Here is a 72,089-nt window from a genome sequence, read left to right on the forward strand (position 1 = left end):
TGATGATAAGGAGGTTTGGTATGAGGAGTATATGAGTTTGATGGTGATTGTTGGTATTTAATGATGATGAGGTTTGATGATAAATGTGTGATTTAATTGTAATTGATGAGGGATTGATGATTATTGAAATTGATGAGGAAATGTAGTGATTGTTGATATTATTGATGATTGATATTGATTATGAATGTTATGATGTGGTTTTGGGTGTTGGTGATGATTTTGATTATTGGTTATTGTGGTTCATGATGGAATTAAGTGAGTGAAGTGGTTGAAAATTGAATGGATTGGATGATAATAATGGAATAAAGGAATTGGTGCTTGTATTGATTAATGTTGAGAATTTGAATGGTGGTATTAAGAAAAAGGGATGTGATGTTAGGTTGAATTTTAAAGTTGGATTAGGTGAGTATTAAATGGTTTAAATGATTGAGTGGTTGAAGTAGTGTTTGGTATGAACTTTGGGTTGTTTTTGGTATGGTTGAAATGTGATTGATTGATATTGGATTGAGGTTTGGTTAAGATTGAGGTTATATGGTTTTTGGGTAAAAATGAATTTTTGGTAAACTGAGGTTATATGGTTTTTGGGTAAAAATGAATTTTTGGTAAACTTTGTCTGATCATAACTTTTGCCTCGGTTTTCAAAATTAATTGAAATTTGTTTTAAATTAAAGAATATTTTAAGAGCTTTAAAATGATATAAAGTTTGAGGAAAATGGATTTTTGTAGAGGGAGTTGTGATTATTCAAAGATGGTGTTGAAAATCTGAAATTTTACAAAGTTGCAGAGTCTCAGGATTTTCTGAAATGTGCGCACGCACAGACTTGTGCGCACGCACAACCCTGCAAAACTGTTATTCTGTGCAGACGCACAGACCTGTGCGTACACACAGGCAGGGGAAAGGGCTCTGCTAGCAGCACTAACACAGCTTGTGCGTGCGCACATCAATGAAGGATTACGACCTGTGCGGACGCACAGCCCTGTGCGCACGCACAAGTTGGGAAGGGACGTCTGTTAGGGGCGCTCGCACAGCTTGTGCGAGTGAACAGACTTTATAAATTTTAGTACCTGTGCGTACGCACACTTTCAAAATCTTCCTGGGCGTGCGCACGCACACGTCTGTTTCTCAAATTTTGCTTTGTTTTCAACTATTTTTCCTTCCCAACAAGGTTGTAAGCTTCTTTAACACCATTCTAAGGTTTTTGGGCTTTATATTGAGTATGAGAATATGGGAAAGGTCTTAGGGATTTGATTTGGGTTTTTCTTTGAAAAGTAGCAAATGGAGGTTTAGGTTTCTGGTGTATTGAGGATGAGTTTGGTTGAGAGAGAAGGAAGAATAGTGAACCTGCTAGTTACGAACAACGAGTTGAGAAACTGATGGACTAATGAGCTTGGAATAGAAATCATGAATTGATGATGGTTATGATGAGTTGAGAACTCAAGATGGGATGAGGATCTTGATGAATGTTGAGAGTGTGCCAAGCACTATCATTGGAATGATAATGATTGAAAGAGAGTGTGTCAGGCACTATATCCCTGGAATGTTGAGAGTTGATAATTGGAAGTGATTTGAGATGAGAAATGATGATGATTTGAGGTTGATGCAATTGTGGATGTGGATAGTGAGCTAGGCACTATATCCTTGGAATGATAGTGTGCCAGGCACTATATCCTTGGAATGATTTATGATGTATATGTGTTATTGTTTTTCTTCTCTGCTATAAGAGTGTGCCAGGTACTATATCCTCGGAACGATAGTGAGCCAGGCACTATATCCTCGGAATAAGAGCAGGCCAGGCGTTATATCCTCGGAAGTGGCAGAAAGGTGACATTCGAAAGGATGTGTCGGGTTGGCATCCATAGATCGACAAGTGATATCACGAGCCAATAAGATAGACATTCATCATATGCATCTTTTATGTGCTTGTTTGCTTTGATTATGTGAGTTTGCCTAATCGTATAACATGCTTATTTGCTTACTTGAACTACTTGCCTTATATGCTTCTACTTGTGTTTTATTTGTTTGCATTAATTGTGATTGTCTGGTGCTAAGGAGGTTAGGTAGGCGGTGGCGATGGGATCGCACGGAGGTAAGGTTAGCGAAGGCTGTGGGATACAGCGGTGTGATTAGTATTAGTTAGAATCCCCCTAAGTTTAGATAACCCTGGTTTATGGTTTAAGTTCTTTTATTTATTTTGTTCTAAGCTTGAATATCCATATGTAATGTGAAGTTCTAGGATTGCCTTCGGCGTCCCGGGGCCTTACATCTTACATCATTGGGCACTATTACTATACTGAGAACCTCTAGTTCTCATTCCATACTTTGTTGTTGTTTTTCAGATGTAGGTCGTAATCTACTTCGGTGAGATTGCGGATATGGTGACAGAGCGGAGTATGGATCTTTCTTTGTATGCTTCTGTTTCACTTTTGTTGTAGCATACTCTCATCTTTTGTATATTTATCTTTATGGCCTTAGAGGCTTATATGAGAGATAGGTTGTGTAACCTGTCTTAATTCTAAAACTCTGTAACTTTATATTTGTAACTAGTCGGCTTAAACTCCGCAAGCTGCGGCTAGTTCTCTATGATTATTATATTCTTATATTTATATATGTTTTATTCTTTTATACCTATACCTTGTACCTTATGCGTTTAGTTACCGTGTGCAAACGCTTCATGTATGTAATTCCGCATTATGCGACTTTGAGCTTTAATCCTTTAAAATATATTATTTCCTTATATATATATATATATATATATATATATATATATATATATATATATGTATGTATGTATAAGCCTTAGAATTGTCGTAACCTCTGATTAACCTTTGCTTTACGGCTAGAGGTAAAACTTAAGGTAGTTGGGGTGTTACAGTATTACTCTTAAAATGTTGGAACATGCTAGAATGTTGCAACCAGTGCTTCAAGGAATTGCAGATGATACAAATATGTATGTATGTATAAGCCTTAGAACTGTCGTAACCTCTGATTAACCTTTGCTTTACGGCTAGAGGTAAAACTTAGGGTAGTTAGGGTGTTACAGTATTACTCTTAAAATGTTGAGAACATGCTAGAATGTTGCAACCAGTGCTTCAAGGAATTGCAGATGATACAAATGATTATTCCAATATTGATACGGTAATGAAGTCTTTATGTCACATACATATATGTACTTTGTATAGAAATAGTGCCTTGGCAGAGTTTGTCAGAATTTTTCATGATTTCCTTTTCCTGCAAGATAGTAAAACCATAAAGAGGTTCCTTTGGCCTTGTATTTTGCTGCAGGAGGGGTGACGCATTGGCCAAGTTTGCCCTGGAACTGAACTTAGTTCTTTAGCAATCTTGACTAAAGATGTTGAAAGAGGTTCAACCAATTGAAGAAGGAGTAACTTTGGCTCAATAAAACTCTTAGCGTCGAGATAATGAGATGGTATCCTACAATTTTGTGTCGGTGACTCACCCATTCGCTGTCATCACCGGCTTTTTGTTAATTTCGAGCTTCAGTTTAAAGAATTGAGAGTTTTGAGAAAGAAGACACTCGTGGATATTGGTCTGCAACAGTTCAATCCACTGGTCTTGGCTATTGCTTCTATGTACATTTTGTTTTCTCCATTTGTTCATTTGTGGTAGTGATGCTACTAACCCTTGTATAATGTATCAACAAACTTATAGCAATGTGCATATTCCTATGTCTATGTGTATCTCATATTTAAACAAAGATAAGTCTGAGTTTAGTTATTTATTTGTCTTGAATCTATAAGTTAGAAGATTATTTATTGTTATTTTGATAAGTTTGTAAACTCATTATCTAATATTTAGTATAAATTTTATTTTTGTATTTAAAAGTTTATTTGCCTCGTTATATAATATTTAGTATAAATTTTATTTTTACATTTAAAAGTTTATTTGCATTAATTGTCTATTATTTTTCAAATGAAAAAAATTATAAAAAATATGGCTATTAAAATCGACGACAAGTATGTCGCTTTTACTAAATAGGTAAAAATCTTAAACTCATTTTCTCGACGAAAAGGTTGTCGATTTTATTTAAAATTTGTCGACGGTTTGACAAGCCGTCGATTTTTATATTTTTGAAAAATCGACACGTTTAAAAGCGACACGTCACACCGTCTATTTTATTGTTGATTTTTTTGTCGATTTTAACAGTGTTTCGTGTAGTAATTGTCTATTTTAAATTGCATGTTGTAGCTACCCTGTGATTTAGGATGTTTGATTTTTGCTTGGCATAGTTAATTAAGTTTCTTTGTGATAAAGGATTGTAATGTGTTGGATATTATTTGCTAATTGAGTTTTATGTATGTATGTTGAGTGTAAATACCAAGTTGCTTGATTGAAGTGTTTTTCACACTTAGTATCTGATTTAGATCCAATAATGCACATTATGTCTGATATGATTGTATTCTAAGACGCTTGCTATTTAGATCATCAAATGTTGAACTTAATGTTGTGGTATTAGTTATAAGAATTACATCGGTATTATCATAATTTATTATTGATTTGTTGTTCTAAATTTTTGTTAATTGGTATGCTATTTGCAGACATGACGACAGGTACAAGTGCTGCGGATCAGGCTACTGATAATGGACGTGGTCGTGATAGAGGGAGAATTTCTTCCGGTAACCCTTGGAAATTTTGGATCCTCTTGCTCAACTCCGACTACCCCAGTGACGTCACAGGTTGCGGGTTTAGAGGACCAGCCGTTCATCATGGTCCCTAACCCCAACTACGTGCCTCCATCTACGGCGACGTTGCCGCCTCTTACCACTCAGCAACTCACTGCCACAGTGATGCTGCCTCCAGAAACAGATGCCGCGGCCCTAGAGTCCTCTCATGGAAGTGAGGCAGCTGATGCCCTTCCACCATCTCCCATCGTACGGTTGACCATTTGGCCTGATTGCGGTACGGACTAAGTATCACTTTGAGTCTTATATATTTCCTGTTTATTGTTAATGCTGAAAGTGCCTAAAACTTGATTCTAGTTTAGTGAATTTAGGTTTGAATGGCTGAATGTGTTACCTGTTTACTGATTATGGTTATTGCTGAAAGTGTCTGATTATTGTTTCTTATTTAGTGGATTTAGATTTGGTTGCCTGGTTAGTATTTTCTATTTACTGATTATGGTTATTGCTAAAAGTGTCTGATTATTGTTTCTTGTTTAGTAGATTTAGGTTTGAATGGCTGAATGTGTTTCCTGTTTACGGATTATGGTTATTGCTGAAAGTACCTGTTATTATTTCTTGTTTCCTGGATTTAGGTTTGAATGGATAAATGTGTTTCCTATTTACTAGTTATGGTTATTGTTTCTTATTTAGCGAATTTAGGTTTGGTTGCCTGGTTAGTGTTTCCTATTTACTGATTATGGAATTGTCATATTGTGATGTTTGTGGATTGTTGTTAGGTTTGTGCCAAACAGCAATGCATGTACTCAGGAGATGACCAATGTCATCAAGCTGATGTACGATCATCCCTAGCTCAGCTACAAGAAGATCCCTGTTGAGACAGAGAGCAATGGTTTCAGAAATAAGCGGTAATTAATTTTTTTAGTTTCAAACCTTTTTAACTAATCTATATCTTCTATTTTAATTAACCAATCTTAAAGTTTCTTTGTTGCAGCTCCACTTTATATGGGACACTAAGCACAATCTTACTATCAAGAAGATATTCGACCACAGAATAGGTCAGTGGCTCCAGCAGATGCTGGAGGATGTTCGTAAGGGACGAGACCACCTGATGACTTGGATCCAACCAAAAATAAAGAAGGCTTTGTTAGTTCATCGGGAGACCGATGAGGGGTTCAGGCATCAGTGTCTCACCAACTGAGCTAACAGGGCATCGGCCAGGTTGTAGAAGTATACTGGTGGTTTAGCGACCTTCATGAAGACTAAGGTTAGACTAGTATGTAGAGACTTTAATTTTGTTAATAACTTAGTTATATTGTTTTACATATCATTACTAGGCATCCTAATCATATTGTTTTAATGCAACATATGTAGTCGAAGTCGTTGGATCGCGAGGCGACATTGGCGGAGACGTTCAAGTACACCCACACGCTGAAGGAGAACAAAGCAAGATTTACTGATCAACGGTCTCAGGACCATTATGTGAGTAAACATACATCTGATCTTCTGGTATAAAATTATTAGAGATTAAGTGTATATTTGTCGTACTAATCACAATAACTTGTGTTACACAGGAGTCTTATACATAGAGACTAGAGGTCGCGACTCAGCAGTCTCAACAAAGTGAGGAGGACGCTTTCAATAGCTCTGCAGCTTTAGTCGTCAATCCCGTTGCGGTTTGGCGCGAGACCGCCTGAGCGCCGTACAAGAACCGCGTATACGGACTAGGGTCGTTCTTTGCCAGCGGCCTCCACACATCCACATTGAGGCCGTCGTCAGGCTCTGCTATCAGTCGAGCCGTCGAACCCGAAGAAGGCATGGATTTGAGGCTGCAAGTGCAGGAGCTCCAACGCAGCCTTCACTAATTGGTAACCAATTTGTTTTTTGAGCTGGTGGTAATCCGTCACAAAATCCGAAGGTAATTACCGTCGGACGAAAAAAATCCGATGGTAAATATTTACCGACGAGGTTTATACTGTCTAATTCCTTCCGATGGTAATTCTAGTACCATCGGATTTTCATCGTTTTTCGAAAAAAATTCGCCGGTACTCAGGATTTTTCTTGTGGTGTTTTGAGTTTTTTGATATTTTATTTGAATCTAAATAGAGGATATTTTTTTATTGACATTTATATTTTAAAATTAATAAAAAATAAATAAACAAATAATAAATCAAATCAGACTGATATCATATTAGACCGAATTTTCAGACACCAAAAAATATTAGACTGATTTAATTTATTAAGTTTATCTTGTACAAGTAGTAAATCAAATCAGGCTAATTCGATTTACATATAATAGCTAACATTGAATTACTTTAATTTAATTTATATAGATATGTTTAAGATAGGACATGTAATCAATTCTAATTTTAAAAAAAAATATATATATATATATATATAATTTTATTTATTTTAACGTAAATTATTTTAATTATAAATTAATTAATTTTTCAATAGCTTATTTAAATGATCACATGATACCTCATTACCTCATGTCTCGCTTAACCGACTTGCTTCAAGCTGATATCACTAGATTCCCAAATATGAAATAGGATTGCGACATTTCTTGTCTTCTTGTAAGACAAAGTATTGGAAGAGTTTCAAGTACCGGAACATTGATGTTCTATTTATTTTAACCGTTGATCTAAATTATAAAAAATATATATTAATTAAAATCAACCGTTAAAACAAATGAAATATCGATGTGTTTGGTACACTTGAAATTTTTTCCAAAGTATTGGATGGAGCTTTTTTTAAAGAGAGTTCTATCTTATGGAGCTTTCTAAATTATTTACAACATGGCCCCAGTCTATTATAATGTATTTGTGTACAAGTAACAAGGTGATTTATATTTGTAAAACAATCCCAAACTCACATAATTTAAATACATATTCGTTAATGATCTGATTTTTTACTAGTAGCATTATTAAGTATAATTGCTTCCACAAAATATTCAGTATTCATTATCAATATGAAATACCATGGACAAATGCTAAAACTTTCACAAACTATAAAATATTAAGTATTAATTTTCACCAAAAACATAAGCAAATGTCAAAAGTTATGCAAAATATATGGACTATTAATAACCAGTAGCATAAACAAATTACATGAATTTTAAGTATTGAAGCTTATTAATGATCGTGTTTGGTAGCAATAGCACAAGCAAATATCAATACTTCCACAAATTATAAGCTGTTAATATCCAATTTTGTACAAATGTTCTTTCTATTTTAGATGTTGAGTACTGAATCATTTTCTCTTGTGAATAATGGAGGATACCGGGGAAGCATTCGGAAAGACATTTGATTCAGAATGTATTGCATTTGAAGGTTTCGCGAGGATGTACTGCACCACTGTCCGCTTCGCTTTGATTTGCTGCTGATTTTTTTATTTGGTCGTGGGCTAGGTAAAATAAAGACCCGACTCGGAAGAGTACATAGCCCGGATTGATAGCGTTGCGACCCGGTTCATCCTCCTTCAGAGCGCCGCTCCATGCCTCCATTGGCGAAGAGAATCTGATCGCAGCCGCCGCTCCGATGCCACCGCTGCGTATCCTCCGCCAGCCTAGCCTCACGATACTGCTGAGCTATAGATTGTTTTCTTAATCCAGATCGATGCGCCACGGCTGCTACCATCAATCTGGTGGTGCGCTCACGGCTGCTTGGCTGTTTTTGGCGCCGCCTCCACTACTGGTCCATGCTGCCACTGTTGCTCGCTGGGTTGATGAACGCTCGTTCTCTCTGGCATAAGTCTCGTCCACCTCGTGGATTAGAATAGATTCTCCAATAAGACTGCGAAAAGGGAGATCTCTCTCAAGTTCTGTTTCCATGTCTTGTTTCTATCTTTTGTTCTTTTCTTTTTTTTTTCTTTTTGTAGCTAGTCACAAAAAAAAAATATTTGAGGTTGTGTTACAAATATAAAAAATCTTATTAGTCATGAGTAAATATATCATAATAAATTGGACCACATTATAAATACTTTTAAGCAGTTCCATTTATGAAACTTTTTTTGAGAGCTCCATCCAATACTTTGTCTTCTTGTAATCATTCATTTGTTGTATTCTATATATATATATATATATATATATATATATATATATATATATATATATATATATATATATATATATATATATATATATATATATATATATATATATATATATATATCAGAAAAGTTCTGCATACAAGCGCTAACGACTTGTATGCTTTACAAGTTACTTAACACCCTAAAACCTAAAACGCGTTTCAATGGCTACGTCGTATACACGCGCTATATATAACTACCAAATTTAAAAGATTTGTTTTCTTCTTCGTTTTTCTTATTTGCAGATTTGCTCGTTCTTCTTCTCGCGAAGCTTCCCCTGGTTTCTTCGATCGTTCTTTTCCCCTCCTTTCTCACTCGTTTCTTCTTCATTATTTACGTTAGTTCCTCTCTCTGTAACTCCAGCTTCGTTTTCTATTTGATTTTTTGTTTTTTGAAATCAAAGTTTGAACTCGTTTTGAAGATAATAGATGATTCAACCTCAGATTGTCAGCTGAATCCAAGCGAAGTGGATTATGAATTTGAATCTAACAAAGTTCCTGAGGTTTGATTTACATAGGATTACTATGAATTTTGTTGCAGTAATTTGTATAGCATTGTGTAGGTGAATAATTCGTGAATATTGACTGTCAAACTAACGCATGAAGATAAATCTGTGGATTGAATGTAATGTATTAGTTTTGATTAATTTTCTGGAATTTATAGCAGATGATCAGGTGTAGATCAGAACTTTTTTGGGTGTATTTTTGAGGGAAGTGTGGGTGTATTTACAGTTTACTGGTTTTTCTGTTATTTTAACTGAGTTGTTGTGGTTTGGGTGTATTATATCAGACACGATTGTGTGTGTTTCTAGTTTTTGATATGGTGTATTCTGCAGCCTGTGTATTTACAGTTTATGGCTTTTATTGTCATTTTAGTTGAGTTGTTGCGGTTCGGGTGTATTATATCAGACATGATTGTGTGTATTTTTAGTTTTTGACATGGTGTATTCTGCAGCTTCTCTCTGTTGTTGATGACCAGTTTGTTCCCAAGGTTGGAATGACCTTTACCACCCTTGAAGATGCTGGAAAAGTTTACAGGAACTACGCCAAGGCTGCAGGGTTTTCTACAAGAGTTCGGAGCACAAATAGGAAGGGAAACGAGATTAAGAACCAATTGATTACATGTAGCAGAGAGGGAAAATGGAAATCTAAAATATCTCAAACAGCATAGGGAACTAAGCATGTCCATTCGTCGTACAATAGAGAATAACGAGGAGGCTGGTATTAGACTAAGCGAAACTTACCAATCATTTGTTGCGGCTGCCGGGGGTTGATGATTGGATTCTTGACGGTTTAGAATTTCACTAATGAAATCTCGTTGCAAGTATAGTTTCTAAACCAATCACTAATCCTTTCATACAAAAAGTTGTTTGTCACTAAAACAAACCCCTAAAATTTATAAACCGAAGTATTCAAACCTTGGGTCGTTCTCCCTAGGAATTACAATAAAGTGTCTTGTTATTGGTTATGAATTATTTTTTTGGGGTTTTGATAAGAGGCATGAAAGATAAATGGCAAGAAAGTAAACTAATGGCTAAAAAGGTCTTGGCAAGGGTTGGTGGTCAAGGATCTCCATCCTAATCACTAACCACAATTTGAGAATTGGCAAGGATTAATCTCATTAAATCATCCTCTAACTAGTAGTAAAGGAAAGTCAAATGAGCTATATCAATCCTAGTCCATAAGTCCTAACTCTCCACTAATTCAATTAGTGAGAACTAGAGTAAATGGCTCCCAATCATCAATTACTTGGACATTAGTAACTCAAGAGTTCCTAAGTTACCTTTCCAAGCCAAGAGTATAAAATTCTACTCTAAAATCCAACCAAGCATTTCATCAAACACTTGGAAGGCACAAAAGAGAAGCATAGTAAAATTGCAAGGAAAGTAAATCTACACTACTCAATTGCAAGGAATTAAACAACAACAAATCAAATGAACACAATTATTATGAATTACCTTTTATTGAATTGAAAGAAAATGGAAGGAACAATAGTAGATCTACACCAAAACATAAGAACAACATAAAGGAAATTACAACAAAAGAATACAGGAAGATGAATGTAACAACAAAGAATGGAAAGGTAGAAGTAGAAGAAAACAAAGATTAAAACCTAGATCTAAGAACTAATCCTAATCCTAATCCTAGAGAGAAGTGAGAGCTTCTCTCTCTAGAAACTACTTCTAAAACTAAACTATGACTAATGGTAACTAACATCTAAAGTATGAAAGTATGTTCATTCCCCCTTAATCCTTGGCTTAAATAACATTAGAAATGAGTTGGATTGGGCCCACAAGGCTTGTAAATTCGCTAGCCACGTTTTGCTTTAAATGAACTAGGTGGCAACAACGGCACGTGCGCGTACTATGCGCGTGCGCGCCACCATACGTGTAGCAACTATGACAAATCTTATATCGTTTCGAAGCCCCGGATGTTAGCTTTCTAACCCAACTAGAACCGCATCATTTGGACCTCTGTAGCTCAAGTTATAGTCATTTAAGTGCGAAGAGGTCGGCTTGACAGCTTTCCGGTTCTTTCATTTCTTCATGAGTTCTCCAACTTTTCATGCTTCTTTCTTCATTCCCTTGATCCAATCTTTGCCTCCTAAACCTTAAATCACTTGACAAACATATCAAGGCATCTAATGGAACCAAGGTGAATTAAATTTATTTATTTTAAGACCTAAAAAGCATGTTTTCACTCTTAAGCACAATTAAAGGAGAATATACAAAACCATACTATTTCAATGGATAAATGTGGGTAAAAGGTCATAAAATCTCTTAAAATCAATACAAGATAAACCGTCAAAACGGGGTTTATCAACCTCCCCACATTTAAACCAAGCATGTCCTCATGCTTAAACCAAGAATGAAGTAAGGGTATGGCATTTATTTAATGGAAACTAACTAAACGCAATCTACCTATATGCAACTATCTAAATGAATGCAATTGCTTGGTCAAAATAAATCAATTCCCAAGAAGCATATATGCACAAGGGCTAAGGACTAACAAGTCTAATCCACAATTGAATTGAGTTATTAAATATTTTTACAAACTTGCATGAAAATTATGATCATAGATGAAAACATGTAATTGAGCATCAAACCCTCACCGGTAGTGTTTGCACTCTATTCACTCAAGTGTTTAGGGTTGATTCTCTCAATTCTCCCCTAATCATGCTTTCCAAGATTTGTTCTTCTTCTAACAATCAACATATATTTCATGCATGCATACAAGTATCATGAGGTCTTTTCTTTGGTTGTAATGGGGCTAGGGTCAAGGTAGGATGCATATATGGTTAAGTGAGCTTGAAATTTGAATCTTTGATAAGCTTAAACTTCCCACCTAACCTATGACATCCTATACAATTAAGTTCTAACATAACTACCCATTTCTCACTTTTTCACATGCTCATGTATCCCTTTTCGTTTCACAACACATATGCATTGATTTTATTAAGCTACACTTTGCTTTGGGCATTTTGTCCCCTTTTTCATTTCTTTCTCTTTTTTTTTCTTTTTCTTTCTTTTTCTATTTTTTTATTCTTTTTCATATTATTTTTTTTCTTTTCTTTTTCTTTTGTTTTTCTCATTTTTTTTCTTTCTATATACAAGAGCATCAATGCATAAGGTTTTACATTTGATCAATACATGAGCATATACCCGATTCCCAATATTTCCAATAATAATACAAAACTACCCTTTTATTCCCCCAATGTCCCAAGGTTCCCACACTTGAATGGTGCTCACACACACTAGCCTAAGCTAATCAAAGATCCACATAAGGACATTTATTGTTTTTCGCTTTAAGGCTTGTAATGTGCTAAAATAAGAACAAGTGGGTCAATCATAGGCTCAATATTGGCTAACAATGGAAGATAAAAGGTAAAGCTATTTGGGTAAGTGAGCTAATGAAATGATGGCCTCAATCATATAAATGCATGAATACACAAAATAATGGACATAAAGAATCAAACAAATCAAAGATTACAATCATAGAAAGAGAATAATGCACACAAGAAGGAAAAATAAGTGGTTATAAGATGTAACCACACCATTAGGCTCAAATCTCACTCGCTTGTGTTCTTAGCTCAAAAACATGATCCACAATATATATACTTCAAGCAAGCTTAATGAAAGGTTTTCACTCAAATCAATTGGTGCCCTATAGATAGAATTCTTGAAAAATTTCATTATTTTGACTAAGCTTATTGTGTATATATATGCAAAAATTAAGAGAATGCAAGTAAAAATCCTAAAATCCTAGAATGAAATACAAAAGTGTTGGGATTAGAAATTTGTCACCCAAAATCGTCGATTGGTCGGACGACCTCCCCACACTTAAAAGTTTGCACCGTCCTCGGTGCATACAAAGAAGAGCAGGGTGGACGGGTTGTTGCAATTAATGAGCTTCTGCACAAGGTTGTGCGGAGGACTTGTTTGTTGCCCCATTTAAAAGCTTTTCCTTTCTCCCTCCTTGGTGGCCAACCAAAAAGGAAAGAAAAAGAAAGAAAGTTAAGCCTGTAACAAAGATATCGAAGCGAATAGAACATAGGCGGGGCTAATGCCAAAGAAGAGTAAGGTTCTCACTACATGTTAGCTACGCATGTAAGTGAGAAAATAATATAAGCTAATGGCATATTAACTAATACTTGATGTAAGAGTAAAATCGAAGCATGAAGAGCATATGGCACATCAAGTTCACATAAGAAGAAGTGGGTCATGAAAGACAATATGAGGTCATATCAATGCACAAAGACATAAGAGTCATACAAGATGAAGCATTGATTTAAAAGTTTCATCACCCAACAATATCAAACAAGTCAAGAAGCACCAAAATAATGCAAGAATTTCTCAACAATTGAGCGTAAGAATCCAACACCATTATTGAAATGGCACTTAGAAAAAAATTGAAAACATGCTATAAAAACAAAATAAAAATGGAAAGAGTAGAAGTATGCGAATGCAGTGAACAAAAAAAAATGGAAGATGAGAAAAAAAAACTCTTTTTTTTTATTTTTTTTTTACCGACGCGTGCGCGTCATGCACGTTTATGCGTCGATGGGTATATTGGTCGAAGGACGCGTACGCGCCAGGTGCGCGCACGCGTGCGTCGAGTTAGGCTGGAGGCATAGTGTCGGCCCAGGTCTGGCACAACTCTCGGGTAAAAGTACCGGGGGTGCAGATTATGCAATCGACGCGCGCGCGCGAAGTGTGCGTGCGCGTGCATTGCGAATTTAAGATCATGTGCGCGTACGCGCCAGGTGCGCGCACGCGTGCATAGACTTGTGCCTTAGGCCCAATGTTCGCACAGCGCAGGCCTAACTCTCGGGTTTTTGGCTGGGGTAGAATTTTTGCATCCACGCGTACGCGTACAGTGCGCGTCCGCGTGGGTGGTCGAAAAATGCTCAGGTGCGCGTACGCGTCATGTGCGCGCACGCGTGGTTGGTGTTCTGTTTTTCAAAAATTTTTTTGCTATGTTTTTTTTTGCACCAATCCAAGCATTCCAAACCTCCAAGCTACTACCAAAATGCCCCAAAACCTTATTTATCATATTATACTACCAATCAAACTCAACTATTTAAACAAAACATGAAATTAAACTAATTCTATCAATATATACAAAAAAGGGAAAATGAAAAGAATTTACCATGGTGGGGTGTCTCCCACCTAGCACTTTTGTTTATTGTCCTTAAGTTGGACTTATGGGGAGCTCCTCATCAAGGTGGCTTGTGCTTGTATTCATCTTGGAACTTCCACCAATGCTTGGTTCTCCATTGTGCCCCAAGATTCTTCATGGATTGAGCCAAGTCTTGATGGAGTTCTTCACAAGCTTGGGGCTCCCAAAGTTGATCCTCTTCTTGTAATCTGGGATCCCACACTTTGTTTTCACACCCGTCTTGAGGTTGATCATCATTATTAGTCCAACCGGGTGGTGAGTAGGGTGAATTCTCTATATAGTGGCCAACAATCCTCCTAGACCCATCCATTTGAGTACTACTCCAACCTTTATATCTCATGTTTGATGCATCAACCATAATGAGCCTTGATTTGCAACGCCCACCACAAAACCTTTTCTGCTTACGCTTCATCCCACAAACTTCTCTAAGTTGGCCATCCGTTTCAAGCAAACCATATTCAAGTGGGATAATAAAGCTAATAGAAATGAATTTCACCCACTCAAATGAAGTATAGATGGCAACCTAGGCAAAGATGCTTCCAAAGATCTGGACAAAGCATAGCCAACCCTCGTTCTTCTATTTCTAGGGACTTCCACCTCTTCACAAGATCTCTCAATCTCAATCCTTTGTTCAACAATTTTATCTAAACCTTTTCCTTTACTCAAATCATAATAGGGAGGGTGAGAAAAATTTACCTCCTCAACGCTTTCAAATCCAACCGGAGAAGGTTCTTCATGCTCAAAGGATTCTTCACCACTAAGACTTGATGCTTGATCTTCATCACCAAGGGAACTCAATTCTTTCTCTATCCCATCCAAGTCTTCATATGGAATATGCCTTGGAAGGTGTGCACTTTCCTCCCTAGCATCAATTTCAATCATCTTGGAGGGGTTTTCTTCAACTCTATGTTCCCATGGAGGCTCCGCATCTCCTAAGTCTTCTACCACTTCTTCCTTGTCTTTAACAATTAAAGCTTCCTCCAATTGTTCCAATACAAAGCAACTTCCTTCATTTTCCACCGGAGTTTCCAATCTCTCCTTCATGCTATGTTCTTCATTTGATTCTCCACATGTAACCATGGGAGTTCCTTGAGTGTTCAAGCATTGGGAGGCTAATTGATTTGTTACCGCATCCAAGGCGGCCATAAAATTTTGCACATCCCTTTTCATCTCTTCTTGGCCTTGAACAAGAACACCAAGAGTTTCATCCATTAGAGATTGGGGTGGGTGGAAGGGTTCATCATTTTGGGAGAAGGGTTCATAATAGGAAGGTGGTTCTTCTTGGTAGAGTTGTGGTGGTTCAATATTTTCCACTCTTTCCACTTGTTGCACAACACACTCCATGGTTGCTTGAAATTGATCCAATGCTTCCTTGAGACGATCCCTTGACTCTTGTTCCACTTGGATATCATGATTAGGATCATGTGGCTCTTGGATCAATGGATATGAGTATTCTTCCATGGGAGGTTGTGGTGGAAAGTAGTATTCATCTTGTGGTTGAAAATTTTCGTATATTGGAGGTGGTTCATCTTGGTAATAATATGGAGGGGGTGGCTCTTGAAAATATTTATGTTGGAGTGGTGGTAGCTCTATGTGTGGTTCATATGGCTCATATGGTTGTTGGTAGGATGGATATGGATTAGGGTCATATAAAGGTGGTTGGTGAAAAGAGGCTTGTGAGTATGGTTGAGAGTTATGTTGAGGATATGGTTCATAAGCATATGGTGGTGGCTCTTGAAAGTCACAAGGAGATACACCATAGCCATTGGATTGATATGCATCAAAAAATGGCTCTTCTTCATAGTGCATTGGTGGGGGTTGTTGCCATGAGGATGGATCATAAGCATATGGTTCCTCCCACCTTTGGTTATCCCATTCTTGATACACATTCTCATTATAGTTCTCATCACCTACAACATAGTTGTAATTACACTCATAGCCAAAGTGAGAATTCATGGTAGCAAGAGAAAATAAGAAACAAAAATTAATAAGAAATAATGAAACAAAATACTAAGACTAGCAAAAGCTAACAAGTAATCCAAAAATCAAGCTATTCACAATATTCACATATATACAATAACCAATAACACAACACCATTGTACATCCCCGGCAACGGCGCCATTTTGATGATTGCATTTTTTGACGGTTTAGAATTTCACAAATGAAATCTCGTTGAAGTATAGTCTCTAAACCAACAATAATCCTTTCATGCAAAAATTTGTTTATCACAAGTAACAAACCCCTAATTTTATAAACCAAAGTATTCAAACCTCGGGTCATTCTCCCTAGGAATTACAATAAAGTGTCTTGTTATTGGTTATGAGTTATTTTGGGGTTTTGGATAAGAAGCATGAAAAGTAAATGGCAATGAAAATAAACTAACAACTATAAAAGGCTCTTGGCAAGGTATGAAAACTAGAAGTCCTATCCTAGTTATCCTTCTCAATTGTGATGAGAATTGTTCATTGCTACCACTTAGTTAACCCTTACTAAATAAAGGAAAGTCAAGTGGATGAATTGACTTGAGCCACAAGTCCTAGCCAACTCCCAAGGAAAGACTAGCTTTAGTGCACTCCAAACCAATTAGCAATCTCTCCAATTATCAATCAACAAAGGAATTAGATAACTCAAGTGTCACTAATTACTCTAGCTAGGCCAAGAGGAACAAAATCTACACTAAAACTAAAAGAGACATTTCAACAAACACATAAAGTGCAATAGAAGTAAACATTATTAAATGCAAGAATTAAAGGAATCTACAACTACAAAAACAAGAGATCAACAATAGAAAAGCAAAGAAGACACATTTAGTATGAATTACCTCTTATTGAATTGGAAGAATGTAGAAGGAACAATACTAGATCTACAACAAAATATAAGAACAACATAAAGGAAATTACAACAAAAGAGTAGAAGAAGATGAATGTAGCAACAAAGAATTGAGAGGTAGAAGTAGAAGAAAGCAAAGATTAAAACCTAGATCTAAGAACTAATCCTAATCCTAATCCTAGAGAGAAGTGAGAGCTTCTCTCTCTAGAAACTACTTCTAAAACTAAACTATGACTAATGGTAACTAACATCTAAAGTATGAAAGTATGTTCATTCCCCCTTCAATCCTTGGCTTAAATAGCATTAGAAATGAGTTGGATTGGGCCCACAAGGCTTGTAAATTCGCTAGCCACGTTTTGCTTTAAGTGAACTAGGTGGCAGCAACGGCGCGTGCGCGTACTATGCGCGTGCGCACCACCATACGTGTAGCAACTATGGAAATCTTATATCGTTTCGAAGCCCCGGATGTAACCCAACTGGAACCGCATCATTTGGACCTCTGTAGCTCAAGTTATAGTCGTTTAAGTGCGAAGAGGTCGGCTTGACAGCTTTCCGGTTCTTTCATTTCTTCATGAGTTCTCCAACTTTTCATGCTTCTTTCTTCATTCCCTTGATCCAATCTTTGCCTCCTAAACCTTAAAATAACAAACATATCAAGGCATCTAATGGAACCAATGTGAATTAAATTTATTTATTTTAAGACCTAAAAAGCATGTTTTCACTCTTAAGCACAATTAAAGGAGAATATACAAAACCATGCTATTTCAATGGATAAATGTGGGTAAAAGGTCATAAAATCTCTTAAAATCAATACAAGATAAACCGTCAAAACGGAATTTATCAGGGGTCATCGCGAGTTAAATTTTATTGAAAAGGATGTGAGGAATTACATTACGAGAGAAGTGCGAGAAGCATGGGTGTGCTTAAAGACTCATTTGATAGGAATTGAAATGATTTTCTGCTGAATTTTGGTCTTGTGGACAACAAGTGGCTTTCAGGTAATGTTTGTTTAAAATCTGCAGCAGAGGTGTAAATTTAATTTTTTTCGGGTGTATTTATAGTCTGTGTTTGGGTGTATTCTGCAGATCTCTATGAAGACCGTCATATATGAGTTCCAATCTATCTGGATCACCACTTCTGGACAGGGATGAGAAGCACACAAAAGAGCGAGAGCATGCATTCTTTTGGGTGTAAAAGCAGTGTTCTTTTGGGTGTATTTCTGAATTTTCTTGTATTTCACATTTACATATATATACATATATATACTTCAGAATCTTGTTTTTATGTTATAAAATACTATTTTTTTTACAACGGTTTAAAGGTTTTAGGTATTAGGGTTTACGGGTTAGGGGTTAGGGTTTAGGTTTTAAGTGTTTAGGGTTCAGGATTTTAGGGATAAAGCATCAGGGGGATATATTTTTGGGTGTATATTCAATTTTCTTTGGGTGTAAAAAATGGCAGGTTATGGGTGTATATTTGGTTTGATATTTTTCTTCATATTATAGTACCTGTAATTCATACATTTTGAATACAGCAGAGAGAGTTTAATTATTGAAAATTTTGATTTATCTGTGACAATTTCTTAAAATCAATTGCAACATAAATAAAAAAAAAAGTGTTTTCTTTTGAGAAATATAATACACAAATTCAAATGCAACACCTATAGACTATAGTGGATTGGGTTCTAACACCGACTCACTTTAGTATATCTGCATAGTAGTTTTGTTCATTCACATTAACAAACTAATTAATAGGTTTAGAATTTAAAATTTAATATTTAGACATAAAATTTAAAAAATCAATTAATATATATTTGCTGAAAAATTAACTCTCAGAGTAAAATTTTAAAAATATACATAGTTAATTTGTATCAAATTCTAGCTTTGTTCCTATTAGAAATTTCACGTCAATTGAAAATATAAATGTTCTAGTATAAAACAATTCTTATTTTGAAAATATTTTGGTTTAATTACTCTGCAGGTCCCTATAATTTTACTGAATTTTTAATTAGGTTCTTATATTTTTTTTCTTTTCAATTGGGTCTCTATATGTTAATTTTTTTTCAATTAAGTCCTTGCCGTGAAAATACCGTCTAAGATAACAAAATATTCTGTTTTAAACACGAATATTCTTCTGTTTAGATTAGGTAACTAATTAGAGATATCTCTATTTTTTCAAAATACCCAAAAACCCATTTGCATTTTGTCCCAAAGGAAAAAAAAGGGCAATTTACATAAATAAATAAAGTGGGAGAATTATTTACGTAAATGTGCAAATCTGTTTGTTGTTACGATTTTGTGCAAAAATGAATATTATGTAAACCGTGGCAACCCACCACGGTTTCAAAACAAACATAAACCGTGGGAGGTCACCACGGATTATGAAGAAATTGGTTTGCATGTAAACCGTGGGAGGTCACCACGGTTTACGTAGGAAAATGGTTGTTCATAAACCGTGGGGAGTCACCACGATTTATGTAGGGTAAAAAAACGTGGTGGCTTGCCACGGTTTATTCTGACGGAAAATCTATATATATGTGGGTGATTCAAGCAGCAGAAGAGATCATTCTCACAATGGCTAGGGAGGAAGAGAGCTTTCTTGCTCTGGTGCATTGCTCTGGAAAAATTAAAAAAAGCAAAAGCCATGGTGTGAAGTTCACCGACAGAGAACCACTAAGTATGTTTATCAGTTCGTCTATGAGTTTGTCGGAGTTGAAGAACAGCATCTTGGAGAAGCTTGGCGTGTTGGGTTCCAAATGGGTGAAGAAACTATTCTACAAGATTCCAATGGCGGTTGTCTCGACCGGTGTTCAGTACGAAACCTTTGCGGTTAAGTCTGATGAAGATATTAGGGTTCTCTTCTACTGTGTAAGGAGTTTTCCGGAGATCAGAATCCATGAGTTGTTTGCGAAGTTGGAGGTTGGTGTCGATAGTTCTGGGGCATCCGCTCCAGTTCCTTGCGTAGCATCCGCTGGTGGTGCATCTAGTTCGATGCCTCCGGTCAGACCGCATCTTCCGCCGGTTCAATCTCCTTCTTTTGCGGCTGACTTACAACAAACGGAGGTTGTTGGTTCTGTCCCCTTGGAGCATGCAGCAGTCATTGAGCCTCCCAACGTCGTGGGCACCGGTGGTGGCCTCGTGCCTTATCTCGAAGACTTTGGTGGACCTGATCATATAGAGAATGCAATGCGTGACGATGAATCTGAAGAGGAGCCTGTTGATATCGATGGTGACAGCGACGAAAACACAGGCGGCGATCCAGATGCGCAACATCGGCCTTCAAGTTCTGGTTCTCATCAATACCCTCCACACTTCTCGACACTAAACTTGGAAGCTCTTGGTCAACAGGAAGACAGTGGTGACAGAGTGGGTAGATCTTCTACAGAATTTGAGATTGGGCAATCTTTCCAGAGTAAAGATGAAGCTGTGCTCAGTGTGAAGGACTATAGCATCCGGCGAGGTGTTGAGTACAGAGTCATCGAATCGGATCATTTGAAGTATCATGGAAAATGCAAGGAATTCGGCAAGGGTTGCACTTGGTTGATTCGTGTAGCGCTTCGTGCACGAAAGGGAACTTGGGAGGTTAGGAGGTACAACGGGCCACACACGTGCCTCGCAACTTCTATTTCAAGTGATCACCGTCAGCTGGATTATAACGTTATATGTGCGAGGATTCTTCCTATGGTTAGGGCGGATGCTGCGGTTACGGTAAAGGTACTTCAACAAGCGACAGAAGCTGATTACGGTTTCAGGCCTAGTTACAGGAAGGTCTGGTTGGCTAAGCAGAAGGCTGTGGCAGAAATATATGGAGATTGGGAAGAGTCTTACGCGGAACTGCCCCGTTGGATGCTAGGGATCCAGGCAACAATGCCGGGAACAATCACGGTGCTGAAGACGTCTCCGGTTCAGATTGGTGGTGCTGTGGATGAGTCGAGGGTGTACTTTCACCGACTTTTCTGGACATTTCCACCCTGTATCGAGGGTTTCCGGCATTGCAAGCCACTCGTCAGTATTGATGGTACCCACTTGTATGGGAAGTATGGAGGGACGCTCCTGTTGGCTATAGCTCAGGATGGAAACTCGAACATCCTCCCGATAGCATTCGCCCTTGTAGAGGGGGAAAATGCAGAGTCGTGGTCATTCTTCTTGTCAAACCTACGAGAGCATGTGACTCCTCAGGAGGGTATCCTAGTTATCTCAGACAGGCATAATGGGATCAAGGCGGCCCTTGAGACACCTGAGAATGGATGGCTGCCTCCTCGTGCATTCCGGGCCTACTGTATAAGGCATGTGGCCGCCAATTTCGCCCTAACGTTCAAAGGTAAGGACTCAAGGAGGTTACTGGTCAATGCTGCCTACGCCAAGACTGAGGGTGAGTTTTACTACTGGTTCGACATCATGCGGACTGAGAATCCAGCAATGTGTGACTGGGCCAACCGTATGGAGTATGACAAATGGACCCAACATGAGGATGCTGGTCGACGGTTCGGGCACATGACCACAAACATCAGTGAATGTGTGAACTCCGTGCTAAAGGGAACTCGCAACCTCCCTATCACATCATTGGTTAAGTCAACCTATGGGAGGCTTGCTCAGCTATTTGTAGTCCGGGGACAGACAGCAGAGGCACAACTCGGAGCCGGCCATGAATTCTGTCAGGCATTGGTCAAGGCTATAGATCGGAACCTTAGAGACTCCAGGTGCTTTACTGTGACCTTATACGACAGGCATCAACTAGAGTACACCGTGGCAGAGACAACACCAACGGGGACGTTCTCTCTTGGTAGCTATAGAGTTTCCCTTAAAGATCACCGATGCGACTGTGGGCACTTCCAGGCGCTGCATTATCCATGTTTCCACGCCATTGCCTGTTGCGCCTACTCCCGGCTAAACTGGGCGTCATATGTTCATGAGGTGTATCGTATGACTGAGGTGTTCAACGTTTACAATCATGGGTTTCTCCCACCTATTCCTGAAGGCCTGTGGCCTCCATATGGTGGCCCAACCATTATTCCTGACCCTAATCTGCGGCGTGCAAAGGAAGGTCGTCCAAAGTCAACCAGGATCCGAGGAAGCATGGATCAGTCTCAACATAATCAGCCGAAGCGTTGTGGGTTATGCCGTCAGCCTGGGCATACGCGAAGGAACTGTCAGCAGCGATCACAAACTGGTGGAGGGGATGCTTAGATCTCATGTTGTGTAACCCTCGTCTATGCTGTTTTATTTGTTTCTTGCTCTAAGTAATGTTAGTAACGCGTCGTTGGTTAAATATGTCACTTTCAACGTGTTTCATCAACAACGAAATCTTAGTGTAATAACCTCGTTTTAAATTATCAGTTTCATTAAACCTCTTTCGATATCTTTAATAATGTGCATTATAATGTAAACCATACATGAACACATGAAATACTCTTAATCAGGCACTCACTACGTAGTCAAAAGATAAATAATATTTAACAGTACGTCTGAAATACATAAACACTAACAATCATGCACATTACATAAACACTAACAGTAAATGTGCACAATTGTTAGTGTTTATGTATTTCAGACTTACTGTTAAATAATATTTATCTTTTCACTATGTAGTGAGTGCCTGATTCAGAGTATTTCATGTGTTCATGTATGGTTTATATTATAATGCACATTGTGAGAATAATCTCTTCTGGTGCTTGAATCACCCACATATATATAGATTTTCACCACGTTTTTTTACCCTACATAAACCGTGGTGACTCCCCACGGTTTATGAACAACCATTTTCCTACGTAAACCGTGGTGACCTCCCACGGTTTACATGCAAACCAATTTCTTCATAATCCGTGGTGACCTCCCACGGTTTATGTTTGTTTTGAAACCGTGGTGGGTTGCCACGGTTTACATAATATTCATTTTTGCACAAAATCGTAACAACAAACAGATTTGCACATTTACGTAAATAATTCTCCCACTTTATTTATTTATGTAAATTGCCCGAAAAAAAACCCTAGCCAACCCCCAATTTGCTCCCTGAAAATCGTGTGCGGTGCGTTCTCCTCCGTCGGTCCATCATTTTCATCCATAGCTATCGATCCGTCGTCTTCATCCATAGCTTCCGTCGGTCCGTCGGTCTTTGAGGATCTGCACTGATTGATCCGTCGAAGCCCTGTCCGCCACTCGGCGCGCCTTGCCTTATCTCACCGCACCTTGCCTCGCCTTGTTGCCTGCACACTCGATCTGCCTAAACATGTGAGTTAGTTTCTTCATTTTTATTTCGTTTTGGTTGTTAAATGTATAAGATTTTGAATTTTGTGCTGCTATTTGTTTGGTATCAAGTCATTCATGTCTTCATAGTTGTGTTTTATTTTTTGGCATTGATAATCTATTCACTGTAATTGCGTAATTCATGGGAAAGGTTTTAGACTAGTTACAAATGAGTATGGGAGCACTAAAGTATGGCTTCCTCAAATTTTTTTATGCCGTGTAACTGTATTAATTGTAGGCATTGTAGTTCTGTTATATTCACATTGAGTACCTAGTGTTCGAAGCAAAAATGTTTCTCACCCTGGTGATTCTCTCAATTCAATTACTATATTGTTTTTATTTCTTGAGACAGATTGCGATTCTTGGAGTCGGAAGCCCGGCTTCGGGAGTGGTGTCTGAGGGTGCAAATACCATGGACGTAGGTAGGGCTGTGTTGGTTTAGATAGAGTCCAGAACTAGATTGGATGCAAGGACTTGGGGGACTATAAGTAGGGCTATGTTGGTTTACTCTCTCACTGCTTGCAATTTCACCATTCCAAGGGGAGATGTAGTAGTAGTTTTAATACCTTGAACATCTTCAATTGAATTATCACTGCTGAGGTATAATCTCTGGTTTGCTTTTATATCTAGGCCTTCAATTATGGCAAACTCCTTCAATAAATGACCTACAAGCTAACATTATATGCAAACATACTTGTCTTATCACAAGCATCTTGGATGGCTAGGTATTGGATGCTTTACTTAGTGGAGGTGGGTTCTGCAGTAGTGACCATTTGGATGTAAATTCTAATTGAATATAAGGTGCAAAAAATAAAAGGGTAATGCTTCAATATTGTTCATGCGAGATGAAGTTTAATATGTTTAGCAATAAATTCTAGTCATCTGCTCACATATTGAGTTTTATGCTGAGTAGGATTCATTCTTAAGGTGCTTTAAGTCAATTCGATCAGAATCTAGGAACTGGAATATTTATTTATTTCCTTTGTGGTGCTTTGGAGTTGTAATTCGATATTTGGTTCTGTTCCTGCAAGGTCAGCATATTACTTTTACCATATTTGCTTACATGTGATGCATCATATGGTATTACTAATGAAATATTACTATTTGCCTAGCTAATTTTAGATGATACTTATCCTTATTATAGAGATATGCTTTGATGCTGGCATTATCGAAAAGAAAAAAAAGATTTAAAAGGACATGATTTAAATTAAAATTTGATGTAACATGTTTATGCCTATGTCAATTTTTTAGAAATATGACATTAGTTGAATACCTATTTCTTGAATTGATTTTTGAAATTTTTTTTTATATAATGGTTTAGGATTTACAATATAAATATTTATGTACAAGGATTTTGTTAATTGGGGAATTGACATATGATTTAATTTTGCTGTGAACATCGTTAGCTGTGTGCATCCAAATCATTTTGTATATACAAGCTGAAACTAAGTTGTTGCAGATTGAATGGACCAAGAGTTTTTGTACAGAAATTTTGTGCAAGGCTTTATGTTCATGTGCAGCCGGCACTTGGTGGAACTTTCACAGACATTGCAATGTGGATTTTCTGTCCATTCAATGGACCAACTACTCTTAAAATTGGAATAAAAAAACATACCTTTTGAGAATTGGTTTTTAGTTAAGATTTGGTGCTATTCATTTGATATTATTTGTTGTTGTTGATTTAGGTTTTCATTAAAAATCTTGGTGTGTTTTCTGATATTACAATTTATCATATCTTCTAGGAAAATATTTTGTTGTGACAAAGACGGTGTGAGGATGCATTGTATTCTCTGTTCACTTTTGGTGTTCGACGGTCTGTGGGTCACTTGGCATCAGTTGCAATGGCAAAGATCATATCTAAGGGAGATGGAATATCTGTTTATGCTAGAGCAAGCAGCCTTTAGGGATTTCTTTTTGATAGTTCTTGTTACCATAAGGAAAATTCATTTCTTCAATATACTTGTTTTTGAGTTTTTGTGAGCTAAATTGGTTCTCTTGTTTGAGGAACTATATAGAACTCAATTTTTGTAAACAATTTTAGTTATTATTCTATCAATGATTCTTGTTACCATATACCATATGTAAGTTCTTTCATTATGTGGCCATAATAAATACTTGAGTGATGAACATTGAATTTTATATTATACTTATTACTACTATTTTTCTGTTTCATTTTATCCATTTTTTTTTGTATATTCTTAAGATAAGTTATTTTGAAAGTCAAAAAAATAAAGAGATGGTATTTTTAGTACAATTTGTATATAAATAAAAAAAATGATAGTGATAAAATAAAAGGGATTATAGAAATATTTTTTATGTCGTAGAATTATTAAATAGGGATTATAGGAATATTTTTCATTGAATATTTATAATTTCTCTAAATTTTCAATTAGGTCCCTATACTTTTTTTTCTTTTCAATTAAGTCCCTAGGGGTATACAAGTAATTTCACAATTCACTAACATTTTTTTAACGTTTAACGTTAACAATGACTAAATTGAAAAAAAAAAAATTAACGTATACGGACCCAATTGAAAAGAAAAAAAGTGTATGGACCTAATTGAAAATTCGGTGAAACTATAAAGACCTGCAGAGTAATTAAACCAAATATTTTCTAATCTCAGAAATTTCACGTTTCAAATGTCTAGTTCTAAACATGAGACAAGTGACCCTAAAAAGGAAAAATTAATGTCAAAGCAATAAAATTGACCACTACTATTGTGACGAGTTTATTCTTAGAAGCACATACAAATCTCTCTCCTCAATTAAACATGCTTGCAGCATAGAAAATTTTCAAGAAACGAACCAAGGGTAGAATAATGAACGAGTGTGCTTGTGTGCATGTGTCTGAAAAATGACTAATAATCAGAAAATTACAAATGTCTTATTAAGCCATACATAGCACCCGTTGATTAATTGATCACATGATGGAGCAATTATCAGGGTTTGATTCATAAACAACCCTGTAGTTGCAAGCTGGGGGATTACATGGCACAACATAGCACCTTGGACAATTGCACCATGGAGGGCAATTAATGTAAACCGGTTGCGGTTGTGGCTGTGGCTGTGGTTTTGGTTGCTCTGCCGGTTTGGATTCAAGCTTAGTAGGAGGCTTGGGAGGGGAAGAACAGTGACCACTACACTTGGGACTCTCACATTTGATGCAAATGTTGCATTTTCCATCACACTTTGGATTGTTGCACTTGAAGCATATTAGGACACACTTGCATTCACACTTTGGCCCTTGACACTTCGTGCAATGATCGCCTATCTTGTGAAGATACAAATACCAGCATTGAATACCAAAGAATGGGACAAGTTTATGACAAAAAAGATAACTAAATTTAGTCATAAAAAAACTTTCCCATATCAGTTTAATCTCTCAAAAGTATGTTTGTCATAATAATTTAGTCTTGAAAAAATATATTTGATCTCTCACATTTCTTCTCATAGACTATTTGATGTCATATTTATCTCTCCAAAATAAAAAAATGTAGAATTTATCTATTAGAATAAACTAATCTGACAATTTTTTTAAAGGTTCAATTAATATCACAAAATTTTTGAAAATTAAATTAAAGTTACATGATAATTTAGTAAAAAATAAAAAATAAAAAATTATACTAAAATATGAGAGATATTCTTAATACATACACAACTTTCTTTTTATAATATATTTTATTATATATAATTTATAAAAATTCTTAGATAAAATATAAAGTATTTATTATCTTATCAATCTTAAACTTATTAAGTTTGACACATATAATAAAGTGTGTTCTATAATGTCAAATGTTTTTAATTATGTGATATAACAATAAAAGGTGAAATCCACTTTTTTTATCTCTTTCAATTTTTAGACAAATTAAACACTGGTGTATTAGACATCATAGAATTTTCTATATAATAAATAAAAGATTGAACTAATAGATATGTTAACGAAAAGGCACCTGTTCAAATGAAGATGTTAAAAATATCTTTTTATGAAGAGTCTTGTGTTAAAAGTGTGTTTTGTTTGTTTGGCCACATCTTAAAAAAAATAATACTTTTATAGCATATCAAATCAAACTCTACAATTCATCATCTAATAATAAAAAAGATTCATCTTTACATAAAAATAATTGTAAAATCTTCGTGATAGTATTCACACAAAAAATACTCTTAAAATAAGACATACTATGGGAAAAAAAAATGAGATATTTGTGGATGATAGGTGCTCACACTTGGGTTGGCAGTTGGAGCATTGAGCATGTGGTGGAGCTGGGAGACACAGAACAGCACAGAATGGCTTCTCTTCCTTCTTCTTTTCATCCTTCTTATCATCCTTCTTTTTATCATCCTTCTTTTCATCCTTCTTTCCCTCTTGCTTCTTCTTCACCTCTTCGATGCTCACAACCGTTACGCACTTGAACTTTTTGTTCAGTTGGTTGATCAGGTAAATTGTGTTGATGTTGTCTCCGATCACCACCACGCGATCTTTCTCATCCCCTTCAAGTGACACCATAGTCACCCCTGACAATTCGTTCCAAAAACAAGTTAAATATCTAAAATCAATCCTTCAATACCACATGATATCTCTATAAATGCTATTTTATATCTAAATTTTGGTTTATCAAGAGTCTTATAGGTCAATGAGTAATTTATCAAAATTTGAATTCTATTTAAATATCTATCGCTAGTTAATAATAAATTATTGTATACATAAATTGAGATTTGAACTTCTAATATTTGCTTAAACGGATGAGTGAACTGACTACTCTACCAATACAAATGAGTTATTTTATATCTAAATTTGATATCCACTTTTAATGGCCAAAATTATACTAATTGCTTTGATAAAATGTAAACTAAACTAAAGTGGATTGGTAAAAGATATTGACCTTGTACCTCTGCAGCAGTTTTCAGGGCCTTATTTCTGCATTTATCACAATGCATTTGGATCTTTATAACTACCTTTTGCTGCATATAAATTTAATTACCATTAATATATATAGTAATTGAAACACATAATTATTGAGAAGAAAAGAACGAAACATTGTTGATTAATTAGATTCTTACCTTCATAATGTTGGCTTAATTGAGATAAGTAAGTAGCCTTGAATTCGTGCTGAGAGAGCTTGCACCACTAAATATAAATAGCAAGAGAGAGAGACTTGAGTATAGATAGATGCCTTGTTTTGTTGTTACTTGAATGCAAAGAAGAGAAGGAACACGAGAAAGACGTAATCCTTGTTTGGGCGCCATTATTTTGATAAAAAAATATCTTTTTTTTATTGAAAAAAGATCTTTTTTTTATTTTTTAGTGTGTTTGGCAAATTTCTAATAGTAAAAGTAAAAGTACTAGGAAAATCAGAAAAATATCTTTTTTGAGAAGCTGTAATTTACATCTTTTTTTAAAAGATCTTTTTTCTTTAAAAAAAGATGTTTTTCATATAATAAATAAACAAAAAATTACTTTTATATTGTTATACCCAAACATAATTGATAAATAAAAAGATCTTTTTACATGAGATACCCAAACATAAATTTATTTTTACTTTTTCATAAGATTTTTTAAAAAAAGATAACTCGAAAAAAGATCTTTTCTTAGAACCTCACCCAAACAAGCCCGTAGTGATGACAAGTTTTTATGAAGATTGCTTGGAATATTGCTGTTACACTGGTTAGACAGTGAGTCACTTTCAAAGATTGGAATGAAATATTGATGGAGCATGAAATTAAATATTAAACAAATGAAACTAGTATGAGCTACTACTTATAATAAGATATATATTATTCGTCACGCTAATGTGTCCATTTGGTTAAAATTTCGGGAAAAAGTTGCTTTTATTCATTTAAAAAAAAAAAAAGCAGAATCTGACAAAAGACGGAGAAACAAGAGCATTGCGCATCTTAAGCATTATTATTAGTAGAATTAAGTAATTACAATTTGATGTTGATACAAGTTGTAAGAAAAGCTGTTGGTCAAGCACGGAATTAGTTATATTAAAGGAGAGTTTGAGAAGATAAAAAAAGCATATATTGAATTGATTTATAATTTCCATAATAAGAAACAGAGAATTAGTTGACGGAGAAACCAATGAAGGGACAAAGAAATTCAATTATGGTATGGGGATGCTCCCATAAAGATGCATCAAACGTCTTTTTTTAAAGATATTTTTTAATAATTAAAATTTAACACATATAATTATTTAAATTGTGTTATTTTTGTCAAAATTAGGTCAGATAAATTAATTTGACCAAAAAATAGTTAATCAAATTTTGAATTGGTCTAAATTAATATTTTTTTATAAAAAATAACTACAATACTCCTATTATATAAAATGACTAAAATACTTTATTATATATATTAATTTTAAAAATTCTAAATTCTAGCCTTTTTCTTCTTTGTCCTTAAAGGGTTAGAATTTAAAGTTTTCAAAATTAATATATATATATATATATATATATATATATATATATATATATATAAAATAGGAATATTTTAGTTGTGTTTTATAATAAGAATATTGTAGTAATTTTTTATAAAAAATATTAATTTATACTAATTCAAAATTTAATTTATTAATTTTTTTTGTTAAACCGATTTGTTCGGTCTAATTTTTAATAAAAAATAATACAATTTAATTAATTATATGTGTTAAATTTTAATTTTTAAAAAACATCTTTAAAAAAAGATATTTTTGACATCTTTATCTAAGTGGCTCCTTTATAGTATTGGGTTCTCTTCTGTTCACATTTTCTCTCTTTAAATTTGCAATCTTCAAAAATTTAAAATTTTCGTGTTGCCTAAAAAATTAATTGATGATCATAACCTAGTATATAACTTAACCTATTTATATGTAGTTTTGTAATTGATAATTTTTTTAAGATTTAATTATTTTGTTAGTCCCTATAATTTTATCAAATTTATAATTAAAATTTTTTATTTTTTTTAATAAATTTTTACACCATTTTTTATTTTATAATTAAATCATTTTTATGTTAAAAAATATTAAAATTAGTAAAATATTTTTTCAAAAAAAATATGTGATCAAAGATTTAATTTATGTGTACTTTTAATTTGTTAAAAAATATTTCATTAACTCAAATATTTTTTACACTAACAAAAATCTAGTTATAAAATTAAAAACAGTGTAAGAATTCAATAAAAAATATAAAATTTTAATTATAAATTTTGTAAAATTATAGAAATTAATAAAATATTTAAATCTTCTTTTAAATTTATTTCTCATATCAACTACAGCAAAACAAGAGTTTAACGACATTTGTTTTCAGACTTTTCACTGCTTAGCAATAATTTTAACTGGCGCTAAAATTTTTCGCGATGATTAGATAACCATTGCTAATTGGGGTGTCACCAAAGCATTTAATGACAGTTTTTAGCAACCACTAGTAAAATATTAAAATCACTCCGTTAAGTCACTTTTCTAAGACACTTGCTATTTGACGTATTTAATTTTCAACTAACAATTATACTCATTTTTTAATAAAATAAAATTTTCTTACATAATGAAAAATTGAATTCATTCATGAGTCAAATGACATACATTAAAAATCAATCCCAAATGATAGAACGTAAAGTTAGATAATGCAAATATCAAAATTTTATACTAGTGGATTCAAATGGAACATAAAAAAAATAGCTCTAACATAAAAAGATTATGTGAAAGTATACATTCTATTTTAATTTTTTTTTCATAATTATTTCGGTTAAAGATGAGAATAAGAATATAAGTTGGAAATTAGTTAGAATTGATTTGAGTACTAATAAGCCGACTCAAAACAATCTATTTGAAAAATTCTTTTCTCGACTTTAACTATTTGAAAGTAGCTTTATCATTTTAGGTGACTTTAATGTAATTACAAATTATGAAGAAAAAGAGAAAGGAAATATGAGATCTGATGGCTCTATTAAAAATTTTAATAGTTTTATTGACGATAATCAGGGACGGACCCAATAGTAACAATGAGGGGACACTTGCCCCACGGTGTTTTTAATTTGTTTTTATAAAATATAGTTATATATAATATGTTCCCGTTTTAAATTTTAAATGACCTCACTACAAATAAATTAAATTCAATTAGTTAGAATTTTAAATTCATTTTTTTATTTTTCTATCATTTTTATTATTATTTAACCTAATCAAATTTAATTCTTGTATTATCACTCTTTTATTCTCTTAAACCCTCTTCTTATTTTTACATTTTCAATTTTTTTTCTATTTCTTGTCTAGTGGTCATCTTCTCTTCATCAAAAAATAAATTTTAAATTTTTTATTTTTTATTTATATAGCTCTCCATGATTCTATGTATCTTCTAATTTCATTGTTTTTCTTTTTGATATTTTCAATTGTAAATTTTAATTCAAACAATTATAGTTTAAGTATTAATCTAATATTTTATTTTTTTCGTGACTTTATATATTTTATTTTATTCTTGATTTATTTATTTTTATTACTTATTTTTTATCTTTTGTTCTATTACATGTACCTATGTTACATATAAAATTTTAAAAATGAATTGATTAATTTATTAATTTAGAAGATATTTTTTATTTTTAGAAATAATAATAGAAAAATATTTTAATTACAATATATAATTAAACAAATGCATAAAATCTTTCATCTAATATTATATCAAAATTAAATTAAAAAATATATAACAAATTTAATTATTTTAAAAAGAAAGAAAGAAAAAATTGTGAATTATGTTTCTGTTATTTTATATACAGATTTAATTTTTTTAGTATTTATATATAATTCTAGTTTCAAATTATAAATACTAGTGTATATAATTTGATTAAAATATTTTAAGTTCAAGTTTTAGAAATAAAAAAATATTATTTTATAAATTATATATAATAAATAGTATTTTAAGAATGAAAGTCTTTACTAACTCTTTTTAATTTTTATATCTCCATATAATTAATAATATTTAACAAAATTTATTTTAGTATATATAATTTTGTCCCCACTCTTAAAATTTTCTGGGTCTATCACTGACGATAATCAATTGGTTGATTTTGAGATGATAGGACAACGATTTACATGGTCAAATAGGAGGGCTAGAGAGATGTTAATTAGAGAGAGGCATGATCGTTTTATGGCTAGAATGACTTGGAGGGAGACTTATTAGATGTGGTGATAAGAAGATTATCGAAGAATGGTTCGGATTATGCTCCTCTCTTACTTGATTCGGTTCCTTCAATAAGGTCTATTAAATGAAGATTTAAATTTTAGGAACGGTGGTGTGAGATGAGGATATAAGGACATTGATAGCAGAAGTTTAGAGTATAAAAGTTAATGACTCACCTATGTATATTTTGGCACAGAAATTGAGGTATTGTAGACACCGTCTAGTGGAGTGGTAGCAACATAACAAATCCAACTCTAAGAAAATAATTGAAGAACTAAATTTTATGTTGGAATAGTTGAGGACATCGGGGTTATTTTGGTAGGCCAGAGGTGTTAGAGGTAGAGAAAAAAAATTAGAAAATAAGCTATCGAAAGAAGAAAGTTTTTGGAAGAAAAATCAAGATGTAAGTGGCTGAAAGAAGGGGATAGCAATACAAAGTTCTTTCATCAGAAGTTCCAAGCTAGAAACCGAAAAAATAAAATAAATGAAAAAAATTAACCAACTAATTCAAGTAATTACTAAAAAATTAAATAATGACAAAATTTTTACCAGTCTGTTCTTCGTCTTCATGAAGGTCACCAACCTACCTATATACTTCGACAACCTAGGCAAAACTCTATTAGCAATGTTTATCAGACCATGACGCTTGAACCCCTCATCATTCTTAAAATAGGCCTTCAGTTCCTTCTGGATGGCTGGACAAATCTACGACGTTCGGTGGTCGCATCCCTTACGAACATCGCTCATTATCTGCTGAAGTCGTTTAGCTGTCTCTTGTCATAGATCTTCATGATAATGATATTATACTCTGCATCCCATATGAATTTCAACTGCACAAAGTGATTCAATAATATTAGTTAGTCAGAATAAAATACAGTTCAAATATAATTGATTAATTCAACATTATTGGGTTCTTACCGTACACTTATGAAACCATCGATATTTGGTCTCAGCCGGGATCTGCGTGTAGGTCAGCCACAGGTGGTCGTACATCGACTTAATGACTTCGGAGATCTTATGTGTGCAAGCATTGGGGTTTGGAGCAAACCTATCAGAGAAAAAATATAACATTAATAAACACATAGAACACATAAACTTACGATTAACAAACTTAAGATTAAAAAAAGTGTATGTACTCACGCCTGTATGGCATCAAGCCAAATTCTCATCCGGATGACAGGCGGTGGTGGAGGTACATCCTGCTGGGGGAACTAGAGGAATCACCTACTGTGAGCTTTGTCACTAGATATGCAGGGGGCGTAGCAGAAGGAGGCACGTATTTCAGGTTTGGGACTATGAACTGTTGGTATGCTAGACCCACCTATGGCGTCACAATGATCAACGGGGTAGTCGGAGTAGAGGACAAGGACTGAATAGTCGCAGGAGATTCGGTGGAAACTCTCCTTTTACCACGATCTCGAGACCTACTCGGTCTACCTCTGCTACTTGTCATCATGTCTGCAAAAAGAATGTATTATTAACACTATTCAGAGCATATTAACTACATAAATCATTCAACAAAATTTTCTGAAAAAATTGGACATAAGCTCCTCTAAAATTAGACATATAACTACCTTTACGGTTCTCACAAATCCAACTAATCTCAACCCACAACATCAGTCAACACACAATAAATTATTTGGTTCAATAAAAAATACTAATTACCAGTTGATCAAAAATAACAAGTAACAAGACCTCTTTCACATTTCATCACAATCAATCAGTGGAACAACAACCATGCTAAAATAGAAAGATTAGATAGGCAAAAGTTAAAAGGCCTTGCAATAATGAGAACATGGGTGAGCAGGCCAAAAAGGTAAAAGATTCAAGATCTGATCCACAGAGAAAGTGCTAAATTCTAAAATACTTTTCAAATACGAGAGAGGTATGAAGTCTAATTAACAATAAGAATTAGACAAAGATTAATTATAAGCTTATTAATACTATTTTCTAATAGTAAGTATAAGCTGATCAAAAGAATTTCACAAACAGCAGCAACAAATCAACTTATGGAATAAAGTATTGAGCTCTTTTAACATTGATACTGAAGCTTGCACATGTGATTTCATATTATTATATTTGTCACTTGAAGTGGAAATGAAATTTCAATTAAAGAAGAACATTGTAAAATCTTTGATGACCAAATAAAAGAGAGGAGCATGAAAATGGTTATTTTGAATTGATGAAGTTATTGATAATATTGCGCAGAATAAAAAGACAGAACTTGTCTACTAAATATAAAAATTGTTGGACTGAATGATAAGAACGTGGCTTTGAAACTACACATGATTAAAGCAATGGATGAATGCAGCAAGAAAGAAAGTATAACATGGTAAAACTATTGCAAATTGAAAGGAACTAGATAAGTTAGGTTCGGTTTGATAGTAAAAATCTCCATGGATGAGCTTTGTAGGTAAAATCTACACACTGAAACTCATCCATGAAAAATTTTTAGCCCATTTTCTTTATAGGAATTTCACTGCATTTTTACCCGCAACCAAAAACACCCATAGACTTAGATAATTAAATACCATTGCCACACACAACAGGCACTTTCAGATAACACATTTTTCTTGCAAACATTAGCAATTTAGACTTAGTTGTAATGTTATACATAATGCTAGTATTATGTTAATACATCTTGGAAAATGGGTAGCTCAAAATGGATGGATGGATGGTCCATTTCAAATTTCAACGATTTTTTTTCAAGAAATATGAAATTAAAACTGCACTCTGCATGTCATGATGTAAGGTTGCAATCATCAACAAATTTAAGATGAAGAAAGAACAAAAAATGAAAATATCACTAATTACTAACAGTTCAAATAATGCAGCATATTTTTTCTAATCTCTATAATCATTCATCAACACAAAATCTTAACCTAAAATCAACCCATATTCTTCTTTTAAACAAAAATATTTTTAGAAAAAAAAAATAGTAGAACAATAGTAGAACAATATACAAATTAGATTTAAGATAATAAAAATTGGTGCGAACCTCACTAACTTGGACCTAGTGGACGACGACGAAGCTAGACCTGGCGGCTGATGACAAAGTTGGAAACACAAAAAATAACACTTGTCAGCCGTGAGAAGAGCGGTGGCTGCAACGGAGGCTAGGGTTCGCAACGGTGACTGCAATGGAGATGTGGCAGCGGGGTTGACGGCATTGGTAGGGTTGAGATGCGGATAGAGAGAGAAAGGGAAAAGAGGGGTTAGAGAGAGAGAGAGAGAGAGAGAGAGAGAGAGAGAGAGAGAGAGAGTAGTTTTGAATCGAAGGGGAGAGGCATTCGCGCTTTGAATTTTAGGACTTATTACCGTCAGATTTACCGGCGGATAAATCCAACAGTAACTCATTGCGAATGACCAAAACACAGCATTTTACTAAGATGGGTTTACCGACGACTTTCTCCCACAGTAAATCCCAAGGAACATTTCACGCCTATTTCCCCAATTTTCCCTCCAAGTATTACTAACAAATTTACCGTCGAAAACTGGAATCCATCGATAACTGTTTGGCTCAACAAATTTCATGTCAAAACCATCGTTAAATCTGTTGGTAAAGCCGACGATAATGTATGACATTAAATCCGACGATACTCAACGTTTTTCTTGTAGTGTAAGCATATACTGTAAGCTTCTCTAGGTCTATGTAACAAGCAAGTATGTTATATAAGTATCCCTTTTTTGTTTTTTCAAATCTCTAGTCAATTGTAATTTCATGTTTGATATAAATTTGAAAATTTCAATTTCAGTTCCATCCTATGTCTTTATGTTCATATAATTGATTACCACAAAAGGAATAAAGAATAATTATTTTTTGTAATCGAATTTGGTTGATCGAGTTCTCATCAAATTAGGAGAAAGATTAACTGAATTTTGGACACTCTGATATTGAAGAGAAGCAATATGATAACATGTCTAAGGGTGTTGCTCATAATTTTATCATTCTGGTTCTGATCTTGTCTCCAAAAAATGTTTCAAATTTTTTTACCCATCCCATAAAGTCTATGTACAATGGACTCGAGATTAGGAGACATTGTGCTGTAGTTTCAATCTCATATGGATTTCATGTTTTTGTCTCGAGCCTATATAGTGTATACAATTTACAAATATAGTAGTAAGGAACTCTGTGTTTGATTAGTTTTGGGAGTTGTTAGTTTTGGGAGTTGTTTAACTCTTTTCTGCAATCTTAGAACCAATAATAGCCTTAATATCATAATTAGTTTGGTATGGTTGATTCTTTATGTAATATAGTAGTATTAGTATAGCCTAATCTATAATGCTCATCAGTATTGCTCTTTCGATTTCTGGTTTAATTTTGGTTCAATTTTTGTAATTGAGGGTTTGGTGCATTTCAAATCTGATTTTTCTGCTTAATTGAATTTTGTGAATTTAAAAATTATTAAATTTAAATATTTAAAATTATATATTGAATTTTCAAATAACTTTTTCAAAAACGATAAAATTTAAGTTTATCGTCGGTTAAATCTGCCGGTAACTATTAATTTAATTATTAATAATAAATAATATATTACCGTTGGATTTACTAGGGGGAATTCAATTGTAACAAGCTCCAAAATTTTGCTAATTAAAAGTTTATATCTTAGCGGTGGATGAGAAAATCTGCCGGTAAATAGTTACCGGCGAGGTTTATATCGTTGAATTTATTCTGCCGCTAAATTCAAAAGTATCTGACGACTTTCTTGTAGTGAGAGAGAGAAATAGGTGAGAGAGTGTGTGTAATTTGAAAACAAGGGGGAGAGGGTTTGCGATTCGAATTTAGGACAAGATTACCGACGGATAAATCTAACGGTAACACTTTGCAAGTGACCAAAATGTAGCGTTGGACTAATTAAGGTTACTGGCAAATCTATCCGCCGGTAATGTTCGTGCCAATTTTTTCTCTTATTATTCTGTCGAAAACTCGAATCCGACGGTAACTTTTTCATCCAATGAATTTATTACTAAATCCGTTGATAATCCACTGATAAACTCGCCGCTAACATCCATCGCTAAATCCAACAGTATTTAGCGTTTTTTTATAATGTTAATCCATGAAGATACTCGGTCCATTGGTATAAGTGTCTCTTAGAAATCATCTATAAAGCATGATATGTTCTTTTTTATTGAATCTATTGGATGAGTTTAAAAGTGCTAAAATTGACCTCATGTATAAAATAATAAATATATCTAAAAAAAGTAATAGCATGATATATCAACAAAATTTTAAAAAATAATAAAAAATAACGATAGTTAAAAGCGGCCATAAATATATGTGAAAAATGGAAAAGTCTAGGGGCCAGCAGTTTTATTGAATTTTGGCCAGCATGTAACCAGCAGAGGAAGGTGAGCCATTGGATGAAATTTCACATCAATCTCACACCATCAAATTATCATTGATGGCTAGTTGATGGCTAACAATCACAAAAATTGCTGGCCCCCTAGCATTGCTCGTGAAAAATTATTGAGTTTTTTAAAGGCTATTTTAGCAACAGCTATGAACTGCTGCAAATAATAAAATTTTCTTTGGTTGAAATAACAGTAGATATAAACCACCGCAATTAATTGCCAAATTCTAGCTTAAGACATGGCAGCAATGATAAACTGACCAGAAACAAATCACCACAATATTTGATATAGCGGCAGATATATTGACAATTACCGAAAATTATCGCTAATCTATTTACCGATACCTTAAAAATTAGCAATCCATCAAAAGTTGTAAAATCATTTTGTGACGGTTTCGCAAAAACTGCCACCAAATCGCACGTTCCTTGTAGTGATGGCCTGAGATATGCAGGACAAGTTATAAACCTCATCAAATGTTATAAAATAATCTTCAAATTAATGATAAAAGGTGAATACTTAATTTACAAGCAAGACCTCGTTTGAATTCGGTCACCTACAGATAGGAATATAGAGGAAGCGATAAGTTTGGCATACACACTAAGAGGCAGTGTAAAATTACATGGACCATACTTGTAATGCTTACTTCTAAGAGTTTGAAAATTTTAGTTTATAAATTATTCCACACAACCTCCTTACGTTGTAAAAACATGAAAATAGAAAAAGTTTTGCACATCCACATAGCCCATGAAAAATTTGCACAAAATAGATTGTATATGAGTCGTGTTATGAGAGTTACGTTGTATATAAATGTGTTTCAAAGTAGCATTTCCTCTAAATTAGAAGTCAATAAAGGGCCGAAGAATGAAAAAGCAAAAGTTAAAGGATAACAAAAATTACCCAAAATAAAGCACCTATTAAAAAATAAACAGAACTAAAATAAATTTACCAACTTTAACCTTAATTTTTATTTATTCCTAAAAGATATGAAAAATCAACAAATAAAAAATTATTTCTTAAAATTTATAGTTAAAAATAAAAAAAGGAGATTGTTTATTATATATTATTCACTGTGCTTGTGGATATTTATAAATATTTTTGGCTGCCTAGCTGCTTTGGCAATTAATGGATGGTGAATTTCTATATTAGAAAAAAAGAACTTATTATCCAGAAGCAAAATAATTCAGACGTGCAAAAGCAAATTAAACCACATCAGGTTGTGTGTTTAAATTTTATCTTTACCTTAATGTTAGCTTGATTTAGAGAGAAGCCACACAGCCAAATTATGCTCTTGCAATGAGAAAAGAACAAGTAGTTCCTCATGTTTGTCCTATGCTTTGGAGTTGAGTGGGTATGTACCTTAATAGGTTTATATACGCATCAAGCTATATCTATAGAAGGCCTAGCAAGTTTAATTTAATTTAATTTGTGTTAACTTGGGAAAAATTAAATTTATGAGAAGACTTCGAAGATTTCTCTATCTTAGGGTACGGTGTTTGGCCACTAGGTCACTTTCAACTATTAGCATAAAAACCGATGGGAGACCAAATTAGTTATGCATATGAAATTGGTAGCTAAATTAGGCTGTTAGTTAGATAATATTAATTACTTGACGGAAATGTTTTATTCATTTCTTTTTATTATCATTATATACCGTGATTTAATTAACGATCTAATTAAGTGTCAGTAATCTTTGTATGGACTACTATGGATCAATCCATCATCAGCTCTATATGTAACAGAATTTGTTAAAGTAATACGCACATATTCGAGTAATTTAATTGGAGATTTTTCACAAAATTAAATCAATAACCCACCTTAAAATATTATAATGGACGAAATTTTCAACTAGACATAGCATTGTGTATATATATTGTCTATGGTCCCACCAAAAAAAAAAAAAAACAAGAAAGAAAAAATAAAAAAGAGGTTATCGGTTGTTTATATGAATAAGTAATGCTGCATTATTGAGATGATTGAAGGCAAGTCAATATAAATATAAAATATAGGTAAATGTGGTTGACTTAACATATTGTTGGCAATAAAGAGCTGGTCCTCATCCGAAAATTAAAATATGAGGCGATTCCTTCATTTTAATAACTTGTTATATATATATATATATACACATTTTTGTCTGTTACTACTTGTACGGCCGTGTATACAAGGAATCCAGATCTTATTAACATAGTTGTTTAACGTTAATGTGTTAACAATAATAACGAATGGCAAGCAAGCGTATATGAATTCCCTTTCTTAGTAATAGCAAGATTAATTGCCTTCAGACCTATTTAGTTCGATTTCTAATTGGTATTCTCTTTCTAATTTTACATTAATCATTCATTTAATTTTAAAGTAACTTTTTAACAAAATTATTTCCATAGACTGTGTTTTATTCTGAAAATAGAACAAGATACTGAAAATAAAATACAAAGAATAGAGACAAAAAAATTAATGTTCTTATATTTTATTTAGTGATAAATTAGAATAAATTATGAAAGTCCAATTTATTTTTATTTTTTGATTCAAAAATTTTAGAAGAAAAATATAATTATGAAAAATTAAACAAAAATAATAAAAGTAAAAATAAGAAATAAGCTGTGTCTCTTGTTAGTATCATTGTATCCTTTCTATTAGAATTGCACTACAAGAAAATAAACTGTTTGCCACGCTTTTAAATCGTGCTAAAAATTGCGAAGAAGCGTGCTGATAGCTTTTTGCCACGCTTTTTGAACTACGGCACGTTTTTGAAAGAGTTACATCTGCAAGCGTATCGGTTATTCTATCGCCACGCTTTTCTCGATCTATTGGCACGCTTTATCCGTTGCTATGTTTAAAAGCATGGCCGTATGTATACCCTTTAGCTACGCTTTTAAAGCGTGCCAATAGTAAAAGATATGGCTACGTTTTTGAAGCGTGTCAATAGTCGAAGATACATGGACCTATTGTCACGCTTTTAAAATGTGGTTATATCCTTATCAAATTATATAAAAAAAAATCAGGTATGTACTTTTACATGTACTCTAATGCATTCCAAAAATAATAAAAAAACATTAACAAAAATATGTGAATACCATTTAAAAAAATTATTCAATAAAAAATAGTATTACATTAGTAGAATTCAAAATGAATTAGTCATATAAATCTCTCATAACCAAAGTAGTTATAAAATGCATTGGGATAAAAAATATCAATATCTCCCTTTTCATTGTAGCTTCATGTTGCTTCTTCTCATTACTTGATTTCTGGGAGCCCTTACTCTTGCCTGAACTCGAACCATAGCCAAGGCATGTAACACGCTTCCATAATAATGAAAAGGAAATAATGGAAACTGAAAGAATGACAATGGCAAAAGGAAAATAGATAATACTCACGTAATTGGTATCCATGAAGTGTAGGGGGTGCATCTTGTTATAATATTAATTGACCTTGTCCAACTTGTAAATGTAATCATACCACAAGTACCCAGCCTAGAAAGGAATGGTGAGAGTGAGATATTCTTTCTTATTATTTCTGATCTAGAACTGAGATAATTGAAGTGAAATATGAAAAGAGATGTAGACATGTATAACTCAAAAATAATGAAATTGAAACAATGATTCAATGAAAAGAGATGAAGACATGTATAACTCACAAATATGAAATAATTAAAAATAAATGTAAAATATTCTTTCATGCATATAAATATAAATATTAGTTTTAGTATTAGTCTTATAATAGTATCCAAAAAAAAAAAGCTGCTTAATATCCAATATGGAAGTTCAATGAAACTATAGAGAATTTTAAAGTAATTAAACCTTGAATGAACTACTTGCTTTCCACAAAAAGGCAACAACTAACCTATCTGAATGAACCTTTAATTGAAGCTGTTTGAGAAACAGCAACAACATTTGGATCAGCATTTTGAATATCCTGAGCTATTTTTGATAAAGTTATAACCTACATGTTAAATTGGAAGATGATAGAGATTGTATTCACCAACATATACATAAATAACTTAAACGATGTTTGTGCTATACAAAATCATTGTCAGATTTACCATTCTTTCAAACAAGTTTGGTGCGTCAAGATCACAATCATAATTCCCAAAATGTCTCACGTGTGGATCCATACGCCACAAGGAAAAAGGCCTATCGACACACTTTTTTTTGCCACGATTTTAAAGTGTGCCCAAGAGTGGTCAGTGGCCACGTTTTTGCAAAGGTGACCACTGATTTATGATTTAGCCACGTTTTTTTGCCACACTTAAAAAGCATGGCCATAGAGAAAAACCGGCACGCTTTTACGTGGGTGACTACTAATTTGTGTTTTGCCCACGTTTTTTTGCCACGCTTTAAAAATATGGCCATAGAGAGAAATCGGCACGCTTTAAAAGCGTGGCTAATTTGTCTTCTAACAGTGACATTTTTAAAGCGTGCCAATATGCTGTGTGTAATTAGGCACCCTGCAAAAGCGTATCGATATGTGTACCAAAATTTAATTTCCCACCCCTACTTTTCACACTTAACTTTTTTCTAAGTTAACTTTCTAAGTGATAACAGCGCATACTACATACACACTTCACTTTTAATTTATCCCCAAATTCACTTTAAACCTAAGATAACTATTGCGATGAAGCAAGCCGCCGTCATACCCATCAGCAAGCCGTCGCACCAAGTTCATCACTGCAGATCGCGATGATCGTCGAACCAAGTTCATCACTACAGATCGCGATGACTATCGCACCACCCAGCTCGCCGTCGCACCAATGTTCATCTAACCGTTGTAAGACCCAGAATCTTTGAAAAGTATTTTTATGAGTAAGTCTCAAATCATATAGTTATTTATAACCTTAATTTCAGAAATTATTTTATTAAAGATAATTAAGGCAAGTTTTGATTTGTTGAAATTGAGACGAGTTATGATCTTTATCCAATTTTATAATTATTGGGTTATTTTCTATATTTAGATTATAAATTTTGGCTATTATGAAATAATAGGGGTTTTACATGATTTGGATTAGATAAGTAATATTTTAAATATTAATACTGCTATTTTTGAAAAATGAGAAAATTAATTATATTATTTTTAATTATTTGATTTGGGCTTTTTATTGAAAGTAATTTATAAAACGGAGGAGCAAATAGTATTTCTATACATCAATTTTGTTGGATTAGAATTTATTTCTAATTACTATATTATTTCCAATTTTATGTGAAATTACCATAATGCCCTTAACCCTAATTTTTGAAAATAAAACCCTAACCCTAAAACCCTACCCGGTTACCCGTTGCTCCCCATTCCCCAGCTGCAGCTGAAACCTTTCCTTGTTCCTAATTCAGCAGCAGCTGTAGCCCCTATGCTAACCCACACATACCACGTTCCTCACAAAAGAAAGAAAGAAACGAAGAAAGGGAGGAGGGAAACGGGAGATCAGAGAAGTGGAGATGGGAAGAGGAAGGACGGCGCCGGCGGGCATCACTGCCGCCGCGCCGTCGTGTTGCCGTCGAAGGAGACGAAGCCGTGGACCATAGTCACGAGCAGAAGAGAAAGCGCGAGACAGGGCGCGCGAGACGGAGCTGCCACTGCTGGGTTGCCGTCCAGCCTCGCCCCACCTTCCAGCCTTCATCACCACCGGGTCCACGCCGTGCCGCCGCCTCTGTTCGTCACACCGTCACTCCTAGCCGCGCCGTCGCCATTCGCGCGAGAGAGAGACGCGCCGTGAGGAGGGTAGCCACCGTGCTCAGTCGCCATCACTTCCTCCCACCATCGAGGCTCGCGTCACTGTCACTCATGGCCGTCGCTCCTACTGTGCTCCATTCGGGTTCTGGGTTGAGCGCGCCGCTGTTGCCGTTGGAAGCCGCTGCTGAGGCTGGGTTGCTACGGTGGTTGCTGTCCTTATTAGTAGCGGGAGAAGATGAGACGCGGTGATGGTGGGTGGTCCCCCACCCTTGCTGCCGTGCTGTCAGAATCTGCCGCCATGGCCGCCGGAGCTCCGGGCTGAGCTTCTGCCACTTGAGACCCTGCTGCCACCGTGTTCCACCGCCGGTAAGATTTTTGAGTTTGGTTTCTGTTCTGTTGGAATTCCGGAAAGGTTGTTGACGCCGCGTGGTTGTTACAGTAACCGTCACCGGTGTTTTTGCTCGCGTTTGTCACTTGGGGTTACTGACGAAGCCACTGCCGGGTTGATAAGGAGCTGCGGCTGCTTCATTTTGTTATTTCAGTGAGTATTTTGATTTTCGAAAGCCCTGCGTTAGTTCTCTGTTCCGTGTAATAAAGTATGTGCGATGTTAATGGTTTTAGGAGTTAGAATCTGGTTTGCTTATGCCGCTTGTAGCTGTCTCTGCTTTCGAGAGAGAGCAAGCCGAGTCGGGTTCTGATTGCCGGTGATTTCAGGCAGAGCGAAATGAGTTCAGTTGACACGTTTGGATTATGATTTTGGCGTTTTGAGGTAGGGGCGCTTTCCAAAAACTATGTTTTATGTATTGGAATTATTACATATGGATACTGATGTGAGATATTGTGTATTTAGTGATTGTATCTGCCTTATGTATTATTTGATTGACTCGAATGATTATGGATGTTGGTTTGGCTGAATTGTTGTGCGGCTTGTGAAATGTAATGTTTGAAGTTGATTCTTTAAAGATTTGAATCCGAGTTTAATTCGTTGAGGATTGATTTGATTTGAGATAATTATTTTGATGATTTGAAAGGTCGAATGCACTTTTGAATTCAGCCTGGTTTATTTTAATTGATTTGGTTTTGGACAAATGATTTATTATTGAACCGTTTCTTTAAAGCTTTGGAAATGAGTTATATTGATTGATATTGAGTTGATTTTGAAATGATTTCCTTGAGATACGCCACTGAGGCGATTGTGGATTTAGCTTGCTTTAAATTGATCACTGGTTTTGAGCTGTTGAAAAGGAATGAGAAATGGTTTAGTTGGGACCCGAACCGGGTGGCAAAAGTCCAAGTTTTAGGGGAGGTGCTGCCGAAATTTCTACAAAATCCTACACTTGTTTGTAAGGTTATTTAAAAAGGGTTGGATTTGAGAAATTGTGTTATTTGATTTATTAAAAGGCTATTTATGTTTTCAAGCTTAATTTATTTGATGAACCTTATACATTGAGTTCGGCTTATTTAGAACTGAACTATTTTTACCGTTTGAATCACTGAAGGAAAGAATGATACTTTAATATTGATTTCAATATAAAAAGGAGTTTTTAGTGATTTTTAAAGGAACCTAGACTTTTGATTGAGAAATTAATTTTGAGGCATTTTGGAAGAGTTGGAAAAATGGATTCCAAAAAGAAACCTGAAAGTGGTTTGATTTGAATGAACCGGTTCCGTTTCAAATGAGTTGATTTTTGGACCGGGTTGGAACTTGTGATTTTGTATGATCGGTTTTATAATAAATTCAGTTTTATTTACTTGAACCGAGGATTTATGATTTTAAGAGTTTCAATGAATTTCAAGGAATTTATATAAGTTGACCTTCCCTAAAGACTTGGGACTCTGCCGAGAAACTTTTGTTATAAAAATTCCATTGTTGGATGGGTGATTTTGAATGCTTTGAAATAAATCCTTAACTTGCCATGGTTTTGGAAGTTTTGGAAAGAGAATGCCGAGAGTGGCTTTGTTTTAAAAAGGGAATTCACTTTGAGTAAAATTTGGATTATGAGCCTGAGATGATTTGAGAAATGAGATCCTTTAAAGCCAAGGCTGAAAAGAGTTGAAATTTGATTTCAAAGTGAAATGGCTTGAGAAAAGTGATTTATGGCTTAAATGCCGGTTTTATGAATTTGATGATGTGAAATATGGAAGTGCTGTTTTGTTATGGGCCGAAAAGGCTGTGTATGATTGTGAATATTGGCTGGTTCTGGATTGAACCGTGAGCCGGAATAGTTGTGTATGGTATTGTTTTATGGCTGATTGCCGAATGAGTTGTGGGCCGTAAGGCTGACTATGAATTATGAATTTAAGCCGGATGGCTGAGATGGATGTTGATCCATGGTTAGAACTGAATGAATATATGCTTGAGATACCTGGGCAGTAGCAAGGGTTGTGGTTTGTCCCGCTTGCTCCGGGTTAATGCTTGAGATACCTGGGTAGTAGCAAGGGTTGTGGTTCGTCCCACTTGCTCCAGGTCAGAGATTGTGACGCCTGGGTAGTAGCCGCAGTAGTGGTTGTTCCACTGGCTCCAGGTTGAGCTGTTAAACACCCGCCTGGGTAGTAGCCGCAGTAGTGGTTGTTCCACTGGCTCTGGGCTGAGCGGGTAGTAGCAAGGAGGTTGTAGCTCAAACCTACTTGCTCCGCAAGGGGTGTTTCTGTCCATGGTTAGCTACCAGGACGTGTCGGGTTGGCTATATAACCGACAGATGATATCATCAGCCACTAGGGACAGGCATGCATCATATGCATCTATGTGACATTGTTTGGGTATGCATATTGTACTTGGTTTGCCTATGAGATTAACTGCTAATTGTTCTACTTGCAATAACTGTTTGTTTGTGTTTGCATCTTCCTACTTGTGTTTGCATCTGGAACTTTGTTGGATTGTGGTGGACTGGTTGTGGTTGGATTGTTTGGGCCTAGGGCCGTGGTTGAATGAGGTGGACCGATGGTTGATTTCGGTTTTGTGGTTCTGGTTTGGAATAAGATATGAAAGGTTATTTTGATTCAGTATATATAAACCTTTTTGAAATGCTTTGATGTTTTGAGAATTGAACAGTTCCTCTTCCAGAAAAGATTTCTGACTTTATTTTATTGTAAACTGTTGTTTTTGAAAAGAGGCATAAGATGGTTATTAATCACTGGTACGGTTTATCTTCATGTATCCTATTACAGTAATTCCCAAAAACCCTCTACTGAGAACCCTTTCGAGGATGATGTTCTCACCCCTTACATTTTTCCCCTTTCAGGATATGGGCGCAGAAGTTACGAAGAACTTATTAGTTATTGTTGTGATGTTCTGTATTGCTTTGGATTATTAGTTATTGTACCCTCGCCTTTATCTTGATATATTCTATAAGAGGGATAGGAATTGTATTGGTTAATGTCTGTAATATTATTTATATATATGTATGTATATATATATGGATGTACTCTTTATGAGTTTTCGTAATTTGTATGGTTTCTTTGGATGTACGTTATCGAACGAAAGTATTTTTGGGAACGGTATTTGCGGTTTAAAGTTTTAAACAGGCTCATATTTTAGTATTAAATAGTAAAAGTGTCGTCGTAATGTCCGAGCTATCAGAGTCGCGCAGCCGGAAGCGTGAGCTTTGGTAGTTAGGGTGTTACAACCGTCACACCCAGCCCTTTCTCTATCGCACCCAACCCTGGCATCATCAACGGTCTCTCGCACCCTACTCGAACGGTCGCAAACCCTCGCAAACCCAATCCTCTGTCTCGCAAACCCAACCCTCTGTCTCTGCCTCAGTGGTCTCTCTCTCAATCAGTCTCTCGACGTGCCCAGGCATCGGCGTGGCCTTCTACTCGCAAACCCAACCCTCTGTCTCTGTCTCAGTGGTCTCTCCCTCAATCAGCACCATAAACACTGGTAATTCTTTCTTCCCTGATTCTCTGTTTCTCTGTGTCTCTATTTATTTCTTCTCTATTTTGGACTAATTAACAGAAAGAGAAGGTGTCACTCCTTTGCATTTGGTATGTCCTCTATAAACCCTACCAAATCCACTTTCCCTAATTAGGCACTCCTGTCTGAAGTTCTTTGCAGTAGCAGCTAATTCGCTGAAAGTGAACGTTTGTGCAGCAATGTTATTGCTCCGTGTGTCTTTGTTTCCTTCTTTGTTTAATATTTTAGGTTCTGCTTGGTCTCCCCTTGCTTTGTTCTGATAATTATTAGTTAGTTAAATTCATGTTTTAATTTTGCAGAATCTAACCCTGGAGCACTATACAAACTACAAAGCCTCAGATCTTGAAACTGTTGTTCTTGCACTTGTAGATTTGTAGCTCAACACCAAAGCCAGTTTCCTGAATGCTATACGTGAAAAGTATAAACAACATAAGGTAAAAATTTGGTGTTTACTATCTTCACTAACAAAAGTAATAGCCTAAATTAATTTTTAAAGGAATATTTTATCGGATATTTTAATTTTCATTAAATTTTTATTATTAAATTAGTTTTTGAATTTTTCCAGGTTATATTGCTTACTACCTTAATAGACTAATTTGAGAATTTAAAAATTTTTAAGAGACTTATTTCTTCATACAAATAATTGTATCATCTTATTCTATTTCCTTCGATTAATCATATTCTATTCCATTTCATTTCATATAGATTATATGCATGTGTAAAATAAAAACACACACTATCCATGAATGGTCAATTAATTACATTTTTCTATAGAAAAGAAAAGTCTCCACAAAGTAGGTAAATTAGTAATGAGGACTGTAAAGAGCTCTGTGGCTAATTTGGTTTGTTGATGTTGTGATACATCATGCATTTGACACTGTTGGTTGCTTTTGTAGCATATAAACCTTCCAAAACAAGTAATATTCTAAGAAGATGGTCATTCAAAATGGAAGCGAGTGCCTATTAGGGTCGAAAAAGAATAGTAATTAGCTCTAATAATGATGTGCAGAAACTTGCTTCATGTAAATTATTGGTTTAGGGAAGTAAGCAAACTAGAATGGATCCATATTAGTTTATTGATGTTCACTGCCAATTTGCACAGGTATAAAATTATTAGTTCGTAGACTGGTGTTAAGATTTGTAGCTGGACCAAGTCACAGCTTCGAGGACGGTGTGGTTGCTAAGCTACAAGCATTCATTCTATATTGAGAGCCATAGGTAAAGTAACTTGACTTATTATTGTACTCTTTTATTTGTTTTAATTAATTGCCATCTTCATTTTTGTTACAGCTTTGAATGATGTTTTATTAACAAGTTCATTAATTTTTCTTAAAAAAAAACAAAAAACTGCAAGCACGGTCAAACAAGCCCCAAGCTTGACTAGCTATAAGTCTATAACTCAATTTTGTAGAAACCTTTTCACTAATAACTACTTCATTTTTGTGCATTCTTGTTATGGGATACATCTAAAGTAATCTGCTGTTATTTCATTGGAGAAATTGACCTAATATTTTTTTGGCTGTTGTCATCTTAACTATGCATTGTTTTTATTGTAACATAATTGACAGCCACTGAGCCACATGTTTTGTTTAGTTCATTGTGTTTGATTTTCTTGTAACCAAGTAAGTGACCTTGATATTTCTTTCAGGTCTATTAATTATTTCTGAAAACTTGTATGTCTAGGTTAAAGCTGTTGCAGAGGAAATGGGCATTGGATTTTTGGGGATTGGCTTCCAGCCAAAGTGGGGAATCAAAGACATACCTATAATGCTGAAGGTAGTTTCTCTTTCTCCCCATCTTTTTAAGTGCATGAACTGGCTGAGTAGATTTAGAAATGTATATACTTGTTCCACCATAAATTCACATTGTGTAACATGATAGAATGACTTTTACCTTGCTAGTTCAAGTTTTAGGGCATATAAGCTTTTATTCCTGAAATATCTTTATACAAGAGATTACTAATTGATTCCTTAATCACCATTGATAACCCGCCTTTTCTTCATAGCTTAGCAACTCATATTAAGGGAGGCAAAATAGTTGGGCCTATTTGATATGGTAATTGAACAGTGACCATTCTTCTTTCTTATGTTTAGTGCTTTAATTACTTGCTTTTTGACTGGATCTTGATGGCTCAGGGAAGATATGATATCATGAGGAATTACATGCCCAAAGTTGGTTCCCTTGGTCTTGACATGATGTTCAGAACATGCACTGTACAGGTGAGATGTGTGACGATAATTGAGCTGATTTATCCTTGAGCAATGCTGATTTGAAGATGGTGAAATGAATATCTTCCGAAAGAAAATTAATCAGTTCAATTCATGACAAATAAAGGCTCTTGTATTGGTAGTAATAATTTCGAACTTTTGAACTGCTTTTTTATTTCTCTATTTAGTTGGTATCTGTTGCTTTTGTAGTGATTTTAAAGCATTTTCTTGTTATGCTACTGTTTTTACCATTATCTATACAAAACTATTTTAAGCATTAGCTTAGACAAGTAGGAATCATGTTTTTAATATATTTCCATTAAGCTTTTTAATGTGTTTATTTAGATATTCAAGCCTTTTCTGTTTATTAAAGGGTTTGGAAATTAAAAGGAATCATGGAAACTATTTTTTCATATATTACATCACATTGTTCCATGGCATGTATGTACGTCTTAATTTATGTATAAATGTAAGGCAGATCTGTCATTGAAGTTCGTGATGGGATGACTTTTCTTGATTTAATTGTTATCCAAGTTGCGGTTAGTTTACGGTCCTCTCTTTGCTTGGCCTTTATTTTGGATGGTATTCAGATTCAGAAGGATATGAATCTATGGCCAATTAACTGCACTTTGGAGCTCAGTTGAACAACTTTCGTTGTTTTTGGTATGTGATTTGTCTACTGCAATTCGATTAATTTACTTTGAGCTCTAGACCTCACATGATTTTGATTAATTTACTTATATTTTTTTGTGCCTGCTATGCAGGTGACTCCCAAAACATTGGCTGATCTGAAGGGTGGCACTTTGATTTCTTATGAAGGAAGAGTTCAGGCACATAACCATTGCTGAATCACCACTTCTCAATGAAGATTCAGCTGATTAAATCTGTACTGTGATGGTTGCAAATTGGCCACAAATTTGATAGTTTTAATGATCTCCTAAGTTCTAATGATGAACTTATTTTGTCCTAATTCAATTATTAGTTTTGTGAAAATATTGTAATTTTTTAATTATAATTATAGCATGTAAATAATTCATATAAATTAATAAAAAATCAATTTTTATACCTTCTAATTTTCTCCTTTTTTTTAATTTGATAAAGGAAAGCGTGGCAAAAAATTTTAGCTGGCAAGCCACGCTTTTGAAGCATGACTGTATGTGCTCTATCGGTACGCTTTCAAAGTGTATCCAAAACCAACCTAATCGGCACACTTCAAAAGTGTGGCAAGAGATGAAAGTGTGCCAACAAAAAAAGCGTGCTGATATATCTAAAAAAGCGTGGCGGTAGAGCAACCGGCACGCTGGCAGATGTGACTCTTTTAAAAGCGTGCCGACAGCTCAAAAAGTGTGACGAAAAGCTATCGGCACACTTTTTTGCACTTTTTGGCACGCTTTAAAAGCGTGGCAGAAAGCTTATTTTCTTGTAATGTTACTTTTTCTACCATCTTACAAACTAACTCCAAATCAAACTAATCATACAAAAAAAAGGATGGCAAAACAACATATCATTTAAGGTCTTTAAACCATATTAAAAGAAATTTTAATCAACAGGAAGAACATCATATCGAAGAACACTAAGTTTTTGGTTGATGGGAAACTTTAAACTGTCCAGTGGTCGCACTATCAGCGGAAAGAAGATGCCTATTTCACCCTGAAAACAAGAAGAGTGGTGTAGAAACAGATTAGACACATTAAATCAACAATGGTATTTGCTAAGAAGCTTCTATGAGATTTGCAAAAAGATATGACACATACTTTGAGACTTTCTCTGAATTACAACAACACCAAGAATATTCTAGTTTCATACTGCCAACAAAGAAGAACAAAATAAAGATTTACAAGTAGATCCTTAAGGATATGCTAGAAAAGGTAACATAGTTCAACCAACCTGAAATATGACAGGGGATTGTGAAACTGAAGCTCGCAATAACGCATATGAAAGACTGACTCACCTATAACATGTCCATTTGAGGAGAATCTTCAATGAGCCATGAACACAATCAAAATTAGTATCACAACACCAACAAACAAGAAGAATATGAATAATGACATCAAAAAATAAAAAGTAACCTAGACTAATTAATTTTAACATATCAATTTCAGGTCATTTACAACCACAATATAAAACACAAAGCAGTACTTATATCAACTTCTAAAATTTGTAGAAAATTACTCTCCAGCAACAAAGCAGTACTACTGCAACAGTAGATTAGTACCACAACAGCAGATTAGCAACACCACAGCAGAGGCAAAATATAAGAGGTGACAGTGGCAACAGGAGCGGACAAAGAACTATCAAAGGCCTGGAATAAACTCACTCTTAGGCAATAACTTAGCGCATACTAATAACATCAACAAGTTTATACTTTAAATTGTATCAGCAGAGTAATGAGATAGTTTTTGTAATGAACAATAATCAACATATTTCCCTTATCATACAAGTATTTATTTAGGACCTTATTTTTCTGAACAACAAAATATTCCTCCCAAAAAAGAGCCTTGGCGGCCATAGAATAAAATGCTAAAAACAAGTAATTTATTTTTATTAAGTAAACTAATTAAACCATTCAAACACGTACTTCATTTGCCATCGAAAAACCAACTTGAACAAAAATAAAATCAAAGTCAGAAATAGAATAAGAATAATCAAGTGAACAAAATGGATGAAAGATAATAGTCAAAAGTGGACTCAAAAATATGGAATCTAAATCATGTAACTCATTGTATAGCCATGAAAATGGGTCAAAGAAAGACCTTGATGAATTCTGAGAAATTGAATTCATAAAAAAGAAACAAACCTTAATGAAGCAAGTGTGTTGGATCCAGGGATTGATTTTTGGTTGTTTGATGAAATCTGCAAAATAAAAAAATCAACAAATAATCCGAACAAAAATATGCACGTAACAAATAATCATATTAGGAATAGAATTATGACAACAAATTGTGACAAATAAACAGAATTAAAAAAGCAAAAACGTTAACCCCTCAGACTTGAAAAATTTTAAAACAAAATTTAAAAATTAGAATCATAACAATAAATTATGACAAATAGAAAGAATTTAAAAATAGAATTAAGAAAAAATCAAAAACCCTAAGAGACTGGAAGATGCAACGATACATGCAAAGAGACTGGACGGTGGCGGAGAGGCTGGACGTTGCAAGACTGAACAACTGACAAACTATGATAGTGCGCGATGGAGCACGACGTCGCTGAGAACGACGAAACACTAAGGCACTGAGAACAACGAAGCACCATGGCACTGAGAAAGGCTGGAGGCTGACAAACTGCAACGGAACACACACTGCTGTTGGACGGCGTGAGGCTTCGACGAATAGCAGGAGAGAGAACTGTGACGGAGAGAGGAGAATGGAGCCTGAGATTGCGTGAGTGAAAGAGGAGTTTGTGACTGTGTGCGCGGCATGAGTACGTGAGAGAGAGAGAGAGAGAGAGAGAGAGAGAGAGAGAGAGAGTGTATGACAATTTAGGGTTTATGAACGTTAATACATAATAGGGTAGAAAATGGGTACGCTTTTAAAAAGTCACCAAAACGAAAAAAATAGTCACGCTTCAAAAGCGTGTCAATTGATACTTTAGGTCACGCTTTTAAAACGTCACCGTAACGTAACTCTATTGGCACGCTTTAAAAACGTACCTGTTGCTCTCTATGGCCACGCTTTTGAAGCGTGGTAAGAAAAAAGCATGCCTAAATCTCTAATCAATCGTCACCCTCATAAAAGTGTAGCCTTTGACCACTTTCGGCACGCTTTTGAAGCGTGGCAAGAAAAAACGTGGCCAAATCTCTAATCAATCGTCACCCTCATAAAAGCGTGGTCATTGACCCTTTTTGGCCACGCTTTTGAAGCGTAACAAGAAAAAAACGTGACGACATGCTTTTTTCTTTGTAGTGATGTTTATGTCTCATCTACTAAATATGATTTGTGTTTCAATAACACTATCTCAGTGTTTCATGCCTGTAAATAAACGCAACCATATAGATAAGTTCCTTAATTAGCTCATTCGGCTAATGACAAATGTTTACTAGGACATCAGACCTGCCTCTTATTTTGGAGGATGAGGTGTGGATATAGACGGTAGACAAAATCGTGATAGGACGTATCAACACCAGCACTATATGTCACTTTGCTAATGAAAGAACGCTAGAAGAGTATAGGACTGTTATACTATGAGTTGACTATATCTAAAGGAACAAATTCATCTACTCAACAAAAAATTTACTCGTTTGATATAGAAGCAGACTGATGAGTGCGATGAGTGAAGATAAGCTTCCATGCAAAATGCAAAGAGTGGAATTTGCTATCAGTATAAAATATATATTAAAATATAAATACATATTAAAAATAAATTAAAATATACATTTATTTATACATAAATATATATTAACGATTGATTTTAGTACACGAATAATATTTTTAAACAAAATTATATATCCTACCTAATTGTTAATGTGCTAACATGTGTTAGCTCTATATATTTTAGATTAAATTTTGATAATTAACAAATATAAATTATATTTAAAAGATTTCATTAATCTTAATCTAACGATTGGCTAAAAAACACTCTTGTATAAAAAGAACATATTTAAAATATAATTATTTGTGTACTTTTTTTATTAATTTATTAAATTGTGTACTTTTTTTATTAATTTATTAAATTTTAAAAAACATAATATGCTATACGCCTATAATATTAAAAATAGCATATTATTACACAGAAAACAAATAGCTAGGCTCCTCGTGGAAGTAATAACATTTAATTATACATGAACAGTAGTACTATATATATGGGTTTATATATTTGTTTAATTAATAGTTAAGGATTATGCGCATAAAGTCAATGTGGTCCGAACCACCAGCCAGCTGATGATAATAAATAAAGAAAATTAAAATCCAGCCAGAAAAAAAATAATAATGAAGACAGAAAAAAACTAAACCTTCAAGATTTGAAGTGGCAGATTATACAATTTCCCTTCAATAGAGTATTAGAGTTTCTCAAAAATCGAACTCCTAATTTTGTGTTTTGGCCTCTTGGCTCGAAAGGCACTACAAAAATAATTAGTTTTAACGATAATAATACCATGGCTGTTATTTTTTATTTAAGTTATGCTTTTATAGTTATTATATATTTGTCATTAATATTATATATTATAATAGTAATTATTATTATTGCCACTAAAAATATAAAAAAAATTATTTTTAATAAAAAAAATTTAGTGGCTATAATATAATGACTAATATTATTTTCATTAAAATATAAGAAAAACTACCAGTAGTAAAAAATTTTTAGTGGCTATTGTACTATGACTGGTATTATTTTTATTAAAATATTTTTTATAACAATTAGCCGAAAGAAGAACAAAAATTCACGGATATCCACCTCATCTCCTTTCTCTTACTCTCTGAGAAACCTAACCCTAAACCCAATCACCATCACTATCCCTCATTGCCGAACTCTTCTCTTCCGGTAGAGGATGCTGTCACCGGTGGAGACAGACTGTTAGTGCCGTCGCACTCTTTTCATCGCTAAACTCTTCTTAGCTCTCATCATTTCTCTTCTCATCGTCGTCTCATGAAGAAAGCGTTGACCCTGTGACGCCGTTGTCGCAAAGATTGCTCGGTCGGTCGTCATCGTCTTCCTCCCCCCTCTCTCCCTCTCCCTCTCCCTCCCTCTCCCTCTCCCTCTCCCTCTCCCTCTCTCTCTCTCTCCTCTCTCTCTCTCTCTCTCTCTCTCTCTCTCTCTCTCTCTCTCTCTCTCTGTGTGTGTGTCTGTGTGCGTGTCTGTGTGTGTGTGTGTGCGCGCGCGCCTTTTTGAGTTCTCTGTCCAAGCTCACTTCCCTTCCTCCATTGGCGTCACTTGCCTTCCTCCTTCGCCATTGGTAAGAACTACTACTTCAATTTAATTTTTCTTGTTTTGTACTTTTGTTAATAATACGAGTTGCTAGGTTTCTGACTTCTGTTTGAGTTTGTTAATTTTTGCTTATTTTGAGATACTGAATTTCTAAAATAATGGTTAAATTGGTTGATTCCTCGCCGTCTAATGTTTCTTTCTTTTTTTCTCTTCTAAATTTAGATTTTGGTCTGCACAACCTTGGTTTGAGTCAATATGATTAATTTTCTTTATATGAAATTGTTAACGGCGACAATGGTGAGGGTTAGTGTCTTGAATGATGCTCTCAAGAGCATGTACAATGCCGAGAAGCAAGGGAAGCGCTAGGTCTATGATTAGGCCATCATCAAATTGATTATTAAGTTCCTTTTGGTAATGCAGAAGTATGGTATTTTCAAATCTTCTTCACTTCCTTAATTTACGTCTTTCTGACCACTATTGGATTCTTAAGCCACGATTCTTACTCTTGTCCCTGATGCTTGCACTTTATTTTTTTTGATTTACTGTTGGAAGGAAAATTTCGTTAATAACGGAGGAGATGCAAATGATCGTTACGAAACAATGAAGAAGGTAAGGAATAAGATCGGCAAGTATGAGGTTGGTAGAACTATCGGCGAAGGTACATTCGCCAAGGTTAAATTCGCCAAGAACACCGACACCGGAGATGGCGTTGCCATTAAGGTCATGGCTAAATCCATCATTCTCAAGCATAGATTGGTTGAACAGGTCAACCTTACGCTTTAGCCTTCTTTGTTTACTTATCTTCCAATTATTGTTAATTGTTCCTTTGATTCCTTTTGCTTTAAGTCACGCTTGGTTTATCATTTAGCTTGAATTTATATCAGCTAGGTTACTGATGAAGCTAAATGATTTATGGGTTACCGATGCTTCTAGGGTGACGTAAATCAACATTACACATAGTGTTGCTACAAACTCTTGGTGTAGCTAAGAGCTGGCAGTAAATGTTGCAGTGTATGAGGATGTGCATTGCAATGCTTATGTGTAAATGTGTTGATGATGTTTTTATCCTCCATAAAACTAGCACAGTGTTCTCTCATGATTATGCTACTTTTCAATGGAATTTACATTGCATGTAGTCAAAGACGACTAAATACCCATTTTGGTCCCTGAGATTCACGCGATTACTCATTTTAGTCCTCGAGATTTAAAATTACCTATACTAGTCCTCCAGATTTAGATCCGGGCACCAATGTAGTCCCTCAGCCCTTTCCGGTGATGACTCAGCAAACGGAATGCCATGGTGGCACCCTCTCTGCCACGCTGGACCCTCTCTAAACGACGTCGTTTCTCTCTTTAACGCTCAAATAAGTAAAAAACACTGTGACTTGTATATGAAGGAGAAGGAACGAGTTTTACCCCATACAAAATATTCATCTTCTTCTCTACCTCCACCATTCTTCTTCATCTCTAATCAATGGTGTCAGTGAAGAGTTTCTGAAATCATTCATCACCCATGTTGAACTAACCCACGACTAGGTTAGAGTGGAATCGTGTTTCAAAGGAAGGAGGTTGCTCTCCTCTCGTTCTTAGCCAAGGTAAGCGTTAATGTTGGGGTTTAGTGGCTTTAATTTTTTTTTAATTTATTTTTGGAATGCATGTATGATTGTACTCTATGGTGCTGGTGTTTTTGCCAATGGAGAACCTTTATGCTTTGCTGCAACTATTTTTTCTAGGGTTTCTTTGATTGCTTGTACGTTGGGTTGGGTTGTTTGGGTGCTCTGTTTTTTTTATGAATGGAACAGGGGATGATGTTGATAGGGTTAGGGCTATGCAATTTTAAACTGGTTTTTGAATTTTGGTTTTTATATTTGAACAATTTTGAATTTTACACTAAAAATTCAAGTTGATGGGGGGGGGGGGATTTATCAACATGCATTTTGAAGAAAAGAATTGCAGTTGAAATGTTAAAAGAAAATCATTGTTGTATTTATCTACAAAAATTTTCACCACAATTTTATCCATGACTAAGCATGTTGTTATATTATGTTTGATTGAAACTACATATATCTTCTTATAGTTGAGGCATTTTTACTAGAAAAAAAAACTAAATGTATGCTGAACCTTTTAAATCTTTTAAAAAATAACAAGTTTATGTTAGAACCTTTTAAAAGTTTTAATTGTGTTATCTATATTTCTAAAGCATATGAAATTTCTAAAATAAGAGTACCAAATAAGTACTTAAAAAAGAAGTCAAGGCAATATTTTATCTACAATTTCATGTAAACCTTAATTACATTATATTCAAATTCCAGCAAGGGAGTACTTAAATGAGTACTCAAAATTGATAAAATCTTTATGGAGAACCTTTGTGCTTTAGAAGAAAATATAAATTCCTGTTTGTGTTTTCATCTCTGAAGTATGCAAAGAATAGTGTATAATGTATAATGTATAAGCTAAGGTTATATTATCTCTTTTTTTATTATGTAGATGACTGAATTGATTGATATTATGATATATCATGGGGGTAATTTTCAAAAAAACGAAGACAACAGACTAGTTTATTCTCCGGATAACAGAGCTTGTTTAGGCGATCTTGATGTGGACACTCTGGACGTATTTTATGTGAGAAACTACTACAAAGAACTTGGTTATGGTGAAATACAGAAGTGTTGGTGGCTTGTGCCTGGGAGGAAACTAGAAGTTGGTTTGAGGAATCTAGACAGCGATAATGAACTCATCGATATGTGTTACCATGCTCAGAAAAACTAAGGGTTGGTTGAAGTGTATTATGAGCATGGTGTCTCACTTCCTGAGGTATTAGAAGGTGATACTAGTGTTGTCTACTTGGATGAAGAAGAAGATGTTGGGCAGAGACCAAGTGAGACTCCAATTCCTAATTTTAAACCCACTTTAGTTGATGCTCCCCTTCCAAATTCTAAGCCAAATGAACAAGATTCTAACTCCAATGTTGGGCTAAGTGCAGCTCCAACACCCACTCCTACTACTGCCAACATTGTCCCCATACCTAAACCACAACCATCCAAGCCTACCAATGTTTCTAATAAACCCAACAGCACTACCAAGTCCTCTATACCAACTAAATCCTCCAAGCCCACTAACCCAAAACCTTCTACCAAGCCCACAAACCCAACTAAATCCACCAAGTCCACTAAACCAAAGCCATCCACCAAGCATACAAATCCAAAAAAGTCCACCAACCCTACAAGTGCCACAAATTCCAGCAAGCCCACCCAAGTCAGAAAGCATTGCACAAGGCCTGCTTCCAAGAGAGGGATAGCACATGTTACTCAAGCCTCAGTTCATGCTGATGATTCTTCTGACTCTTATGAGAGTGCAGAAGATGAACAATATAGGCCAGGTTTGGAGGGTAGTTCTTCATCTTCAGATGAAGGGTTTGTATCTGTCAAAGGTAGGAGGAGTTCTCTTAAGTTTAAACATGCCTCTGCCTCTGCATTTGCAAAACTTAAGGAGAAGATTGTTATTGAAGATGATGGACTAGTGGAGGATGTCTCGGATGGCGAAGTTGACATTGGTTTTGTTGGTGCAGACTTTGGACTTGATCCTGGTGCCGATTCTGATGGGGCTAATTCGTGGCATTCTGAGGAGATGAAGACCCCTCCCAACTCTGAAGAGGAAATAACAGATGTTGACTCAGATGATGGTTGTCCATTGTTTAGAGATGGAGGAAGGTTTGGAGAGTTAGTGCTGGAAGTTGGTATGAAATTCACTACCAAATGGGAGTTCAAAGAGGCTGTTAGGGAGTACACAATTCAGGAAGGAAGGAGGCTTAGGTTGAAAAAAAATGATAGCAAAAGAGTGAGAGCTGTATGTAAAGTAAAGGAATGTCCATGGCTGGTGTATGCATCAAGAGACCATGAGGATACTTGTTGGCAAATAAAAACATTCAACAATGATCACACTTGTGCTAGAGAGGACAGAAACAGGGCTGCCAACCGCAATTGGGTGTGTAGTAAATTGGTAAAAAAAGTTAAAAAGTACCCAAACTTCAGGCATTGTGAAGCAATGACCTATTTCAAGATAAAATTTGATCTTACTTTGAATAAGAATTCAATTTCTAGGGCATTGTGTGATGCAAGAGGTATCATGTATGGTGATGAAAAGAAACAGTACATGATGGTGCGGGACTATGATTTGACATTGCTAAAAGCCAATCCTGGATCAACTATCCAGATTGCAACCATTCCTCAACCAGATGGGACAGTGATATTTGATAAAATGTATGTATGTTTAAGTGGTTGTAAGGATGGGTTCAAAGCTGGATGTAGGCCGTTGATTGGGTTAGATGGTGCCTTTCTCAAGACTCAATTTGGTGGCCAAATTCTATCCGCGGTTGGGCAGGATGCCAATCATCATATATATGTCATAGCCTGGGCAGTTGTTGATGTAGAAAATAAAGAAAATTGGAAGTGGTTCCTTGAGTTACTTCACCAAGACTTAGGAGACTATAAAGACAATGGATGGTGTTTCATATCCGACATGCAGAAGGTAACAGTTACATAAGATTTTCATACATATGATTCTTGATATACATATTATTCTTAATACACTTGATATTATGTATTGTTGTTGTGTGATTAGAGTACTTGATATTATGTATTGTTGTTGTGTGATTAGAGTTGGACTGACATGATGCACAATAATGTTCATTTAGGGATTGTTATGTATATAATTGTTGAATGTGAGGGACCTTTATGGGGAGTCATACTGAAAGTAAGGGACTATTATGGGGATCAATAATAATAATTAGGGACTGTTCTGGTGACTCTTATGCATATGAGATTACAACATTGATTTTTGTGCCAGGGTCTGATTCCTGCTATGCAGGAGGTGATGCCTAGAGTGCATCACCGATTTTGTGTCTGGCATTTGTGGAGAAACTTCAACAAGAACTGGAAAGACTTGGAATTAAGGGGTTTACTATGGGAATGTGCTCGAGCCACCACATTCCAAGAGTTTAGGGACACCATGAACAAGATCAAACGTATCAGCGAGGATGCTTGGGCATATCTAGACAAGTGGTCAAGAGATTCATGGACTAAGTGCCAATTTAGTCATAAGCCAAAGTTGGACAGCATATGCAACAATGCATGTGAGGTGTTCAACTCCAGGATTAAAGAAGCAAGAGCAAAGCCCATCATTACTCTTTTGGAAGAGGTCCGAATATTTGTCATGAGAACCATTGCAAGAAACAAGGTAAAATTAAGCAATCATGTTGGAAAACTACCACCAGTAATCAAGAGTAGATTGGAGAAAGTGAGGAAGGAATCCAAGAATTGGCATCCCATATGGACAGGAGATGATGGATATGAAAAATTTGAGGTTCATGGATATCCACAAATCATGTTGTTGATTTGGGAAAAAAATTATGCACATGCCAATTCTGGATGCTAACAGGTAATATTTATAATGTTAATCTACTTTACTTTCTTTTAGTATTATTGTCTAAATATTTTTATACTTGCTGCATTCTTGTAGGAATTCCCTGTGTACATGCATGTGCTGCCTTGTCTAGGGTGAATAAGCCCCCAGAAAATTTTTGTCATCCATTAGTAACTATGGAATCATACAAGGCAACATATAACCATCACATAAATCCAATACCTGGACAACCGCTGTGGGAGGTTTCAGAATTTAATAAGCCACGTGCACCAAAGGTTAAGCGGCCACTAGGAAAATTACAGATGAAAAGAAGAATGGATTCAGATAAAAAACATGGAGGAGGCAAGAGATTGAGGGTAGATACTAAGAACAATGATAACACTCATTTGAAAAGGCAGCTTGGAAAATTTACTTGCAGTTATTGTGGTGATAAAGGTCACACCAAGAGAGGTTACAAAAAGAAGAGATTGGCTGATGCAGCAGCAGCAGCAGCTGCTGCTGCTGCTGCTGTGGCTGAGGCTGAGGCTGCTACAAAAAACAAAGAGGGCGAAGGGGGAGGAGATCCAATAGCCGACCAAACATGCGTTGCTACCTCTGATGGAACGAACCAACAAGGTGAAGGAGAAAATGTACAACCTATTGATTTAGCACCTATTGTTACAGCAGCCAGTGATGTCCAACAAGTAGAACTTGATTTGTCTCTCAACCTACCTGTTTTGAACAAGAGGATTCTCAGCAGGTAAAGATGTAAATGCCATTTTTATATCATAACCTATTACTGTATTTTAACTTTGGAACCTGAATATTTTTACATGATATAGGTTGCTGAAAATATAAGGCCTACAAAGCTGCCGGCAAGAAGAAGAAGTTCTCCATCACCGAGTTCTGTCACAGTCAATCCATTGCAGGGTGCTAGCTCAGGAACAACATCAAGGATGGCAAGTTTAATGAAGTTTGTGCCTACTCCCGGTTTCAAAGCACCAAGGAAAAAGACTTGAAGAAATTAGTTAGATATGTTTAGAGAGGTTATGAAAATTAGTATGTGGCATTAGGCCTTTAATGTTTTGTTAAAATTTAGACAATGACTACTAAGATCAGTCCTGGTTATTTTGATATCACAGTGGATCTTTTGATGTTAATACTCATGATGCTTGGTTATGCATCTTTTTTGTTCAACTCTGATAACTAATTTAATATAAATCCAGTTTGCTGTTTAACTTATTTATTGTAATCCTCTTTAAATATAACTCAGTTTTGTTGAATCATGTGTAAGTCACAGGAATACCAATTACTTTTTATTCATTCCATTCAAATATTTTTACAAATACATATTCCATTACATTACATTACACATGATCCTTCCATAATTTTTCTTCAAATTTGTCACACATCGCTAACAGAAACACTACCATCATAAACACAGCTACCATCAACAAATGGTCATGAATTTCTGACTTCTTACATCATTTCCAACCTTCCAACCCTCCATGCTAGGTTCATCTTCATTCTACCATTGACTCTATCATAATCTTCTATTCTAGCACTTTCCTCTTAAACAATGTCAGCCTAAACAAACATACCACACCAAGTCTTTTTTCTTGTCTGAAATGAACCAATAAAAGATGATGAAATGAGTAGGCAAGAACAAATAACAAATATCATATATTTAACTTACATTATAATTGGGATATCCAAAAAATGGCTTGTTTGAATTTGATTCTGTTCCAGACCATCGCAGAATTGGACGATAACCACACCCACACCATTCCGGCATCCTCGCACTTCTGTTTCGGCTTTGTGACCTGGCCCAGTTATCGGTTGGAGGACAATGATTCGAGTTTTCAGCTGCGGTGTTTCCACCACCCACCATGATGCTGCAACTAATAGCGACAAATGACAAAGATTTGACAAGAAGAGCAACAAGAAGAAGAAGAAGATAAAGAAGAATGAGAAGACAATAGGAGGGAAGACGGAAGTTGAAGAAGATCGTAACTCAGATAAATGAGAGAAAATTAGGGTTTTAGGGACTAAATTGGGTATAAATACAACCCTCGCCACCTCAGCTAGCCGTTGCAGGGTCCAGCATGGCAGAGAGGATGCCACCATGGCATTCCGTTTGCTGAGTCATCACCGGAAAAGGCTGAGGGACTACATTGGTGCCCGGATCTAAATCTGGAGAACCAGTATAGGTAATTTTAAATCTCAAGGACTAAAATGAGTAATCGCGTGAATCTCAGGGACCAAAATAGGTATTTAGTCAGTCAAAGACATTCTGTTTCTTTTATCTATATGCTGAACTTTTCATTTTTGCTGAATAATCATGTAGCTTTTATACTAAATTGTTATTTTGATTCTTTCCCCCTTATGCCATGCATTTTTTGACTTGAATCGTGTAACAGATTAAAAGAGATATCCATTATGAAGATTTTCAAACATCCAAATATAGTTAGGTTGCATGAGGTATGTATAATATGCTAATACATGACAAATTTCATTGTACTTCTTTATCTTATTATATTTGTAAAGCTTCTTATATTTTAGGTTTGGCTAGTAAGACCAAGATCTACATAATTCTTGAGTTTCTAAAGGGAGGGAAATTATATGATAAAATTGTAAGAATTTATATGCTATTTATCTATCGGATATGATGGAGATTGGTTCTGCTATACTCATTTTGAAAATTAGCTTCACATGTCAAAGTTTTGTGTTTGATGTGTGTACGGTTACACCCTTTTTGGATCTGTAGGCTCAACAGGGAAAGCTTCCTAAAAATAATTCTAGGCGCTACTTTCAACAACTTATAAATGTTGTTGCTCATTGTCACAAGAAGGGTGTGTACCAGAGAGACTTGAAGGTGAAAGATAATATATTAGAGATGAAGTTAACTATAATCTTGTTGTAATTTTTGTTGGCCTTATTATGTTTCGATCTTGATGAAGTTGTTTTCTTTCTATTTATAGCCTGAAAACCTTCTTCTTGATGCATTCGAAAATTTGAAAGTCTCTGACGTCGGATTGAGTGCATTGACAAAGCAGGTAAAAAAGTACTCTATTTGTGAAATAGAGATGAAAGAAATGATTTTTTTTTACATTAAAAAGGAGCAGAGTTATTTTATTGTATTGGCATATTAATGTGCTTTATCTTTAGAAAATGTTTTGGAGATAACAAATTTGACTCCTGCATTTTTTTTCAAGAGTGTTGATGTTCTCCACACGACATGTGGGACCCCAAATTATGTTACACCTGAGGTATAGTCAAGTATGCAGTTCTGGTCTGTTATATATATTATCTCGATTATTTGCTTCTTTTTCTTGGGGTATAGGTTTTAGTTATGTTATGGGAAAATAAGTCTATATTTTGGTGGCCTAATAGCTGTTATTAGTAAACCCATTACCTTAGAACAAGTCCAATGTGAAGATCCAATTTTACTTTTTTCTAATACTAAAAGGTCTTAACTGTTGGAGCAAGTCAAAAGAAGATTTTCACACAGATTTTTAGAAAAATCAGTCCCGTAGGGACTTTAAAAAGCCAATAATAACTTGTCAAGTGGCAAGTTATTATTTAAATAAATAATTATATAAAATTATATTAAATAAATAAATAATAATTATAATAATTATTTATATTAAATAATTAAATAATAATTAATTATTATTAAATAATAATTAATTATTAAATTATTATAATTAAATAATTAATTATTATTTAATTATTTAATATAAATAATTATTATAATTATTATTAAATTAATTATTATCTATTTATTTAATATAATTATTTATTTATTTAAATAATAATTTGTTACTTGGTAAGTTATTATTGACTTCTCAAAATTTCTATTTAAAGGGACTGATTTTTCTAAAAATCTATGTGAAGACCTTCTTTTGGTTTGCTCCAACAGTTAAGACTTGTTAGTATAAAAAAAAAGTAAAATTGGATCTCCGTATTAAATTTGCTCTAAATTTTGTACGAAGTAATCTTTTGTAGGTGCTAGGCAATCAAAATTATGGTGCAACAACTGATGTTTAATCATGTGGAGTCATCCTGTGTGTTTTGATAGCTGGATATCTTCCTTTTGAGAAGGCTGACCTTCCTGTACTATACAACAGAGTATTCTATCTCTGCCTCTCCTTAGCTTGAAATAGAGACCTCAAAGAGCTAGTTAGAATAGGCAAAATGTATTGTGGGTGTCATGGGAAATAACAGTTATAGATAACCCTATGTTGTAACAATAAACAAGGTCAGAAGGCATAATGTCAACAATTATTTAAAACTACTAGGAGCATATAATGTTATAGATTAATAAGTAATAACTGCTGCTTATAAAATACTCATTTACTTTTGATTATTAATTATGTGCCAATCATTGATATAACATAAACTTGTAGTATTTGTATTGTTTAAATTTGTACTATATTTTTTTACTTTTCAAAAAAAATTTGTGTATAAATATTTTTAATTTAATGAAATGTTTTATTTTTTAGTAATTAGTTTTAGTATATTTATATTATATACAATAAAAATAATTTGAAATTTTAGAAAAAGGATAGGTTGTTATTTCTAAAAGAATGAGTATAATTAAAAAAGTCTTAAGATTTTAGCGGTAATAGTAATGGCAACTAAAAGTGAATAACATTATAATTTTAGAATTATTTTTAGTGGCTATATAAATTATGTTTGATGGCCATATAAATTGTCAAAAAAATAACTACTAAAAATTATATATTTTTTGCAGCCATTAAAAAGATCTTTACTGACTAATGTTATATTTGCTGTTAAAATCTTTTAGCAATAAAACAAAATGATTAATATCTAATAATTATCGATAAATGTATTAACGGTTATTTTTATTATCACTAAAAATAAAATAAATGACTATTAAAAGTAAATTTTCTTATAGTGAGGATTTATTAAACTGAATCTTTCCATGGGAGAGAGAGAGACAGAAAGAGAGAATTCACTTTTCTCTTTATAATTGCCGTTTAATTTAAAAGTCTAATTTTTATCTTGTTTACAGTTAAATAAAAGATTTATTAGCAGTGTGAATTAATGTGGCAATGTTATTGAGTGGTGAATTATTAATTTGACAATAACTTGAAAATGATCGCATAATTTAAAGATAAAAATATTATTTATATATTTATATATAAATATATATATTAATTAATTTATTTTTAATATATATTTTATATTAATAATTAATTTTAATATATACTTAATATAATTGTTCTCGCATATATGACCAATAATAAGTTTGGGGAAAAAGATCATAATTAACTTGAAGCTTTGTTTTACAAAATAATTTCACACTTACATTTGATACGCGCGGCACGAAAATATTTTGATCAAGGTCCGTACTAATTCATGTGCATGACAGAAAAAAAAATGAACACAAATTTTTTGATAAGGATTTTGTTAGGTAGACAATAATTTTTATGAATAATGTGAATAATAAGTTCTAGAATTGACCTAGTAAAATAAAAAAATATTTCACCCTAAATTACCTTCTAAATTCTAACATTAGGATAACCATCCGCACACTTAGTGAATTGAACATCCAGCCATTGTTAACTGTGCACGAGTAAATTAAATAAAAAGAAATAACCATTCAATTAAGAATTAACATAATCAACTATCTGCATACCTATTGAATTGAACATCCAACATATCCATTATTCATATTATTTAATATTTTCATTGTCTACTTATATTTTTTTTTTACAATATCAGTAGCTCAGTACTATGAATTAATTTTTTACATTTCAGTAATATGAATAGTTTTTTTCGAGCCAACGGAGAACATTTGTGAACTCCTTTTTTTTATTATTGTTATTAGAGTAATATTAAGAAATTAATTTTTTTCAAACAACATCAATCAAAATTTTCAAAATTATTTTATTATTTTAAATTATAAATTCTTAAAAAATTAGTTAATATTAACTAATTAAAAATTAATGTCGTATACTTTCTCTTGTTGTTATGGAGAAGTTTTCTGAAACGGAGATTTGGGATCAAAAGATTAGATCATCGAAACTAATCAGAGCATTTTCCTCAGTCACGAAAGAGTTACAAGAACCAGCTGAATATGTAACTACTAATTAATAGACATTATTTTTCTAATGCATGTGGTTAATTAAGAATTGTTTTTGTAGTCGTATCTCGCCTAACCTCTTACTCCAAGCAGATATTACAAGTTCTTGTATTCATTATTCATTATATATATAAGGATTAGGAGCGGTTTGAAAAATTGGACTACGACATTTCTTGTAACTACTCGGTTGTTGAACCTCAATCATTCATACCTGTTATCCATGCCAATTGAGAATTATTAAGACCTTTGAGAATTCAACTTACCTAGGATGCTATATATATGAATACTGCTATTATTTTGAAATAATTTTATAGTACGCAAACATTATATATATAATCTCTTTATTTTATGTAAAACTAACTAGGCTGACATACAATCTATTATTGATTCAAATGCAAGAAAGCTTGTGGAACAAAAAGGTAATGTTCAATTTGATTATTAAAATTTTTAATGCGAATCAAATTAATTCTTCATTTTTAAAAATGACCAAATAATTATAAATTTTTGTTCGTCACTAATTTCAACCGTTGCTAATACAATATTAACGCAGATCGTTAAACACTAACATGACAATCAATATAATTAAATTGATGTCCTAAATTGTTTAATTTGACTCATTTAGTCCTTCTAAAGTAAAATTTTAAGCCCTCAAAATAATTATACCACAATTTTATCCTCATCTCTATTACGAATTAAATTAGTACTTTAAGGGAAAACAAGTATTGGAGTAGAGAAAGATAAATGGAGAAGTTTATTTGATCCCAAATTCTCATATTACAAACTTGCATAGGAAAGCAATTCCGGAAATTACACGAAATATTATCAATGCGAAATTGAACACATACACCAAATTAAATACAATCGTGACAATCACAGAGAACATTATTCCGAACATCTTACTATGAATTAATTGATCACATGATGGAGCAATTGTCAGGGTTTGATTCATAAACAACCCTATCACAGTAGTAAGGTGGAGGATTATTGTACCATGGAGGGCAATTAATGTAGTATGGTGGTGGAAGAGGCTTAGAACATTTTCCATCACACTTAGGGATTTCACACTTTGAACATGCCAACTCACACTTGCATTTGCATTTGGGGCCTTCACACTTGTCACACTTTTCACACTTCCCCTTGCATTTTGAGCATGCAATAATGACACACTTGCATTGACACTTAGTCATGTCGCACTTTGAGCAGAAATCACACTTGCCAGAACAATTCAATGCATGACACAAAAGGGCGTATGCCTTCTCTAGTTGTTCCTTCTTTTTCTTTTCTTCTTCGTCTTTCTTTTTCTTCTCTTCCTCTTTCTTCTTCTTCTCTTCCTCCTCCTTTTTCTTCAAATCTTCTATTGTGAGGATCGACACGCTACGCTTGAACTTCTTGTTAAGCTGGTTCAAAAGGCAAATCGTGTTGATATTGCTGCCGGTAACCACTACTTGGTCTTTGTCATCTCCTTCTAGTGCCACCGAAGTTACACCTGTGCTAATTTTGTAATTTTATACACGTAATAATAACGCCAAAAATATATAGTTATTTTTGTTGATATAAAAACATATAGTCAAACATTAATTTGGTGGAAACTTAAGTACAATCAACTTTACGTAAAGTTGATAACTAAGAGCCGTTAGATAAAAAATTAGTCATATCAGTCAAATTATTTAACTATCAACTTCACGACTGCACCTGAATTTTTACCCATTGATTTATATTTGTTACTTTTCCTTTTTAGAGAGTTTTATAATTTTCTTGTTACGAGAGTTAAAAGTTAATTAATATTATGAAATTTGTCTAATGATTACATATCATCACGGCTTTCTGTATTTTTCTTTTCATATAAATTTACTTATAAGTCCAATTATATATAACAAATAATATTACTTCAAAAATTAATTCTTATAGAAGAGTAATATATAATAATTAATCTGTGTTACTTTTGGGGGGTGTATTACAGTATCCCGTTAAAGTATCTGTTTAAAATGATTATGAACCAATAATATTCATCAAAGAACTATTGACTATATATGATACATCTCTTCGTGATATACAAAAATATACAGGTAAATTTATATAGAGAGAGAGAGATTGAGAGAGAGAATTGAATTGGCATGATATATATATATAGTAACCTTTGACATCTGCAGCAATGGTCAACGCCTTGTTTCTGCATTTTTCACAATGCATTTCCACCTTGATAACAAGTTTTTGCTGCAATAGTTGGGATGTTAATTTAAATTATTGAAGAGCTTATGGAAAGCATATATATGAGGTTAATTAAGATGATGATGTAGGTACCTTCATGCTTTGTTGGTGTTGGGATCCCAAAGAAACTGAAGGCGGTTTTGTCCTATGCTTTGGAGCTGAGTGATGAGCAGTGGTTATGTTAATGTATAAATGTTTATATATAGATAAGTAGATATATCATATCATGTGCTATATGCAATTCATTCTTCATTTTCACTCCAATCTCCAAACGCCCGCTACCCATACAACACCTGGCCCATATATTACTAACAAAAATGTTACTATTATTATTATTATTATTATTATTATTATTATTATTATGTTCTTTAAGATTTAGGATTTTTTTTCAAAAATACACTTAAAGTTTAGTTGCATTTAATTTTGTTTTTAATATTTTAGATTTGTATCAAAATTATTTCTAGAGATTAACTCCATGTGAAATATTAAAAATAAAATTAAAAATTTTTAGTGATAGTTTTTACATAAATCCAAAAATATTAAGAATAAAATTAAATAAATAAAAAATGTTAGAAATAAAATTAAATAAAATTAATTATTAAAAGTATTCTAAAAAAACCGCAAACGTTAAAAACAAAACGTTTACTTTATTATTATTATTATTATTATTATTGAAAAATAACAAAAAAGAAATCATCTTTTGACCGCTAAGTGTTTTTGTTGGGCCACTGCTTGGAAAACAAGTAAAGTTGAAGAGAGCAAAGTTTGATTTATCTAATAATAGTTTTTAACCAAAAAAAAGTGACAAATTAATTATCGATTTTTTAAATATTTAATAAATTAGCTTCTAATAAAATAGAAAGGATTTTTATTTTTAGAATTTCAAGTAATTTAGTTCATTAATTATAGTATTTTGAAAAACTAAAATTAATTTGTCAGATTCAAAAAATTATTAAAAACTAATATATGATTTTATCTTATTAGAAACTAATTCACTTAATATTCTAAAATTAAAAAAAAATTCATTCTTTCATTAGGAATTATCTAATTTGTCTAAGGAAAAAACTATTAAGAACCAAGCTGAAATTTCACTCGTTTATTTAATACTTGTCTGAGGCAAAGTCCATGGTTATTTGTGAGCCAGTGTATGGTGGGCAAAATAAAGGTGTATCGGCGGTGTATATACTACCTATGTCTTAAATTATACAAATAAATTCTGTATATTTTTATAATTTTTTTATTGGTAACCGTAAACTGTATGTGTTTTTAGTTTACATGTTAACTAAACTCATAAATTAAAATATGTCTTAACAATAAATCGATTCATGCATATTCTATTTATTATGGATGCTTCCTTAGTTAAGAAAAATGCTATACATCGAGAAATAAATAAAAATTAACTTTTGTAATTTTTGTGGCGGTTGAACGGGATTGTTTTTTCGTTCATTCAAATATTATTGCAATAACATTTTTATTAAAAGAAATTATTGGTCTCTACTCTCTATAGTATCTCCATCCCCGCCCGAATTTTTTTTTAAATAAATAAAATAAATATTTTATTTAAGAATACCGATCATTTATAACATTTTTATAAATTTATACTATATTATTTATCTTATTTATAATATAAACGAAATGTCAATATAATATATGTATATATATATATATATATATATATATATTTATTCGCACAGTAAATAAGATAAGATATGATACCATGTACATATATTATATTTGTATATATATTGTGTAATGTATTTATCTTATTTATAGTGTAAATGAGATATACACATTGTTATTTTGTTTACACTGTAAACAAAATAAATAATAAACACGCCTATATATAAAACTCATTTACATGTGACTTTACTTTCCAACTATTTCCATTAGTTTTCTCCCATCTTTAGCCATTTTTATTCATATTATCGAGGTACTCTGGAGATTAAGGTGCGTGTAGATGTATGGAATGAGGACATCAACCGCTTGAACGCAACATGGCATATTATTGAGACAATTAACTTTCAGGTTAGTATTGTTATATTTTTACGTTTAAGTTAAATAAGCATATAGTTATAGTCATGATTAGATACTTTTATAGATGTAGTATATGTTAGGTAGTAAAATATATTGTTAGTAAGTGTTAATTGATAAGTATGAGTTAACTTATTAGTTAAATTAATTTAATTAGTAAATATTTATTGTATTTGTGATGTCTTTAATGTGAAATCTATATTTCTTGCATTTAGGATTTTTTAAATACATAAAATAAATATTTTATTTACGAGGTAGGTAATTTGTAGTGTTTTTTAACCATTATTCAATGTTTTAATTAATGAAAAGTACGTTTGTTCAATATGTTTTTTCGACGTTTGATTTTTAAGATTCAATTATTCTGTTTAAATGTAAAACTCTTCTTTAGTATAATTTTTATTTTTTTATTTCAACATTTAAATGTTTGTTTTTAAAATAAATTTGTTATTCCACTTTTTTTTTATCAGAGGTCTCGCCTACTTCTCTCTAGGTGAGTGAGCCACACTCTTGCACCACCAAATGCTATTTTTCCTTACTTAAGGGAAGCTGGATTTGGCAACACAATGCATCTCAGGAACTTCGTATTCGACAACTCCGTGATAACACTATTCGTGGAGCGCTGGCGTTTGAAGACCCATATTTTCCGCCTGCCATGGGATGAGTGCACTATTACCCTGTAGGACATTGCGTATCACTTTGGGTTACATACGCATAGAGAGGCAGTGGGTG

The 72,089-nt window shown here is 34.0% G+C and overlaps 3 protein-coding genes and 2 long non-coding RNA genes across 11 annotated transcripts; 2 read left to right on the forward strand and 3 right to left on the reverse strand.

Annotated features, from left to right (window-relative positions):
- Positions 1-26,176: 26,176 nt before the first annotated feature.
- On the reverse strand, positions 26,177-28,653 carry LOC130950971 (pollen-specific leucine-rich repeat extensin-like protein 1). Of its 2 annotated transcripts, XM_057879576.1 has the most exons (4): positions 28,535-28,653; positions 28,357-28,435; positions 27,698-27,988; positions 26,177-26,743 (listed from the first exon to the last, which is right to left on the reverse strand). In XM_057879576.1, exons 1-4 carry the CDS (start codon positions 28,538-28,540, stop codon positions 26,397-26,399), a joined length of 723 nt encoding a protein of 240 aa, XP_057735559.1. In that variant the 5' UTR covers positions 28,541-28,653; the 3' UTR covers positions 26,177-26,396. The 2 variants fall into 2 exon arrangements, with proteins under 2 accessions (XP_057735559.1, XP_057735560.1); XM_057879577.1 differs by lacking the exon at positions 28,535-28,653 and having other exon boundaries at positions 28,364-28,423.
- A 4,392-nt stretch (positions 28,654-33,045) lies between these two features.
- LOC130950972 (uncharacterized) lies at positions 33,046-39,290 on the reverse strand. Its single transcript, XR_009073786.1, has 5 exons — positions 39,206-39,290; positions 38,311-38,404; positions 33,755-34,072; positions 33,533-33,662; positions 33,046-33,444 (listed from the first exon to the last, which is right to left on the reverse strand). It is a non-coding gene; the product is annotated as an uncharacterized LOC130950972 (long non-coding RNA).
- Positions 39,291-47,208: 7,918 nt separating this feature from the next.
- On the forward strand, positions 47,209-50,764 carry LOC130951205 (uncharacterized). 6 transcript variants are annotated; one of them, XR_009073876.1, is made up of 8 exons: positions 47,209-47,504; positions 47,837-47,971; positions 48,640-48,755; positions 49,221-49,313; positions 49,543-49,592; positions 49,673-49,756; positions 50,219-50,407; positions 50,509-50,764. It is a non-coding gene; the product is annotated as an uncharacterized LOC130951205 (long non-coding RNA). The 6 variants fall into 6 exon arrangements; XR_009073875.1 differs by having other exon boundaries at positions 50,223-50,407; XR_009073872.1 differs by having other exon boundaries at positions 50,335-50,407.
- A 10,442-nt stretch (positions 50,765-61,206) lies between these two features.
- On the forward strand, positions 61,207-65,059 carry LOC130949016 (uncharacterized). The gene is made up of 8 exons (XM_057877856.1): positions 61,207-61,743; positions 61,852-61,968; positions 62,759-62,880; positions 63,430-63,490; positions 63,777-63,884; positions 63,991-64,065; positions 64,225-64,278; positions 65,018-65,059. Exons 1-8 carry the CDS (start codon positions 61,207-61,209, stop codon positions 65,057-65,059), a joined length of 1,116 nt encoding a protein of 371 aa, XP_057733839.1.
- Positions 65,060-67,852: 2,793 nt separating this feature from the next.
- LOC130951334 (uncharacterized) lies at positions 67,853-69,523 on the reverse strand. Its single transcript, XM_057879986.1, has 3 exons — positions 69,423-69,523; positions 69,257-69,335; positions 67,853-68,607 (listed from the first exon to the last, which is right to left on the reverse strand). Exons 1-3 carry the CDS (start codon positions 69,426-69,428, stop codon positions 68,036-68,038), a joined length of 657 nt encoding a protein of 218 aa, XP_057735969.1. The 5' UTR covers positions 69,429-69,523; the 3' UTR covers positions 67,853-68,035.
- Between the last annotated feature and the right edge of the window lie 2,566 nt (positions 69,524-72,089).

The sequence above is a fragment of the Arachis stenosperma genome, chromosome 9 (genome assembly GCF_014773155.1).
Source record: "Arachis stenosperma cultivar V10309 chromosome 9, arast.V10309.gnm1.PFL2, whole genome shotgun sequence".
NCBI lineage: Eukaryota > Viridiplantae > Streptophyta > Magnoliopsida > Fabales > Fabaceae > Arachis > Arachis stenosperma.

Coding starts and splice junctions, on each gene's coding strand:
- LOC130950971 (XM_057879576.1), bottom strand. Junction 27,989..28,356: donor AACTGCTGCAGAGGTACAAG/GTCAATATCTTT, acceptor ACGAATTGTCAG/GGGTGACTATGGTGTCACTT. Junction 26,744..27,697: donor CTCCAACTGCCAACCCAAGT/GTGAGCACCTAT, acceptor TTCACAAGATAG/GCGATCATTGCACGAAGTGT.
- LOC130951334 (XM_057879986.1), bottom strand. Junction 68,608..69,256: donor CATTGCTGCAGATGTCAAAG/GTTACTATATAT, acceptor AAATTAGCACAG/GTGTAACTTCGGTGGCACTA.
- LOC130949016 (XM_057877856.1), top strand. CDS start 61,207: ATGGAATCATACAAGGCAACATATAACCATCACATAAATCCAATACCT. Junction 61,969..62,758: donor CAGGAACAACATCAAGGATG/GCAAGTTTAATG, acceptor ATTCTGTTCCAG/ACCATCGCAGAATTGGACGA. Junction 62,881..63,429: donor GATTCGAGTTTTCAGCTGCG/GTGTTTCCACCA, acceptor ATCGTGTAACAG/ATTAAAAGAGATATCCATTA.